This window comes from Cheilinus undulatus, linkage group 15 (genome assembly GCF_018320785.1).
Source record: "Cheilinus undulatus linkage group 15, ASM1832078v1, whole genome shotgun sequence".
NCBI classification, from domain to species: Eukaryota; Metazoa; Chordata; class Actinopteri; order Labriformes; family Labridae; genus Cheilinus; species Cheilinus undulatus.
The window spans coordinates 39,797,598-39,858,140 of record NC_054879.1 but is presented as its reverse complement, the minus strand read 5'-3'; the positions used below and the strand labels follow the sequence as shown (position 1 = coordinate 39,858,140).

The window sequence follows — 60,543 nt, the reverse complement described above, 5'->3', positions numbered from 1 at the left end:
TGTTATGTTATGCTGTGTTATGTTAAGGCATGTTATGTTATGGCATGTTATGCTGTGTTATGTTAAGGCATGTTATGTTATGTTACATTGTGTTATGTCACGCTGATGATTCCCAATGTGAGGTATGATGGAGGAGCTCAGCAAAACTAGACAAGTGTAACCTGTGCCATCTTGTCTTAATAGCAAGTAAAGGCAAATTTTGTGAGGCAGACTGTTCAAATATAGGGCTTGTAATGAGTCCACAGACACACCCCCCATCTTTTTACCACATCCTACCTGGGATTTTAAGTAAACAGGCCTATGTGTTGAAGTGTATGTTGAGGGATAGGTGGGCTAAAAAATATTTTCATCTACCAAAAGGGTGCCAGACACAAAAGATGGGCTCCATAATGAAACAATATAGAATAATTTAGACACAAAACGATAAAATATGATAATCTTGAGACACTGCAGTATGGAAAGATACTTCCTAATATATTTGAATACAACAGTACACAACATAATTATACATGGTACGACACAAAGCAACACTATAGGACACAAAACCATATATCACAAACGATACCTGATATTTCTAACGACATCTTAAGATTTGTCACAATAACTCCCTGAAGATGACTTCCTTTTGGACATGGGTGCTACACACAGTTATTTCACTACACATTACTGTAACTAACAGACAAACTTTCATAATCACAATACACATGAACAGGATAGGAAATAGGAAAAGACAAAGGGCATATCCATACAGTTAAAAACCCACCTTCAGAGTTCAGTATTAAAATGTACAATCCATAGTTACATTTAATGATTTATAATGATCTTTTTAATGATTAGTAATGATTTGTGTTTGTAATAGAGAAATATGTATTATTCTTTGAATTTTGAAATGAGATACTGTACAGGCCAGATGCATTTAAAACCTTAGATTGCCAATATTTTGAGCTCTGCTGTGGCATGCGCATAACTTGAGCCCATACCTACAGTCCATCACACAACACTGCTTTGTGGTTTCTTGCATTGTGGCTGAGTTAAGCTACAACTGCAGGGATTAAATGGAAGCACATGATGATTCAGCCCCGTGATTTCTCACAGACTTTGGGTCCAATCATTTTCTCTCTCTTTTCTTTGTCTTTTTTCGTTTTTCCCCCTCCCTGACACCGTAGCCCACTTCTTTATTCCTTTCTCTTTTCTTCTTCTGTCATGGCATCCCCGCGGCTGGAGACCTTCTGCTGTCCGAACAGAGACGCAGCGTCCGAGTTTGTGGTCACTTTTCAGCCCACCTTGTTCGGAGCTCTGAGTCTGGGCAGCGCCAGCCTCAGTTTCATTTTTGCTATTTTACAAATTCTGCCAAAACGGAAAGGATACAGACGACTGGGACAGTATCCTCTGCCCAGACCTGCTTCTTCCTCCCGTATCCTCCTCATCGTCAGCATATGTGACATACTGGGCTGTGCAGGTAAGTAGAAAACTAGACTAAACTTGACTTTATCTCAGAAGAATGAGGAGACAACGTGAGTTTTCCTGTTGGATGTGGGGCATGAAAATGTGTCATATTAACTGTTTTTGTTACTTATTTGTCCCTCTTACTAAATCAATGAAGAGAAAACATAATTTAGCTTATCTTTTACGCTAGCTCTGAGAAAAAAAAACTGCCAAAAAAAGGGGAAAAAAGAAAAAAAACGACGTTTCCTGGGTAAATCAACTTAGGGTATGTTTTAAGTCACTAACATGCTGGTAAATTCTCCCCTAAGAAACTGGAACACAGACTCAAAAACGTGTCGATAAAGTTTGTACAGAAAAACTTAAAAGTTCTTTAGTTGTGGATTACAAAACAAGATGAATCATGATCCTCTCATGTGAGTAAGAGCGTGACTGTAACAACTGCTAACTATTATTTTATCCAACTGTCTGTCAGCACATGAATGCAGAACTGTTCTAAAACAGATTATCTCACTCCAGTTTACTTTATATATCACATTATACAGCTGGCTACAAACCATCATGAATTAAACGGCATATAATTCAGAACAACACGTGTTCAGAACGACTCATTCTGAGGCCTGAGGCAAAGATCAATAATGAGTTCCTTTCCCCTTGAAAAGCAATCACAATGACTGAACTTAACATTTTGGAGCTTTCTCTTTATGTAAAAAAGCCATAGAACTACAGGCATGGCCAGATATGAAAGATAAAAACTCAAATACCCACCAGCCATAGTTCATCCAGCGGGACTTTAATGGGTAATAACAGAGTATTTTGATTAGGGCTGTGCAACTAATCACAGATGAGACTAAAATCGCAATATGCGATTTACAAATTGCGGACATTGCAATATTGCTTTATTTTGAAATGTATCAAAATACCAGTTTACTACGATCAGTTTTTGCAGCTGCAGAGATTTTATGCAGATTTTGCCAACATTCATCTGTCATTTTTTGTAAAATGGTTTTAAAAAGTTGTCCATTTCATGTTTTATGTACGTCTTTCTTTACTAAATTGAGTGAAAAAAAAATCCCCATTCAATAAAGCAATTTAGATCAAATTTGAACTACGAGCAACAATTGTATATATTTTTTAAATTGTTCTGCCCTAGTTCATTCTATCTAATATTGATGAAGCTTAGCATTAGTTCACATAAGTCATACCCCTAGCTGCGATTGGCTGATAGCCAGCTGACACCAATTATCGCCTCCCAGCTCCCACAGCCAATCACAGCTCTTTCTCTCAACACAGCAGTCCATTTAAAGACCACATGCTGCTTACTAATCCCTGCTTATATCAGTGCTGCTAGCAAAGCTTCACCTCCTCCACCCCAGCCTCCTCCTTTATAGCTTAAAGCTTGTTGCACCCTCATATTCAGATTCATGCTACTATGGATTAATTGCTTCTGAATAATTTCATTGTATTCCATGCACATTGACTTAAATGCATCTATCCATATGGGGGTTTCTATCCATGCACTCCCTGGAAAGTCAAAGCATGCTGCTGACTGAGTGTATGTTGTGATATAGAATGATTTAGGTTATTGCTTGAATTTCTTGAAAAATACTCAAGATGAGGTACCTAGTAACAATCACCTATCAAATCACAATCGCAATACTGGTGAAAAAAATCACAATTAGATTATTTTGCAAATCTTTCAGCCCTAATTTTGATGCCTCTTGGCCCCTTATTTACATTTGCAATACATATCATTGAGAGTAGTTTAAGTTGTACAACTCATTTTTGAACCAGACGTGCTGTGTATCATTTATATCTTGAGGTCCAATAAAGAGAGAAGAAACCAGGCATTTCATCTATTTTCTACACCCCTTATCCCGTTTGGGGTCACAGGGGGCTGAAGCCTATCCCAGCAGGCATTGGGCAAGAGGCAGTGTACACCCCAGACTGATCGCCAGTTAATTGGCTGACGGAAAGAGACAAACAACCAGGCACGCTCACACTCACACCTAAGGCCAATTAAACTAACTAGCATGTCTTTGCTGGTGGGAAGAAGGTGGAGTATCTGGAGAGAACCCAGGCATGCACGGGGAGAACAAACTCCACAGAGAAAGGCCCTGGCTAGGAAGTGCAGCCACCATGCAATCCAAGCATGAAAATGTAAAAACAAAGGAAGAGATACTTAAAAGCCTTTATCTTAATGGTCAAATCCCGAAAAAGCCATTAAATAAGAATGAAAGTTAGAGGTTCAAAGATGATTAAATGCCATTGAAGTTTTGATCATATACAATGCCAATGCAATCCAACAGTGTTTTTCCCATGGCTGTTTGAATTATTGGCCAATACACCACCTCCAATACACCACCACCTCATTGACCTATAGCAGACCATACACACATGACATGTACATACAGTACTGTGCATAAGTTCATTCAAGAATACTCTTTCCATACATTCAACATTCACATTGCTTGACTTTCCAGGGAGTGCATGGCTAATGAGTACTGGTATGGGTACCGTGCCCTGCATGAACTAACGCTAGGCTTCTTTTTTAGGCATGTATGGCACTAAAGATTCAACACACACACAACCCAGGGCTGGCAAGCTTTACACGTTGTCACACGTGTGTCACATAGCAGCCAAGGTTAGGCTTGACGGCAATTTTTTCCTGGGCCTTTTTACCCCAGGAAATGTTCACCATAGACTGCTGGGAGTTTCAAGGCCTCTGGGACATCAACAGCATACCCAGGGCCTTGTGGGAACTTTACTACCTGTGCAGACAGTACCTTAGGTCATGGTTACCTGTTTTCTGTTGGTTTCTCTCACTCTTAGTAACATGCAAGGACATCCAGAGCACAACCTGGGTTGTTTCAATCCTCCTTCCCATCAAATGCTGTCCTCGGAAAGCTTACTCGCCACATCAACACCTAACTTTAGCCACAATACTTGGCCCAAACATGACTAAAAGTTCTGTTCAGTTTACAATTAAAGAACAGAAAATAGTTTTTGTAGCACTGCATCTGAAATTTGTGCTCTTTTTTTATCACTTCACTTGAGGACACAAAGATTCATTCTTACTCCAAACAGCTTGTCACACAGTAGTTAAAATAAAATATACAATAGCTTTTTAATGCATCATGTAATGACTTTGGAAGCACTCCTATTATTTTGATTTTGAAGTGAGGTTGAAGAGGTTTTGTAGGAAAAAGTACACCTGAGGGCAGTTTGTATGTCCAGGCTATCAAGCTGCTGCTTTAAGGCCTTCATGACTGAATCTAATTAATTACCACACTTTGTAATTCACAATGAACACATTTATTTTCAATTTTACATCCTCTGCTTGTTTTTATTTGTTTGAGTCTTTCCTGAAGGAATTGTCTCATCTCCCCATTAAAGACCATGTGTTGTTTTCTGCCTTGCAGGCATCATTGTCAGGTCATCTGTCTGGCTGGGCCTGCCAAACATCATTACAGAAATCTCTGTAACAAACAACACTGATGTCTGGCCGGAGGTCTTTTGTGTCGGCAGTGCGGTATGTATCAAAGCTTCACCTCTCTTTACATTAAGCCTTTATGTGAGGAAACACTCATCATATATAGATACATATGGATAAATGCTTGACTAATGACCTGAAACTGACCAAACAGGAAAAAGGCAGGGTTTTGTTTAAACAGAAATCATGCATGATCCTTGAACATCCTGATTCCTCGGTTAAATGTGAAGATTTGTTTTAATACGTGACAGACACGCACAACCAACCCAGATAACAGATTCATTTTAAAGACAAGACAGTTTCATATTTATCATAAATACCTGCTTTATTGTGAAAAACCACAACCACATTTTGTGTGTTACAGCTATGGATCCAGTTATTTTTCAGCGCTTCTTTTTGGTGGACCTTTTGTTATGCTGTGGATGTCTTCTTGGTGGTGAAAACATCTGCAGGAATCAGGTGCTTTGACCATCCTGTTCTTATTTACTACATTTCATTTACAAATTAACATCAGATTGTACAGAGACACAGCACACGCACTAAAGCTCCCACGATACGTTCTGAACTGGTCAGACAAAAAGGAAATTAAAACTGGGGTCTCTCTTCAGGCTACAATAGCAAACCAGACTATCAGGGATAAAATTAATCATTTCTATTATATAAAAGTTATTTTGAATGCCTGAGTCCCTGTGGATGAAGGTACTGTAATAATAATAATAATAACTTTATTTATATAGAACTTTTAAAAACAGTTGTTACAAAGTGCTTTACACAGCAAGAGCAAAAACTCAGGGAAAAATAAACATCAATCAGAGCAGAATTGGAGCTCTGTAAAATCAAACAAGAAGGGAAGAACATAATGTTGACACAGAGGAAAAATAACAAAAATGAAAATGACACAAGTAGATTTACAGTCGAAGATTATAAAATCTAAAATATAATGGAGTCAGTGAAAAATAATATAATTTCCTATGATAATATTCCAAAGGATATCGTAGGATGTGGGAGATGGACAGAGAGTTGAATATAAACACTCAAACAAATACATGAAGATGACGACATCACATCAGTGGGGATAAAACAAAGATAAGATTCAAGACTGAAATGTAATAGAAATGAGGACAGGTAAGTAAAATTTAGGTAAGTAAAAAGGAGATAATAAAGTTAATGAACATGAGATAAGAAAGAAGGGTGTAAAATTAGAAAGAAGAATAAGAGTGGCAGTGTAAATAAAAGAGAAGTAATAAAATAGATAAACAATTAGGAAGGACATCACATAAAAGCAAATCTGTAAAAGTGAGTTTTAAGGAGTGATTTGAAAGATGCCACCAAATCTGCCAGCCTTATCTCCTCGGGCAGGTCGTTCCAAAGTCGAAGAGCCCTGACAGTGAAAGCCCTGTCTCCTTTAGATTTCAGCCTCGGCTTTGGAACAAACAGGAAGCCCCCCAGGATCTAAGGCTGCACGTTGGCTCATAAGGGGTCAGCATTTCACAAATGTAACCTGGTGCTAGACCCATACGAGCTTTAAAAGTGATCAGTAAAATCTTAAAATCAATCCTAAAAGTAACAGGAAGCCATTTATTTCAATCCACAGATGGACTGGTTTGTAATTCTTAGCTTGTTAGCTTAATGCTAACACATAACGGACATTGCTATTATTAGGCCGATCAGATCACAGCTAATTTCCCCATAATTCATCCAGAGCAAATCAATCCCTTTCTAGTCTGGTCCTCTACTGCAAACACTTTGGTCTGTCTTGGCATCTTACCAGAAGGGCCACTTCAATCAGTCTCTTCTTGAGATACGCACCAGGTCTATTTTTCTGTGCCTGCCGCTGCCAAAACGTGTCAGTCCATGTAGAGCATATTGATCCAAACAGTGGGTAGACCATGCAAAACAACTGGGCAACTTCAAAATACGTCAGACCTTTAAAACCACTGTGTACCTGGAATGCAACGTTGGCTGAGTATGTAGAATTTATGGGTTAGACAACAATGTGGTGTAAATTATGGCATTTTATTATTTATTTATTTAGCAATGTAAAGTAAAATCAGTTGTTGCTTAAATAAAGATATTCTAAGTCAGTTTCTTTGAATCATAGCAGTTAGATGTAGCACCACATTGCAACCTCGTGTGGTAAAACTAATGGAAAAAAACTTTTGTTAAGATGAGATAAAAGTCAAGCATTATCTTAAGTCTTTTAGAAATAAAAGATTATTCATATATTTATAAATCATCTAATGTAAATTTCACTGTTAGAGACAGATTGATGAGGTCTTTGGACTTAAGCCTGGTCCACACTTTGTCAAATCTTTGCTATAGCATTTGTTGTAGGCTTGCTTAACCCTGACCCTGCTCACAGCCTGATGTGCTCTCCACAAATATGTCACAACTCATCAAAAAGATGCAAACAATACGGCCTGTGATTGGCACTCTGCACCTGTATATAGTACATAAACAGCTGTTCCACAGGGGGGCACCAAAATCAACACAAACAGAGAAGCTTTGCACAAAATATCTAGATAAGTGGTTTATAACCAGCAGAATCTGAATCTCTTGAAAACTGAGACACATTTTTTAGAGCTTTCTGTGCTTCACAGAGTTTAAATATGCTTCCCTCCCCAGGCTGTGGAATGTATTTGTTTTCTGCACAAAAAAAAGCTACCATGCTGCAGCAGCATGTGTTGTGAGCCAGGTCTTATGACTTGTTTCTTTTCCCCATCAGCACCATTATCCTCTACCACATGATTACATGGGGTCTGGCTGTGCTGCTGTGTGTTGAAGGAGTGGCCATGCTCTACTACCCGTCCATCTCTGAGTAAGACTGTTTAATATCCCGCTTTACCTACAACAAGCAGGAGATAACCAACATGATAGCAACTGATTAACACTGTAAAGATGCTCATTTTCTCTTTTGTTGCATTTTTGTGCAGTTGTGAGCAAGGCCTGGAGCATGCCATCCCACACTACGTCACCACATACGCCCCGATGGTGCTCGTCCTTGTAGCCAACCCTATCTTCTTTAACCGGACCATATCCGCAGGTCAGCCCTCATGTCTCTCTTTGTAAAATAATCCCAGACACATGCACACGGCTTAAAAAACCTCCTCTCTTATTCCTCAAATGTAGTGACGTCTTTGCTGAAAGGAAGACAAGGAATCTACACAGAAAATGAGAGACGGCTGGCCAATGAGATCACGATACGCTTCTTTAAAATAATGCTGGTGTTTTTCATTTGGTAAGTTACTGTTTAACTCTTATTTTAGGAGCACCTTTTTTTTAGTTTCTTTGTAGGAATTGTGACTACATACCACAGTCACATCAGAATATTAAACTCTGATAGTACAATGTGATTTAGCAGAGCCTGGGAGGGGTGTTCCTGGCACCAAGAGTCAAGACATTTGTTGCACCCTGGCTGGGATTCGAAACCTCAGTCTCCAGTGACAAAGTCAGCAATGTAAACCATTGAGCTATCAAGCCACTTGATGTGGCTCAAGTAAAAGTGATTCAATTTGATGACTCCTTCCTCTCCTATGCACCTGCCTGATGAAATAGATGTAGTTTTTTAAGTGCTATTACTATCAATATTTAAAATTATATTGTGTTATTTGGGAAAAAAAACCCACTGAATTAAAAAAGTACTTAAAGTTTCACAATTCTAGGCTTGTAAGGTAAATGTCCTGAATGAAGAATGGTGAGTGTAACAGAAATATTAGCCACTAGTTTTCATTCAGTTTCATACAAAATGAAAATAAGCAGGTGAACACTTCATATCATGTTGTGTAATTCAGTTTTTTTTAAGATATATTTCTGGGCTTTTTATGCCTTTTTTGGATAGAATCAGAAACAGGGATGAGAGAGTGGGGAAGAGACATGCAGGAAAGGAGCCAAACCCAGGCCACCCAAAGCCTGTGCACATGGGGCATGACCCGACCACTAGGCCATCAGTAAAGCTCCTGTGATGAAAAACTAACACATTGTATCATTGGTTCCCAACTGGTGGGTCGGGTCCCTTAACTGGGTTACAGAGCTGTTTCCAGTGGGTTGTGAATGTGTGCCAGGAATAACATGAAGTGTATGATGTACAGAAACCCTCAGTGGACACTGATGTAATGGCATCACCTTCAAAGGAAAGGATGAAATGTTTTATAAACTTTTAAGGATGACATTATCTTTATAGGCAGAGGATAGAATGTTCGTGAAGCTGGGGTGTTGGGCTCATTTTTGTCAAATAGTTGGCCATAGGTGGCAACTTTTCGAAAAGTGGGCGGAACTGGCATTTTCAGTCATTCACAGTTCATTTTTTTCTTAGAATAAAAAAACAGTTTTCCCAGAAGAAATTAGGTCATTAGGAACGTTCCATCTTAGGAAAATGAAGCGAAACTAAAATGTATGTTTGCCCTAATTAAACCAAATGCCTTTGTTTGGGTCGCAATTTCTCATAAGGAGGTGGCGATTGGTCCTTACACCCAACCAGCTGAGAATCATTACTCTACACTACGAACAATGCAATCAAGTCCACCAGTGAGAAGACTGGTCATGAAAAAATGTCAAAATACATTTCTCAAATTTACGCAAAAATATAAAAAAAAATTTCTGAGCAAATTTCCCCCAAAATTCAAATTGATCTAACAAAAATGTCTCTTTGAAATTATTTTGTCCTATATTGCAAATTTGATATGAATTGTAATGGAGGGAGTGATGATTTTATAGATTTGTTATTTTAAAGACAAAAATATACAGAAACAAGGAAAGTAGGAACCTTGTCAATTATTCCAGAAAATATTGGCACTTGAATGTTTGCATCATGTGCAGGTCAAAGAAATATTGCACCCTCTGCGATTTGAAAATTGCACAAGATCATATTGCGATTTAATCTACATTTCGATTAATTGCCCAGCCCTACCACATACTCTGCTTACTTTATGCCTTTAACCGAGGAGTCTTTTTTAATCATGCTACTCACTAACAGTACACCACCGATTTTTAAGAATGCAGGATTCAACTTCATAAAAGAGGACAGCTGCTAAAATATGGCACTCCTAGCCTAGGCCGCATTGCTATGTATGTCTTAGAACAGCCAAGTGCTCATTTGCATAGCACAAGTAAAAGGGGAACACTACTTGCACATGTACAGGACAAGGATATCAGAGACTAGTCTTCCCACTTCGTACAAATTTACACAAACCCAAATTCCTTAAAGGTGCCCAAAAATTAAGTTTGCATTAATGTTACGAATTTATTGTAACCCAGTTCAAGGGTTTTTTAAGTTTAAATGTATATTATAAATTACCTGCACTGCCTGGGAATCGAACCCAGGTCTCAAGAATGGGAATCTTGAATGATACCACTACACTAGCAGTGCTGGATATAAAGCTTTGAGGTAGAGGGGATTCAAAACATTGATTTTCAAAGTAGAGACTGCTATCAGATGTATGCAAATTGATAAAACAACAGAGTCTTAAAAATAGAAATTAAAATGTTGAGTCTTGTGCTTAAGACACAACCATGTGGTCTCAAAGTGATTCAGTGTTATGTAAAGTGATGATAAATTTCACACCAATGAGCTCAAACATGAAACAAACAAGGACCTGGCCCACTTAAAAATGCCTGTTTCCCAGCGTGCCACATAAACAGTTGTTTTGGAATCTTAATTTTTCTACACTCACTCGTGCTGTGGTGTAACGCTTGCAGTAATGTGACTCTCACAAGACAAACTCATGAAAACTCAAATGTGTGGATTCTAAATAGAGGTCCATGAATGAACGATTGTTTTCCACAGTTAGATCAACGTAATGAGATGAGGATTTATTGTAATTCACATCATTTGTTCTGTTCTGTAGTGAAGAATTTCCCTTTTAAAGTCTTATTGTTATGCTTTGATGTTTTAGCTGGGTGCCTAACATCATCAATGAGTGCCTCCTCTTCTACCTGGAGGTGCAGGCAGACATCAACGACAATGGATTCAGGAATATAAGGAATGCAGCCCTCATCACATGGTTTATCATGGTGGGTTAAAAAAAGGTGAAAACAAAATAAAGAGCTCTAATTTTATCAGCTTCCAAACTCTGAAATCCTTTATTTCCACTCTGTCAGGGCATCCTGAACCCCATGCAGGCTTTCCTCAACACCCTGGCCTTCCACGGCTGGACGGGCTTCGACGTGGACCTCAGCTTGCAGAGGAGGAGGGAGCTGGCCTGGGACTCTGTTTCCACCTCAGCGCCCAATGCAGCAGGCCATAATCCCATGGTGGGAACCACCCTGCTCTACCAGAGTCACATCCAGGAAGCAAAGAAAAGCCTGATGGGTAATGGGCAGCACAACTCCGACGCCATCAGTGTCCTCTCAGAAGGTAATCCAGCTTTCACTGGCAGTAACAGCTCGCCTGTTTATCAGGGCTGGTGACTCTAAAAGTCATCACACTGGACTGCAGTTTGTAAAATGAAACCATTATAGCTCGATGAATGCTGGGGAAATGCTCCAACAATCCAAAGACATGTTTTTGTGTAGGTGTTATGTTTCCTTTTTACTTTATGATTTAAAATGTGTCAAAGACGTGTAGACCAGCTCCAAATTAAAGCTCCTGGTGTTAGTTCTATTAAAGCTCCTGTGGGGAGATTTTAAACTTCTTGTAAAATACCTTTACATTAACAGGGATGGTTTTCAATGACCCACAAAAGCAAATATGACCACAATCCACAAGATTGGCCGTTTTATTGCTATTTTTAATGCCTTGCCACCGGGTAGGTGTCACTTTACAGAGCACTGATGAAAAACCTCTTTTACACAGCAAACATTCCCAGTAAGTGATATGATTTTCAATTTTTTTTTCACAGTTTCAACCCAAAATTAAAATCCCTCACAGGAGCTTTAAAGATATACTTCTTTGTTTTTAGCAAATTCCAGATTGCAATAATGATGCAGAGTATGTTAGTTAACAGCCTGTAGAGTTGTCTGTTTTGATTGTTTGCCGAGTACCACAGCAGTGTGACGCTGCATTACATAAAAAAAAAATCTGCCTTTATTGCAGGGCTTTACACAAGCACCGGCTGTTAGCCAAACAGCTGACTACTCACTTAATCACACCTAGCTTCCTATTACTGTTGTTGACTTAATATAAACTAACTAACAAGTTTTAAATCAGCTTTTCTGGTACATGTTAGAAGCACTCACCTCAAAAGAGGTCTGGCTGCAGACCATACGTCTCTGGCGGCCACTCTCACAGACTGTTCAGACAGTCACCGTATATATCTCAGAAAGGAAGTGTTGTAATTTGCCGGTACTGTGTATTTCCAGTTTTAGATTTTTTTTTAAATTCAGCTACATTCATTAACAAAGTCTGGCAGCAACTTTAAAAAATATAACCACATTGCAAACATTACAGTGTAAACAACATTTCACAAATAAAACAGAAAAAGATCAGAGGTCTAAGGCAGAATTAAAATACCTACAGACCTATTTTAGAGGTGGTTATAGCAACGGCGGCTAGCTTTGGCTTCATTAGCTTTAGCTAAACCTAACAAGGCTATGCTAGCAACGCAATAAACGCCTTTTCGTAAATCAGTGTAGCTAACTTAGTTTTGGACCTGTGAGCTTTAAACAAATGTAGCTTAGGTATGTAGATAACATGCCTATGTAGCTTACAAAGCTTCCTTGTGAGTTTAGATTTAGCTACATTAGCTGTGTAGTTACATAGCTCTGTTATCTAATAGCTAAGTCTGCTTTAGCAACATGAGCTTTAGCATATGTAGCTAAAGCAAACTTATCTATGCATATAACGTAAATATGTAGCTTACAAAGCTGCCTTATGAGCTTAGTTCTAGCTGCATTAGCTACATTATCTAAGTAGCTTTTGCAGCCAACAGACCTATGCAAGTTACACAGGCTGCACTGGAATTTCATCATGGAGGGCAAGCTTTTTCCCTGTAAGCAGACTCTGCTTTATCGAACATTTCATAATCAGGTTTTTGACTTTTAACGTTTGGTATCTTCACCATTACCTTAACCCTAAACAGAAGTTTAATCCAATTTTCTTTGGAAAGTTTTAGCATGTATTTCCATTCTGAGATATACAGGGTCTCAGGTAAACAAGAGTGGCTTCCAGAAATGCCAGCCAGACTGTTTTGCTTATGATTGTTACTCCTGACTTCAGCTGCTACATCACAGTTTTCTTCCTCATCCGCTCAGATCAGCACAGAGAAGAGCTCCCAAACTTTATGTTGAAATCAGCAGAATAAGTTAATTAGCAAAACTTAAAAGCTAGACAGGCATTTTATTATGATACTTCTTGTTTTCAAGCAGTTTCAACGCTACTAGGCGTATTACTGCCTTCCACTGGTCAGACTAGGTGTCACACTCTCGTCTCATATCCTCACATACAGTCCTGTTTAGTGCAGGAACTTTATTATGATACGTTCAAGTCAGTTCAGTAAAAATGACAATTTGGAGAATGGAAATAAAATGTCAAGGTTTCTTTATTTGATATGGATCCCCACGAGCTGTACCCTGGACTAGAGCACACCTAGTATTCCTGATGTGTTCAAATGTATCACCAAGGAAACAAAAATTCTGTTTTTGATGAGAAACTAGTTCCAGCTGTGGAGATGAGATGTTTATCTATTCAATTTAAAATACATGGAATCATCACCTTTTTCGCTTACACCATTATTATTACCACTCTACCACTCTATTGTCTTCTTTCTCTAAGTATAACTATCATCTATCATAATGTAGCCTTTACTACAAGACTGAGCGTCTTCTGAGCGCAGATTGAACACTGATACCATTTTTAAAATGTCCAGTTTTATTCTCTAACATTAGAAAGAGTAATTGATGAGTTTCTGGTTTCACAGCAGCAATTTGACATTTCAGAGAAAGTTAAGGCATAAATTATAGAATTTATGGCAGCTGGACTCCATTTTTTGATACTAGGGTTGTCATGTAAACATATTGTTTAATTTCAATAAAACTCTAGAAAAAACTAAACAACATTGATACCTGTTTCGATACCAATCCAAAAAAACTGAAGTCCTAGACACCCAATATTGTGTAATTTCTTACTCTAAATCTACAATTGCCAGCAAATTCCTGAACACTTTGTAAGTGATACATTCGTTTCTCTCCTTCCTGCCTGTATGCTGGATTAGGTTTTTAAAACTTCTTTACCTCGATACTTTCAATCAGTAAAATATCAGGTATTGATTGATTTTAAACATGCAGCCTTGAACCCTAGCTGCTACAGACTCAAACTCAAACTGCTGCTGTGAAAACTCATTTCTGATACAATTAAATGTATTTTGGGATGGTTTGTAAGACATTTAATAACATTTTTTTATACATTTTCTGTTTAACATGGAGATCGTGTACAATGGCTATGATTCAGTTTTTTGTGTAACCTTTCAGTGTATCTGAAATGACACGTTTTTAAAAAATAAAGTAATTTTTTTAAAGGATTTATGCTTTTTTGTTCATTTTTTAGACTTCACCCTTTTTGGAGTGATTGTAGGTATACATTTGGAAAAAATACATTCATTTGTCCAGCTTTAAGTCATTCTATTGCAAGAGATATAAATTCCCAAAATACATTTGACTAAAGCACATGTATGTATAAATATTTAGTATGAACGTCTAAATGGTGCCACGTTCAGTAATCTACCCCTATTTTGTCTTGCTAGGTTCAGAGTCTAGTACAGTTGAAATCCACATATCCGGCGAGCTGCGAGACTATGAGGATGTAGACGCAGACGGAGAATCCTTGGAGAACTCTGTGAAGCACTAGCTGAGGGGGGATCAGCAGCCCGGCTCCCCTCTATGTTTTCCTGTGTGACATTGTTCTTTAGTCACTTTTTGTTCCACATTGTCTCCTCTTAGCCTCTGTTTCCCCGAACATTAATGGGCCATAAGATTTCATTAGCTGCTAAGACAGGATCTATGTAATTCTTGATTCAAAGCATTTTTATTTCTTCTTAAGCTTAAATCTGTCTGCACTGCGGTGAAGCGTAGTGTTAGTTTACATACCATCAACTGTGCAGCAGCTTTTAGTAATCAACAGAACAAATGTGATGTTTTCTTATGAATAACTCAGAGGCTGACATTTAAAAGTGTGTGAAGGTAGCAGATTCACTGTCATAAATAAGCTCCAGGATTGTGTTACACAAATAACGCTCCCAGTGCACAACAGAAGGTAATACGGTCAGTGTATTTTAACATATCAGAAAATCATATCATAATCATGAGACAAGCTGTTTCCCAATTACCGTTTGAAAAAGGGGGAGAAAAAAGATAAAAATCCATGTCCTTGGAGGTCAGTGGACTTTGAGGCAGTTCCATTTTCTGGTTAAAACAAGCCTCAGAAATTCTATTTTTTAATTTTTTTAAAAAGAATTGAAAAACATTTTCCTTTTATGAGTTTCAATCATAGCAATGGAAAAACAAAAACAAAAGATTTGAAAAACTTTTTTTCCAATTCTGTTTTTATCTTGTGTTAATAAAAGACAAAGTCAAAGGACATTATCTGAACTGTTGGGAAAGCTGAACATTTCGAAATTAAAGCCTCCATGTCAAAATGATTGAATAATAATAAAAAAATGTTACACATGCAATAAACATGAATAAATACCTCAAGCAGCCAAGGCTAATTATTCATATTTATTTTTCCTCTAATAATAACATCGTCCATTATTTAACCAGGACATTTGCCACCAAGATTATTTGTAATACATTGTATAAGTCAAATAGGTCTGTTATTATACTGTAAAACACAGTGGATGATTTTGAAGGCTTTTATTTTGACATGAGGGCTTTGATTTTGAAAAGTTGACCTTTCCCTTTGGTCATGATTTCCTGTTCTTCAGGTCTGTCTTTAAAACAAGAAAACTATAAAAAGGAAAATGGTCAAATTAAAAGTTGTACACATTTTTTAAATTTTGGTTTTCTTAACTGTGATTGAATCAAAAAAAAAATCTGGAAAACCGCTAATTTTACTTTTTGTTTTTTTTTTTTCAAAAACAAAAAAAAGAATGACAAGAGTTCTGCTGATTTTAGGGGCCTTAAAATTAACGGAGCCTCGACTCTTTAAGGAAATTAATGTTAAAATGGGAATCAAAACCAAACCAAACTTTTTTTTTTCATTTTCTGTTACCTGTTTTTGTTTTCTTTTGCTTTCCAAAAAGAATTGGGAAAAAAATCAGTTCATTTATCATTTTGTTGATTTTTGATCAAAGAACACAACACTGGTGATGTAACATTCTTTTCTTTCCTGGAAGTTGTGACCTGCTGCAGGTATTCTGGAAAAAAAGTTACATAACGAGTATTCTGTTGTCTGATCTTCCTTTTTTGATCAGAACATAAAAAACAATAAAATGAAAAATGAACTGTTACTCTTTTCAAGATCCTTTTTGCAAAATGAAAAAGAGAAACAGAAAATGTTTGTTTTTTAATTTTCCTTTAATTAAATATGAACTACCTTAAATGCCCAAGAACAAGTTATTTCCATGTGTTTTCCTATTTTTAAACAGTAATTTTAAAGTTTGTTTCTTGATTTTGGACTTCTGGTTTCAATTCCAAAATCCGTCTGCCATAAAATACACTGACCTAAACCCCTCATTAGTGTCTTTTTTAAGTTCCTGTATCTCCAACTGTCCTTCTTGTATTTTGCACATTTATTTTATACTATATTAAATATCAAAAATATTTCTTAAAGTTTTGTTGGTGACACTTTCTTATTGCTTTCTGAGTCAGACCTTTTTCCCCTCAGTTTCACACAGAATAACTCAAGAGCAAAGAAAACTCAATAGAAGACGGAGTCCTGTTTTCTGATATCAAAATAGAGTGATTTATTTGAGACACTGAATGACTTTGACGTTTGTCTTGGAAACAGGTGAGCAAACCCTGGATCAGGGCGAGAGAGAGAGATAAAGAGATAGCTGTCACAGCGTTTATTCCACACTGGGCTCCTCAGCATGCCAACAACGGCCACCAAACCCCATAGCCCGATTCTCAGTCTGACACAGACAATAATGGCTCTCGAATGGAAAAAGTCAGAAAACAATGAATCACCCATTAACATCCAAATGTGATATTAAAAAAGAAGGGAAAAGAGACAAAAATAAAACATCGGCCCTTCGCTTTCAGCACAATCTGAACATTAACTGAATTTCAAAAAGTGCACTTCAAATTGCTGAAGCTGAGATTTTGACTGAAAGGGAAGGTTTTCAGAAAAAAAGGCAAATCGGAGCGGTGGGAAGTTTTTGAAATCTTCTACACGAGATCCCAGTAAGCAGAGGGAGCTCGGCCCACAACACAACGCAAGCTTTAAAAATGTGACCAGATCTGATCAGCTGGCAGCACACGGCCTGGCTTAAGACCAATCCTCACTTTTCTTTTTCTTTTTCAAGTGTCTGACTTTCGCTTTGCTCTGAGACTGTTCAGAGGAAAGTGCCATAATCCACAGATAATGCTAATAAAGCTCACGCTATTTTGGTGGTTGGTTTCTGCCTCCTGTGCTGTTGACCTGGGAACTCCCTGAATGCTGGTAACGAGGCGTACATTTCTTCAGATTTTCAGGATCCAAAACTGATCTCCATCATTAGTGAAAGAAAACAACAAAAAGCGATGTGTGCGTGATTGGCCGTGCTGAAAAGATTGAATTAAAAGAAGCAGATGAGACATGCACTTGGTTTAAAAAGTTCTTGTCCAAATTATCAGCAAAAAATGTGACAGCTCGAGCCGTTATCAGCCCCTACAGGATCGCGATAAAGTGTATTGTATATAAACATATACACAGTATATAAGTCTGTGTATTAATCTAATTTACATATCTTTACATTCTTAAATTTACATCCAAAAAAGGGAGAAAATTCTCCTTGTAAACCACACTTCTCTAACCCTGTGTGACGATTTTAACTCTCAGGTGACAAAGTGGGTCTTTTTGGAGATTTGGACTCTTCTTGGCACCTTTTCTGATGCTGAATGTGAGATAAGAACTACCTTTCAGCGGCACATTCAATTTTCACTTTCAAAAGTCCCCCTGTGGAAAATAGACCAAAGTAAAGAGCAAGTACTCTTAAATTAAACTATTCTCCACTGAGGAGAAGCCGAGCACCCCGTTAGCAGACAATTTGAGCGCTTTAGTATCGATGTTGCTCATCACGTCCTCAAAGTGAGAATTACTCCAAGGAATTCTAAAACCACAGCCTCTCTTCAAGATTTTCCTGCCTTTCCCAGCCGAACGTGTCTCATTAACACTTCTCTCTTTATATAAAACTCATCTTTGTGTTTCCACCTTAACAACCCGATAACAGCTGGACCGGAGCCCGGAGGGATCACAGCACCTCCTCATTAGGAGCCTTCTAAAACGGATGCACCCAGGGAGTGGGATTCAGTCCAGTCTTAGGGATCTCTTCAAGGTGTTTCATAAAACACGCATCAACAAACTGTAAGGTGCACTGAAGTCAGATGTAGGTGGCTCCTCAGAAGCTGCTGCAGGTTCAATCCTGTGGGGTCCGGCTTTGTTTCACTCCACCTTACAGCTCTTCTTGAGCAGTGACAGTTTGTTTGCTGATGGCAGAAGAAGGCAATTTGCTGCACATTCCAGGATTCATCATTAAAGTCTCAAGGCAGCTATTTTCGGAGATCAAGAACGCACACCTGGAAAGAGGATAAGGTAGTGTTAATAACACATTCAAGGCAACAGCTCTCTACTTACAAAGTGTTATTTTATAATAGCTTATTAAAATGCTGACAACAGAGAAAGAAAATAAAGAATCTGAAGACTGCTGTAATAGTGTGTTTGGTTTACCGAGCCGTCTGACGCGCTGGCACCAACTTTGTCTCCAGTGCTGTTCCAGCAAACCTCAAAAATACCACCAGTGCCCCTGTAGCTGTGCACCAAGGCTCCAGTCTACAAAAAACAACAATAAATAATGTTAAACAACAACATATTTTCTAAAGGTTTTATACTGAAGGTACTTACATATATGAGGCACTTACTGTGGTGTTCCAGATGTGGACACATTTATCAAAGGAGCCACTGGCCAGGTGTTTGCCATCGGGGCTGAAGGCCACACTGTACACGGGTTCCTGATGCTTCGTCAGCGTGTGAATGCAGACGCCCCGCTCCACATCCCAAAGCCGGACTGTCGAGTCGAAAGAGGCACTGTGGACGAAACAAGGATCAGATATAAAAGTAACAACGATTCTTTCTCTAATGCTCTAATGATGCAATTTGTTGCTTGACTAGCAAGATGGGGGGGGGCTGTGTAATATGCTTTATGGGGGCCCAAAATCCCTAGCTACGCTCCTCGGTGTTTTAGGTAACAATTAAAGCAACCTCAGAAGAGTGAACTAGATAGAGCATAACTAAGGTAATTACATCACATTTAGTGTTCAATGTAGCATTTAAACAACATCAAGAAGTTTCTCCTGAGCAGCAGTAATAGCAGATATACCTCCACTGGGAGTTAGAGGCAGGTAGAAGCTGTCTGTCAGCTTTGGCTGTACATTCCTGAGGTATTTAAATTTACACATGCATGAACATATAGGTCAAAGTGTAGGTCTGTGGGCTGACAGTAACTAGTGCTGGGATTATGTCTGGATTAGGAACAAGTTTCCCCTTCCTTTACACCAGTATATAGCACGTATGATGTCAAAGTGCATGCCCTGATTGGTGGAACCTTGAGCACTTCTCAATTTCTATCATTTTGTATCACTTTTAGGGCTCGTAATCACGGTGTAGCCGGTTTTAAATATTTTTCACCCTCTTTATTTTGCTGTTTCATGTTAAGTATGTTTTGTGATCCTTCTCTGGTAGCCCCTGACAAATGCCTTTTTAAATCAGGCCAATAGTGAATACAGAACTCATTATGAGGTATCTGTGAGTGGTTTCCCACCTGGCAAGCATGATGTTGGAGTTGGGGTTGCCTGTGCCGGGCCCTGTGGGACTCCACTTGATAGTGTAGATTTCTTTACTATGAGCCTGGAGGTCATGGACACAGGATTCCTGCTTCATACTCCAGATCTGTGAGTAATAGGAGCAAGTAAAACGTGATTTAATACACACTACTGCTCCGTTTTATGTCTTCAAAGTCTAAAACAAGGATAAGTGTTACCTTTAAGGTCATGTCATCTGAGCAGGAGGCCAGCAGCATACCCGATGGATCCCACTTAATGGCATTTACTTCATTCTGTAAAACATAAAACCCATTAGCATGAGATGTGGGATTAATCCTGGCATGAGGGGAGAAGAGTGGCACAGAAAAGCTGTTCACCGTGTGGCCCTGGAAGGTCTTCAGAGGCCGGTCGCTGCCAAGCCGACATACGTGGATGCACATGTCTGTGCTGCAGGAGGCGAAGGTGGTGTTGTTCTGCCAGTCCACATCCAGGGCTGGAGCTGTGGAAATATTAAATGAACACAAGCAGAGCACATGAAACCCCCAATTTATTATCCCAACTACTAAATGTCATAGTATCTGGATGCACATTGTGCTTAAATTACCTGAGTGAAAAGGAAACTGCTGCTTGGCCTCTCCTGTGTGTGCATCCCAAATGATTGTCGTCTGAAAAGGACATTGAGTTTCATAAAATATGAAAGCAACATTTCTGAATACAATCACAGCAATATCAAAGAGGAAGGCTTCTTTTTTAATCATTCTAAGAGGGCCGCAACGGTTTGTAAAAACCCTGCATGCTGCACGATAACTAAAAAAGAATGATGAAGCTTGCGTCATAGTCCTTGTCCTTTGAGCTGAAGTCTTCTTTTTCTCTCTATGTAAGTCGTCCTTGGCTGTTGGTACAATCACATGTTCAAAGACTCATTCTCAATAGAGATTTACCTTCATTTCACTTTGATTAAAAACATTTTGGTTTCAATAACCTTCAGGGATTATGTGTTGTGTCACTTGATGCCCTGATATTGAACAACTTGTAACATCAATTATATAACTGTAGCTATTTTTCTAAACAAATTCCAATTAAACTTAATTTTTTTGTTAACAAACTGATGCAGTTTTATGTATTTAAACCCTTTTGAGGGAAATTTTTGTTTGTTTTTCATCAATTCTATAAAATAAATAATAGCAAAAAAAAAAAATCAATCAAAAGGCACACGCAAAGCTCACTGCAAGGTGGGGTTTCCACATGTTTGTTGGTTTAAGACAAGGCCCATGTACGCAGTCAGCCCAGGTTCGAATCCAGCCCCTGGCACTTTCCTTATAAAAAATAATAATAACTTGGCACTGGCTGGAGACAAAAAGTGATTTGGATGTTTTTGCTCCTCTGTCTGCCTCTAAGCTCTTGTATCATAGGCAACATGAGCATTTTGATTGGTTGATGTGGGATCATCATGAGCAAAACTTGGGAAAAACCTGTGAAAGCTTGCATTGACCTGGTACATGTTCTGAATAAATAAATTCATGTGAATTATTTGCAAAAAAAATCAAGTGTGCAAGGCCCTTACTCTCAATAATGTCATTGCTTTTGCACTTAGCTACTTCAGCTACTTAACATAAAAAAACAAGTTACCTTTGTTAGGCATGGTTTCACTGAGTTTAACCCTTATCATCTTAACACTTTATAATACACTTATAAAGTATTTGTTTTTTGTATGTTTCTAATTTCTTTGGTGATAAAGTTTTATGTAATCTAATCTTTAATAACATTCATTTCAAGTTCTTCCAAAAATTCAAAACAAAGTATGGACATGATCATTTTAAGACAGATCTACTGTTTTGGTCAGACATGACATACCTTATCTACACCAGCACTGAGAATAGAGTTCCCCTTCTTGTTCCACTTGAGTGCAAATATGGGCCCTTTGTGCTGCCCCAAGGTGCTCGCCAGATTCCCTAGTAAATAAAGCCAAATCTATTTCTGTTAGAAACAAGTAAAAATAACAAATTGACAGATTTCTACAAAGCTGGTCTCTTTTTTTGGCCTGCTAACACAGAACTATTTTATTCTACTCTTTAATTCAACACGCATCATTAAATTTTACTGCCGTCTTGCAAAATGTCAAAATCAAATATGAATGACTAAAAATCAACAGATGGGTTAGTATCAGCATCTCTTGTGCTGAAAAATGCCAAATATCTGCATCATTCATAGAATCAGTAAAAAAAAAGAAACAGCATGGTGCTTGAAGATGATTGACTCACCGTCTTTAGTCCATATCCTGGCAAATCCATCATAAGAGCCTGTTGCCAGGAGAGTGCCGTCACTCTGATGGGTTTGAAATGACAGAGCAGTTACTTCGCTGTCCTCACCTAATGATGCTTAAAGTGAATGAACAAAGATAGGGATGGATGATCAGGGACCTACATTCCAGTCTAGTGAAGTGACATCCTTATTGCTGGGGACGTCCTGGCCACCCTCTCGGATACAGTGGCGCAGCACCAGCTGGGTGGAGCTGGAGTTGTTATTCTCGTTCAGGTTCCAGATTCGAGCTGTTGAGTCCCCCGAGCTGAATGGGGGGAGAGGGTGTAAAAGATGCCAGATGAGGGTTATGAGGCTAATTAGTGTGCGTACAGTGCAATGTGACTCATCCAGTATAAATTAAGATCAGTTTCAGTGCAGACAGACTCTCACCCTGAGGCCAGCAGATCACTGACGGGGTTCCAGGCACAGATAAACACTTCAGACTCGTGGCCGCGGAGGACTGTGGCTTTACTCGCTGGTATCTCCACATCTCCATCCAACTCCATCGGCTCACTGTGGTTATCTGAGAGTGGGTGCACATACACATTTACCTAACAGTTGATGCATGGACATTAGGACCCAAACACGTGTAAAAAAAATCTAGAAAGGTGTAAGTGCCAGCTCTCACTAACAAGTGGATGTTGACAAAAATCAATGAATCTGAAAATACTGACCAGCTTGTTGTGAATATAATTAAAATGTAGTAAAAAAAGATAAGCCAGGTCATAACTGTGAAATCATCCAGATCATTTCCACCATGTGTTATCTCTCAGTTATCTTTTGACTTTAACACCTTCCTCACATTTGACTCTTCTCGTTGCAATCCACACCTTACAAACAATTCCCAGAGGATGTGCTGACACAGAAATCCACACCTCTTTCTCTTGTTTAGAGGCTCCACCTGATCTACATCTCTCTGGTTTCACTACGGAAAGAAGCTTAACACCTGCAAAAAACTATTTGAATGGCAATAAATGTAGTAGAGCGTTAGACCATAATGTCTTGTCTGTGTCTCTAAGTGTAACTGTGGGAAAATTTTATCATGGTTATTAATACTGTTTAATCTCTGCAAGAGTGCAAACACAAGTTCCTGGGAACATTAATGTAATCAGTGCAAGCTATCAGAATGGTCAGAACTCAGGAATGCAAGCATATCTGGTACAAAAGATAAAAATTCTACTATGTCTGTAAAACTTGGGTAAAGGTACAGAAACAAATCAATTCTAGTTCACAAAATATTGAGACTCAGCAGCTAAAAAACACAAGGACTGATCTCAAAATCATTTCATGGATATGTCTGTTCTAGCTCTGCGATGACTGAGGCCCTCATGTTTAAACTCACTCATGTTATGGGTGCCGTTCTCCTCCCCGTTGACGGTGGCTTCCCCGTTCTTTGGTGTGTTGGCCTGGTTTCCAGAGGTTGAAGCAGACATGGCACAGGCTGCCTGCTGCTGGGCAAGCTTGTCTCTGAAGGCCTGCTGCCGCGTCTGCACCACATCTGGCATCACTGCGTCAATGAGCGACAGTGACTCTATTGGCCGACCGTCAAACACTGTACCATCCTGCAATGACAGCAGTACAAAACATATTTCTTGTTTCTTGATTCTGCTCAATTACAGACAATCTATCCTTATAAGGAAGACTTAAGAATATTAGTGGATCTGAAAGCCTCTCTCTGTGTGGTAAAGTATTATAAACTATCAGTGGGAGTGATTAATTCCATGCCCCTTCCCTCACCTCATTGATGCTGATTTCTGCCTCCACATACTGAAGCCCTTTCTGCAGGATGGAGATGAGGGCTGCAGGGGGCACTAGTGTACCATTGATGTTACTCTGGCTGATGTGGCTCTCGATGCCAAAGGTGAATGCTGAGTGAGAGAAACCTGGAAACAAAACAGCATTCACATTCATTAACAGGAGAGAGCCAAGCACAAGATGTGCAGAGACAAAACACAAATATTTAGAGAAAAGTCTTTTCTGATCCAAGCACACACTGATCAAACACAGACACAAAATTGCATAACAACTGTGACATTTGAGGACAGAATAAAGAACACCAGTGTCAATGTTGATCTGCCTTGGCAACTAGTACCCTGCATTCTGCCAGAGGGCTTCACAAACAGTCTCATGAATAAAAAACAGCAGCTTGGACTTTATTCATTGATCCAAATCTTATCAAACAGTTCTATTAAACATACTCCGTGTTTCCATTTCAGAGGGCATGAAAAGTCTTTTTATTTCCCTCCAGAGTTTTTTTATTTTAGTTAGCAAGCAATTTTTGTCCATTCATTCACCAAAGTAAAGGAGCATATTAAGCACCAGTCTCATCCACAGTGATACTTTATGCACAAAAATTTCAATTCTCAACAAAATGGTTAAGTTTTAACCACCTGAAAAACCATGATATATGGAAAATGTACCAGCCATCCCTTCATCAAATCAAATTAAATTACAGTATTTTCAACATGATGAAAGACTATCAACATTGGGATGTAAGAAGAAATTCAGCTCACATTATGGTATTAGGGATGTACAATATTATCTGCATTATATCATAAAAAGTTAAATACTGGTATCGGCAGATGTGAACATTTCTGCAGATATATCAGCAATATATATCGGCGGTATATATTAGGGCTGACCAATATGCAAAAATAATCCTATTGAGATTTTTTTCCCCCTGATATTGCAATTGCAATATAATATGCAATTATTCTAAGGTTCCTCAACTTATGCATTTTTCAACAAATTCAAGCAACAAATCATACCTTCACATTCAGTCAGGAATACTCTTCCTGCATTTAACTATTTCACTGAAAAATGGATATTCAGTTTAACCTGGTGGAGAAGGCTCTGCTCTAAAAATACTCCCTGGATCAGTCAAGCTGGCTTCGACTTTCCAGAGAGCACATGGCTAGAAACCCCCACATAGATGGATACATAAATGACAATGTGTACTGAAAACAGTGAAATTATTTCAGAAGCAATTAATCCATCGAAGCATGAATCTGAATATGAGGGTGCAACAAGGTTTAAGCTATAAAAGAGGCGGCTGGGGTGGGGGAGGTGAAGCTGAATGAACTAGTTATTGTTGCTCATATTTCAAATTTGATACCAACTGCTTTATTAAAAGGATTATCATTTTTTACGTGACTCATTTTGACTAAAACAAAACATACATAAAACACAAAAAGGAGGGTTTTTGTAAACCTATTGTAAACACTTGAATATATGCATAAAGTGCAGAAAATCCCTGCTGCAAAAAAATAAATGCATTGAACAGTACATTTTGACACTACAAGTTAAAGAAATATCACAACTTATGAGATTTGTAAATTGCAGCAGGCCATATTGCAATTTAATCAAATTTGCGATTAATTGCCCAGCCCTAGTAGATATCATTTATTGCCATTTAGTAATCTAGAAAATGTACAACTGTACCATCAGCTATAGCTACTCCCCTGCTACTCTTGACTCAGCCTCTTTTTGTACAGGAGACACTTGGTGTTCTTTATTAAAAGAAAAAAAAAGATGAAGTTCAGGGATGTATGATGTTATCAGCATGATAGGAAAATTTTTGATAGTAACTACAACCAATATTTTGGCTATCAAAAATCTGCCTATATCAGCTGCAAATATTGGCCGTATGAACAAAAATGTTGCCGTGTTAGGCTTGAACAACAGACCGAGTACAGCTGAAGTCTTTTTTTCTTTATTCATCATCTTTTCTTACACTTTAAGTGTCTTAAGAACTGAAGATTGTTAATTTGATCATCCAGAAATGTTATTTTGTCTGTTATAAGGACTGAAGTTTTAGGTCTAAACTACATTTTAGTATCGGTATAGGCTGAAATTAATACGTAAATATCGGTATATCAGATATCAGCAAAAATCCATTTGCATCCCTAATGAATATGTTAGTATCAGTATCGGCTAAAATGAGTGTAGAAATATCGTGATATGGGAAATTGGCAAAAATCCAACATTGTGCATCACTATATGATATACAACAGGAGACTGGGTTCACAATTCTGTAACTTACACAAATGCATCTAGCAGTGTATAAATTAACTTTTTCTTTCAATTCTCTAGCATTGAAAGGTTAAATATTCATTTTCCTTAATTGGCTTTTTCAAATTGAAGTTTGATAGTGAATAAGTAAGATAACAGGTGATTTTACTTTGAGAAAGGGACACTGGTATGTCTTACAAAAAATATTTATGAAACTTTTGTACCAAATGAACAGATGATATAAAAATTAATTCAAAAACTAATAAAAACATGTAGCACAAAAAATCTTCAAATTAGGGCTGCCTAAATAATCAAAATCAGAGTCAGAATTTCTGTAGTCAATTGTAATCAACCTCCCCTTTTGGACACATATTGTTATTCCACTATTAGGAATTCACAACTGATTTTAGTTAAGGTGCTGGTTAAGCTCAGTTGTTGGTGCAGGCACTAATATACCGAGGCTGCAGTCCTCAGTGGACTGGTTTCAGGACTGATTCCAAATCCTGGCATATGTTTGGTTTCCATCTTCTCTCACCCTCTCTCTCCACATTTGTCTGTTTTCAGCTGTTCCTTCCAACAAAGGCAAAAAGCCTAAAAAAGGATCTTTAACGAAAACAAATATATGTAAAAACATTTTTTTGTTTCATTTTGGATTTTAGCACTATTTTTTAACTATGGGTAACTGATTTCCTTTGTGGACATGGACCTGATTTTATTTTTTATTTTTAAAAGAAAATAAGGAACTTTGGAAGATCGAAGACTATGACATAACTTAGTCACAGAGGAGTGACTTTTTATGGACTAAAAAGGACATGAGAGAATAGTCAAAAGGTTACCACATGGTGCAGAGGACTTTTAAATTGTCCACTAAGCTCTCTTTGAGTTTTTCTAAAGTGAAATGAGACATTAAGGAGCAGCTGTAGGCTTATTTTACACCACTGAGGCTGCAGGGAGTTGCTGCACTGGCTTATCCAAAGGGTGCTGAAAGGACAATTAAGCATGCAATCACAGCCTTAAGACCTTAATTAATCACAAAATATGAATTAATGCTGACAGCCCTTCTTCAGATATATGGGGTGGAAGCTTGTATTTCTGCTGTTCAAGCACAGAATGTATTCAAACACCACATTGTCTCAATCTGATATCAGTTACAGTTAGAAAAATAGATTTGTTCAGAATGGTTTTAGTTTAAATGACAGATGGAGCCCTCCATCCTTTCTTAAACTGACTTAAATCGTCCATATCTGAATCAGGTTTCATAGCACTGTAAGGTTTTGTCACATTCATTTTCTCATGCGTTTACAAATATAACAAACCTGATTCTTGGAGGTATCTGTAGACCAAGAAGTTCACTTCGTCGCTGGTTATACTCATCTTAACCCGATGAAAGGGAAGAGGGATGCTGGAAGGCTGGGCTCACTCCTGAAAAATACAACCAAAATAAGGGACAATAAATATTTAGGTCTGTTGCAAATGATACCTTCATCACACAACAATAAAATGGATTCAGATTCTTCCTCAGACCCCTGTTTAGTGATGCACTCATGCGCTGATGTTACATCAGACATACAAACAGCCCCCATGTCCAGCCTGCTCACTTTCATCTTTCTTAATTGCACCAGTTCCTCCTTTGACAATGTCAATGGCTGGGTCATTTGTGAACATGTCTAGTCCTTGCTGTAACAATATCCAGCCTCTCCTCTCTGGCTTAATGGGAGTGTCTATATGTATTTGGCTTCTACTGAGATCCCACTGGTGCTTCCCATTAGTTGCCCAGCCAGCCATCTCAGTGGAAAGCGCCCTGATAAAGCAGTAAGGATATTAAAAGCCTGTCTACTGCCCATCTAGTAAATTACAGAAGAGAGCAAGTAGCATGTTATTCCCAGTCTAACCTTTGCCTCTGAGTTGTTTCCAACAAATAGAGGTGTTAACAGAGCTCATGTTAACATTTCAATTGAGATTGTCTCAAAACTGATGGGAGCTGGGAAAACAAAGAGGCAATTATGTTTTGTTTTAATTCCATTTTGTTTTGTCCGCAGGCTGACGAAAACTGTGAGAATACTGTGGAGTTCATAATTTCCCAATGGCTCACACATTTTGCTTTACAAGGGCAAGGTAAAAGAGCTTGAGGAACACTGCTCACACACCCACATATGCAATGTAAACATATAGAAATGTATGAGGGTGAGAATAGGGAAAAAGAGGGGGCTTTAAGCATGTTAAGGTTTAAAAAAACACACCACAACCTTTAGAATGAGTCATGACAAACTACACATTTATTACTACATCCTGCTCCTCCACAGGGAGATAAGGGGACAGGCATTCAGCTGAGAGCACAAAGAGAAATGAAGGGGGTGGTGTCAGGTATGAAGACTGCACGGCTGTCCAACTCTCATTCCAAACACTGTCCAGGCCCACTCAAGTTCCCCTTCGGTAGCATAGCAACAAGGGAGATCGAGCAAAATAGACAGAGAATAGTGTTGTCCCAATTACCAGTGGGCATGCAGCCAAAGGGCTCCAACATGTTACTCAACATGAATTATTCACTCTTTCACCTTGGTATATTCTTTCAGATGGAGTCTGGCTTTATGGTAACCCAGCAGACAAGCTGAAGGTTCAATAAGAACACCATCATTTAACAACTGGTGCAACTGGAATTAATTCAAGCATAAAGAGAATTACTGTTGAAGGTGCACTGTGGACCTTTTTTGACAGCTGCAGTCATGTTTGCAAGTCACTGTGTATTCTCTGCTCTTTATAAAAAATATTTCAGGACTATTTTTCTTTTCTTTCTAATTGATAACATTCGCTTTCATAAGCAAGTGGACTTCTTCCATAGTTTTGCTGCAACAATGATAATGGCAGTGTAGTAATGGTGGGAATCATAGGATAACACGATACAACACGGCACTTTGCGAAATGTGTGTGTTACAACACCGTATATGGCCCAAAACAATAATAATAGAAAATATGGCAGCAATGGCAGGTTGACTGACGCTGATTTTTCAAGGTCATTACTGATCCCAATCATAGTAGTTAATGAGATCAATAACTAATATTTGGAACAAATATCAATCTAGTAAGTTCCATTAAGATTTACTAGACAATTTACAACATGAGACCGGACTTAAACCTTTTCCAAACAACAAGCAATATGAGTGACAGCAAAAAAAAAAAAAAAAGAAGAAGAGGAAGATAATCAGCTTGATACTCTGGTTCCAACAGTTGTATCCTGACAGCATTTGATTGATGCTGTCCTACATGGCTGCACCACTATTGTCCCCCTTCAACCCTGTCCCATTTTCCTCTCTGCAGCTTGCACTGCAATACAGAGAAACGTGGAGAGAGGTAGATGACAAGGCATTAGGAGTATCAGACAGGAGTAGTTCTGTGATTTTTCTTTGCTACACTATTAGCTATGTAGCTAACCTAGCTATGTAGCTAAAGCTAAGCTCACAAAGCAGCTTTGACTTAGCTTTAGTCACATAGTCACACACTGCTGAAGCTAACTTAGCTATATCGGCTTATGTATTAATGTTTATTATGTAGCTGGTGTGAATATGTTAGCTTTAGCTAAAGCTAATGAAGCTAAAGCAAGCCAAAGTTTGTGTAACTATTTTAAAACAGGTCTTTACCTAATTTAATCCAGAATTAGACCTCTGACCTTTTTCTGCATCTTGTTTATGAAATGTTGCTGTAGTTGCTGTAGTGTTTATTTAATGGATGTAACTGCCAGACTTTGTATATATATATATATATACATATATGTTAAATTACAAAAATATTGCAATGTATCGCTCATAGTATTGCAATATATATGCAAAATATCGATATCGGCATCCCTGTATCGCAATATGTATAATATCGCCAGATTCTTGCCAATGCACACCCCTAGTCTATAGCCAGAACCCCCTCTAACTATTTTGCTTACAGCTATTAAAAGCTCATCAATGCAAAGTTCCACACTTACGTTTATATGCATTTAAAATAAGAGCACTAGATGTCATACTGTTTACAAGAGAAACCTGTAATTCAAAGGGCAGAGAGATTTTAAAAGGATGCAGTGTGGACAGTGGGCATACAATGTGAGAGGATGTCTGATGTTCCAATACTGTTTGGACATTACTCCTTTAGCAGTGGCTAAAGATGAGTATGGCTATTACCTGCATGACATCCAGCCAATCAGATAGTGCGAGTAGGACATGAGGGAGACTGTGAAGAGTGAAAACAGAGCCAGATGGGAAGATACAACTCACAGTAGCACACTCCTGTTGCCAAGGTAGCACACTTTTTAAAATCCATTACTTATATTTCAATTGATAAATTAAAATGCAGATACAGAGTATCAACTGAATGTAGAAAAACTGGCCCTGATAATCAGCCAGGCCAATTAAAGGCCAACCCCCTGAACTAAAGAACCAATGTATTTCTTCACTTTAATCTGGTGTCATTTTCACTGCTTTATGTCCTTTAGTTTTTTCTTTCTATGGCTGGTTCACTTCCGTTCATGTTGCCCTCCTTTATTTCTCAAGCACCAAAGTAGCAACATGGTGAGTAAAATTGGCAAGGTGATCTGAGAAACCTAGAATAAGGGCCGAGACCTTTTTTAATAACAAAGCATAATTTGGAACCATAGACTGTGGAAAGAACTGGACAAAGCTTGTGTGACATCAGCTATCTGATTACAATAGGCAGACTCAAACAGCTTTTGAAGCCAATGCGTGACAACCTCCATATTATAATCGCTGTCTCAACCTAACTTTAGACAAGAGCCCATCTACTGAGCTCGACTTCTTCTCAGCTAAGCTAGCACTAAAGCCGGCCTTCTGGAGGTAGCGTCTGCCTGTCAAGCTATCTGTCAATCAAATGAGATGCGCCAATCAGTGCGCAGTGAAGTTTTTCCTAAATATAATCGAAACGATTGTGTTGTAAAAAAATTTGCCGCACATACAGTGAGAGGACATGAAGACATTAGCTACTGAGACACGTTTTTTTTTTTTAACCAGGCTGTAAACCAGCTTATTTCTTGCGTAAAAAACAACTTTTTAACATGCGTTGTGTTCCTGCAGCCAGCCTCAAGTGGACACTCGCCATATAGCAATTTTTTTGCACTTCCGCATTGGTTTCATTTTTCAGGACCAGAGGCTGTTTTTTTGGAACCCAACACTCAATAACTGTATCACTCAACTGAGGAAGGCAGCATGTATAGTATATCTCAAGAGCGTGTGAACAACAAAAGACAAACACAACAAAAACCTGCTCATAAATAAACAGCAACCATAGTGCTCAAAGAAACCACAGCTAACCTTTGAGAAGAAAAAAAACTCCATTAAAAATAAATCAGAAAAGCTGCAAAAGAACTGAACAGAATCTCTGAAAAAAAAAAAGGCATACTGGTATCAAAAACAATCATATTATTCTCCCTCGCTCTCAGATGTCAGATGTTCATTGCTCTGTTCTGCTGAAAAACAACAACTCTGAGCTCATCTAACTCAGCCACTGCGCCCTGATTTGACCACTACTTGCTGTGATTTCTCTTCAGAGTACATCTTCAGCGAGAAGGAAGGGGTAGCAACATCAAAGCAAGGCGGCCGCTGCTCCCCAGACAGCTGCTGCTACATACCAAACAACTAGAAACGTAATTAACAGGCAGCCTGGAGGGGGCTCAGGTCCCATCGGTGCAGGACAGCAGCAATAATCCCTCAATCAGATGAGCCCATAATGCCACCATCCATTACACAACTCCCTGGGCATCTGAGCCTCTTTTAACCGAACAATGCGCCTCACAGAAAACCAGACAAAATGCTAACCTCTGCAATGACTCCAGGGTTTATCCACTGAAGTTATAAGTGGGGTCAAGGTCTGAGGATATGATCCCTCTGAAAAAAGAAAGACATCACAAAGGCAAGATAAATACTTCAGAGGCTGCTGCCACAAAACACACTGCTTAGACAGCACAGATCTACCAATAATACAGAAACTCAATACTGAGCCTCAGATTCCTGCTGTACAGAGCTGTGTCTTTATTATTTTAAACAGAGCTTATACCATAAAAGTTTAATGTGTTACAGCGAGGTGTACCTCTGTGTAACTCCACACACTGGCTTGCATGTTATCTTAAATTATGCAAACATTTCAATAACACTCAGAAACCACTGACATTCACACAGCCAGTCCAGACACCCAGATGGCAGGAGAGGTTATTTCAGCGGAACTCAAATAAAACCCAAAAGAACCTGGAAATACTGCAGGCAACCCCACAGCCAGAAACAACAACAATCCCACATGGCTTAGGTTGCTATGGCAAACTGAGTCACGGCACAGAGTGTAAAGGTAACAGAAATCCACCAGCATGCAACTGTCTGAGACAGATGTGCTACCAACAAACCTGGAGGCAGCAGAGAGCAGCAAGATAATAGGTTTAAAAGATTCCCCTTTCTGTATCAATGTCAACCAAATACCGATGCAGCTGTGACCCAACAGCCTCAATCCCATCAGTGACAGTAACACCTGCTAATGACCAAACATGTTACATGAGAGCCCAGCATTTTTAATTTGAACTCTTCTGCAAACTGCAAAAATAGAGCCACTGAACCACACTCTTCACCACATCTTATTTACTAGCCCAGTATGTTTACTATGCTGATCGATCTGAAGTGGGCAATGAATTTGGGTTCATATGTTCGACCTCCTTTGCACTTTAAATCCTAGTTCATCTTACAGCTACCAAATTAAATCAAGGACTTGTCATTAAGACATTAATAGCTCTGAAAAATGGTGATTTATCTTGTTGGGACAGAAAAGGATATGATTACATATGGATTCATATTAAGGCTGACACATTTTGGAAAATAATCAAATTGCAATTTTTTTTCCCCAATATTGCAATTGCGATCCGATATGCAATAACTCTCTTTTATTCTAAAACAAGGGCTGAACAATTCTTTAAAAATATCTAATTCTGATTCTGACTCGTATCGCAAATCGATATGAAGTGTGGCGCTGAAGGGTTTTTGTCATCCTCATATTTAATAAGTAATAAGTACAAAAATGAAGGGAGGATTTTTTTATAGACCATTCTAAAAAATGGTACTTGAATGATTGCATGATATGTCATACATAGCATCTCTGCTGCAAAAAAAGTTTAAAACTGCTATTTTGACTCAAATTTCAGGAAAAAAAAATGTTGCACCTTCTGCAATTTGAAAAGTGTGACAGACCATATTGCGATTTAACCCCTTAAAGGCTGAAAACACAAATAATAGCCAGAAAATTCTAATTTTTGGGGACTGAAATGATTATTTAACTTTCTACTGAAATCCAAAGAATCCAAATTTCGATTAAATTTACTATATACATTTTTTTGTATCTCATTTTTTTTAGTAAATTATTGATCATATTGATTAGATAGGGGTATCATAAAAGTATGCATCAAATATGATACAATAAGCTTTAAGGGGTTAATCTTATTTTCAACTAATTGCCCAGCCCTAGTTCATATTAAGACAATGCATTTGCAACAGCAGTTAAAAATATTGCCAAAAAAGGTTAGAAATAGCACATATGAACAAAAACATTGGCTTAACATTATCATCATCATTCCACCTGCTCTCTATGTATTTTTCTTAAATATTACCTGCCATGTCCACACATCAGCTCACCTTGGTACCACATTGGTATAGCAATCACTTTATGTACTAATATACTGTGCATGGTCTGTCATATCCATTACACTGGTGATAACATTACTAAATGCAAAAATAACAACAATAAGCAGTATAGAAAAAACTAAAACCCTAGAGTGTGATGGGAAGCATCGTTGTGATCATCAGGTTCAACTTTAGGTTGTTTGGGCCTCTCTTTGCAAGCACTTGACTAAGTAAACTACATCATGAGCCTTCCAGGCATTAAGCAAGAGTACATCAGAGTACTTCACCCTGTCTAGCCTGTATGAACGTCAGCTCTTTTGTGCTCAATCTCAAGAAAGTCTTCCAAATTAATCTTAACCGAATTTGCTTATACGAGCAATGTAAAAGACTCATTCTTCCAAATTACCATCAAAGATAAAATGCTACATGCACAGTCATTCCTGAGGGTCCACCAGATCTGCAGCTTTGAAAATAATAGAGGTCAGCAGCTTCTGCTTATGTTGGTGTAATTCTAACTCCTGTTCAGTCTTTAACTGCTAGTATACTCATGTATGTAAGTGCTTTGTTGAAGTATATTTTGTTCAGCTTTTTGGACTTCTCCAGTGTTATCACATATGAATCATCAAAGTCACTTTAGTTTGTACATCAATAAAATCTGTTTATGTGTAGAGTAGAGGTGAAAAAAAATCCTACTTATGATTATTTTGATTGGTATTTAGATCCCAATTATTGAACACAATTAAAAACTGATTTAACATATGCCATCTGTGCATGCATTTCAAAAATTAAGGCCTCAGTAAAACGTCATGCATCCTGAGAGGCAGCCACAGCCTTGTAACCAAGTGATAACATTTCTTTGTTTTTAATACATTTCATAAGGATGGATTCTATACAGGAAAGGTTGAGATGCACATCCATAAAATACACAGTCTTCAATTTACTGAATTTTCATAGTCACAGCGGCGGTTTAATTCATTGTACAGGTCTGAGATAATCTTTTTACATTAACAACAGGAGCCTGGACGTCAGTCTAGCTCAGTTGGTAGAGCAGGCACCCATATGCTGAGGCTATAGTCCTCAACACACTGGTCACGTGATCGATTCTCAGCCTCAGCACATGTTTGATGCATGTCTTTCCCCACTCTCTTTCTCTTTGACTGTCCTATCAGAAGGAAGGCAAAAAGCCCCAAAAAATAATCAGAAAAAAACACACTACAACAGTCAAACGGGAAATCTTGAATGTATAAATATCATTTGTAACTTGATGATATAAATGATTAAAATAGCATCTCCAGAGGGCATTTGTGATTCATGACTCAAGACAATTGGGCCAGACATTCTTACCGAGACGTACTGGCCGGCATCTGAATCCATTTTGGCAGACGCTGGTTTTCAACTCTCTCCTTTACAGAAAATTCAGAGCTTCAGAGTGAACTAAGCTCATGTTTCTGATCATAACTTAATGTTTTATCCACTGTTTACCCAAAAAAATAAACATTCAGCGTGTTCAGGGGCAATACTGCGAGCCCTCGCTGTGCTTGGTTTGACACATTACAAAAGGGGCACATCACGGCATGTGGCTCAGTAATCATTTAGCCTTGATTATCTTGTTTTTATTAATGTGGGAAGCTAATTGTAAATGAAACCCAATCACCCAGCATGAAGTGAGGCCAAGATATACATTTCACAGGGATGTGAGGCACATTCTCAGACTAGCTTGATGGTGATTATGACTGTATGATTTTTTGCTGATAATGTCACAACACAATAACTGATAAATGCAGCTTTTAATGATACATCACTATAACTGATTACTTGATTTTCCCAGATCAGACTGCAGGCAAAATAAAGGGATTTATTTACTGGGATTTAGTGAAAGATCACCTCTTATCATGATTCACCCTTGAACTTTTTAATTTGCCTTTTTCCACTGTCAACTGCTTTTTAAGTTCAAAAACAGCCTTTACAATAAGCTCATCGATGTCATTAGCCCCCCTTCAAGGACCCATTAAATGATAACATTGTGAGCATATGCCATGTGAGGTTTCACCCGTTTCTGGTAAGCATCGAAGTGCCTCTACATAACACCGAAACACTGATATCACCTACAGAGATGCACGGATTATACAAAATCAGACCGATGCGGATACCAATGTTTCGTCATTACTACCTTTGGAGTAACAAACCCACAGTGACATTTTCTCTCAAATTTGATCGCAAAAAAAACCCAGAGCTGACCTGCAAGTCACATAGTCTGCCCGATAATAAATCTTGTCTCTTAATCACCGGCTAAGTGTGCTAAATATTAGTATTTAATTGATTGGCAACAACAGATTAATATCTTCTACATCTTCAGTTCATGCCCACATCATTTCCTGAGGTGCCGTCATTTGTCCAAAAGTACTGATATTAGCCTATATCAGTGCTAAACCAATGCATCTATGCATTACTAATCTTCCATTTATACAGCACAACATGCAATTAATTTATTCAAGGTACAAACAATGCATTTGTTGTTGGCTGACAGCTGATTTAAACATCACTGTAAAGATTTCAGCAATATTGCTTAAACAAACAAGCCACTGCAGACGATTCTTTGAACAGCACTCTACATTAGGTGTGGACAAAGCATCCATCCATCACTGCCATAAAATAAAATGCTTTCAGACCATAAACATTTAGATGCAAAAATAATGGAGCACTGAGAACTACACAACCAGCCGTCTCCTGCACATGCAGGTTTTGAAAAGAATGATGTTGAAAACCGGCACACCAGGGACCCCATTTTCTCCTGCACGGTCACCTCCTGACAGATGTGCAAACAAGACCTGGAAACAGCAGCCATTTTCTCTTGAACTGCTCTGCTGAGTAAAAACCCGCCTTTGAAGCTTCTGGTTGGGCTGCACTCTTGAGGGGGGAGGGGAGCGAGATAGAGAAAGAGTGGGGGTGGGGAATCAGAGAGGGGTGGGGTTGGGGTTGGGGAAGGGGAGCAGGCAGGGTGATAAATAATGATTCCCACACAGGTAATCACAACAACCATTTGTGCATTATTCTTTGCCTCCCTCAATGAGTCACTTAGCGACAGTCAATGTAGGTCGGCGGGCGGTGGGGGAGGGGAGCCTTCAGTCTCCAGGGGAAACACTTCTCCCACGCTTCCTTTGGGTGGCAACACTTTTAGTGTTTACCAGGGGTGGCCAGCCATGTGTCAACAGAGACAACAGTCTGCGGGTTTTCATTATAACCAAAGACTCTATTCAACAATAACACCTTTCAGTCAGATGACATATGGAAGAAACTGTCTGATAAACTGGAATTACATCTCTCAGTGCACATTCTGCTCCCTGAGACCATGCAGGCCTAGCCGTTGGTTACTTCAGGAGTTAACAATGAGATGGTTCATTAGGAGCGGAATTATAAGGGGCATTCAGCGGAAGTGTAAACGCAAACATGTCTTACACTATGATTCTCATACGATAAAATCATCATCACCATTGATAGACATTTTCATACATTAGCAGCAACGTGACAGTGTCACAAGTGGTTTTTTCTCTTTCAGTGACAAACTGCTCAAGCACAGGCGCCACCATCGAGTATATATTCCTCACTGCAATAAGTGGGGGATGGTGGCAGACATTGAGTATCACCAAAAGGATTCATCATGACGGCCTCTAATCGGGAGCGTCAGGACCAAAGATCCACCCTCGTGCTGAACCCATTAGCCTCAAATAAAAATGACAACACCCACTTGTCTGCTGGTGTCATTTAGCATTCACAAACCACATAATACTGTGAGCATGGCTTTTAGAGGAGAACCCCTACGGAATTCCTATTGATGGGAACAATGCAGTACAAAGAAAACACTAAAGAAGAAATGCAACCATGTAAAGAGTACTGTTCAGTGTCTGGGTATAAAGATATATAAATTATAAAAGCTTTAAAATAATAGGAGCTGGAATAGCTTGGACATCGTTACTGGAGAAATGCAAAGTATTATCCAACATTTAAATGGAAAACAAAAAAGAGGAGGCAGAAGCATCATGAATTCCTTAAAGGAAATTTGGGTTAGACGGTTTAACGGTCTGGACGATTACTGATGTCAGTATTTGGCATTTAGCTAACTGCTAATTACTGATAAAAGGGCAAAATCAATTAATTCCAAGGTGTGCGACCTAGTCTCCTCTGTAAGTTGTGTTTTCTCTCTCCACACTTACCTAATGTCCTCCTACAACACCATCTGACTGGCAGAGACAGGGAGTGATTTCAATCGCTTCCTGTTTCCTGCTGCTTGCGCTGTGCCGTTTCCTACATTGACAGAGCTAGAGCTAAAATGTTGATTTTTCAACATGCAGTTTTACTTTAGCCACATTAAGTACATTTCATTTGTTACAACAAATGCATACAAGTTCGAATTATTGGTTAACAGTCACATGAACTACTAACAACCATGGGTATTGATACTGGCTCTGAAAAATCTACATCAGTCGATCCTTCAAACAGAAAGACTAAAATAATGAGTCAAGGTTACAGCTGTAATAAAGCTAAAATGCATCAAACTCTGACACACTTTACAATCGACAGAATTATCAACAACATATAAATGCAATTTCAAGCTGCATCATAGCTTCATTTAATGTGATGTTTACCTGCACTAGGAAAAGTATGAAGCAAGTAAGTACACTCTTGCTGTTTCTTACAGCATTTAGAGCCTTACAAAGTCTGGGTGACCTAAACCATTCAGTGCAAAAACCTCAATGATTTCCGTCCTCTTAAAAAATGTAGCCTATTTCTTCAACTTCAGCCAAAGGTGACTCAAGGGACATCACTTGAGGTAGTGAATGAGATATGGTTGAGCTGTTTAAATCACTAAAGACTGCAAGGAATGTAATAAAATAATTAAGGATCAGTAAAAATATTTACAATTCCAAAGAAGGGCTGGGCAATAAATCGAAAATTACATTAAATTGCAATATGACCTGAAATTTGTGTCAAAATACCAGTTTAAAACATTTTTTGCAGCAGAAATGTTACACATTACATATCATGCTTTAATAAATATAAGAATGACATTAAAATGATCACTCCCTTTAATAAAACAATTCCATACAATTTGCAATAGGAGTCAAAATAATAATTACAGCTAGAATAATTTAGTGCTTGTGTTTATTGGAAAATACACAAAATGAGGAACTCAATCGCATATCAAATCGCAATATTGGGGGGGGGGGGGGGGGGGGGTGCCCAATTCGATTATTTTCCCAAATCATTCAGCCCTATTCTAAAGATTCTGACATAAATTCAGCTAACAATGACTCAAGTGACTTAAGGCCATTAACAAGATTTCAAGCTGCTATCTAGAGTCACAAGAGGTTGCAAGTGATGTAGTAATACTGGTTGAAAATCCACACAAATATGGATAATTTAAATCAATTTGACAAAAAATATTAGGGGTGCAAGATATCAGCAGCATATCAGTGTCAGCAGGTATTAGCTCAAAAAGTCAATAATCTGTACAGGCAGATTTTAAATTTCTGCCAATATTTACAACCAATATTTTGGCTAAACATGCAGCCTGTATCAGCCGTAAATATTGCCTGTGCAAAATGAATAAGTTAGCAATAGAGTTTAAGGCTGGATCAACAGATCTAAATCAGCTTAAGTCCTTCCATTCTGGCATATCAGATATTGTCAAATATCCAATATCTAGCATCTCTAAATATATATAGAGAGAGATATTTCAACACGTTTAACCATAAGAGGGCACAATCTGCTTTTGGCTTCACTTGTTCCACGTTTGACATCATTTCTATATGTAACTACAAGAGCTGTCAGAATTAATTTGGATTAATAAGAGTGCATAATCAGTGCATTCATTTTTTAGATTACGTTCTTACTTGTCCCTTTTATTACACTTCTGTTAGGCCACTGCTGTATCTCCCTGCAGCCAAAGTCATGTAAAATATGTAAGGTATCTGCACCTTGTATAATAAAATATCACAAGTTCTCTGCTCCCTTACATCCTTTTCAATTCATAAAAAGTTCCTCTTTCTTGGGTATAGCTCATGTCACATCTTCCCAGAGTTCCTTATTTTCTTTCAAAATTAAAGCAGGTCAGCACACACAGAAAGTCAATTAACCTCAGTTCGAGACGATGGTGCATATTCCAAGTGAAATAATCATTAGACATGCAAAATAGTCAAAATTAAAAGGGAGATCAACCACACAAAGTGGCATTAATCACAGTTACAAATTTGAACATCTGACAGCCCTAGTAACTACAACCTCATGAATAAACCGTTTTCACGTACAGTAAAAAAATACTGTCAGTTTTTCATACACCAACTTGAATCTCATGTCCTTGTAAAAATAAGAAAGTCAGAAAAATTATTCATAAAATTTTATTTTGAACAGAGTTTTATGAATATATCACTTCATTCCTACAGTCTAGTCATATATTCTACATTAACATTGCATTGGCCTGACCTTTGAACCAAAAGGAGTTCTTGAATTTTAGTGCAGACGACACAGCTGGAGGTCAGACAAAAGTGGGATCACTGTCCAGCTTTGGCTAAGGCAGCTTTTAGAGTCACCAGGTTATTGCAGAGTATGTCCAGACCTTGATTTTCTGCATTAATCTGGTATCACATGTGCATGTAGGCACACAGGGAAACCAGCCGCTTTAGGGCATGCATGCGTGTATTGCTGTGTGGGGGTGGGTAGCAAGTAAATAAATGTGTGGAGGAGATTGTGGGACACTGTGAGCTCTTTTGATGCTCAATGCTGCGTACATTTATACACAATGGAAGCTCCATGTTTGCTAATGCTTATCTAAAGAAAACAGGGAAAAAAACAGCCCCATATATATCACATTGCTTCATATTTGGGCGCTGAATAAAAGTACTTCAATCTTTCATTCATGCTATATTTATGTGATATCACCAACACTTTGTGGCTTCAAGGACACTGAGCTCATACTCTAATGTTACAGGCTTATAAACTGAAGTGTCTTTAAATCCAGTCCAGAGCATAATTTTTTGCTTTATGTGAAACTGAGCCAGAAATTAGGTGGGTTTTGCATCAGAAATCAAGAATAAGAGCTATGTAGACTGCATAATGAAGGACTTATTGAGCAAAATAGTACCTTGATATACAGCAGAGATAACCACTGCATCCCTCATCCAAACATACATTTAAAGTGCTTCTTTACAAAGTTTGGTTACATTTTCTGAGATTCACAAAGAGGAGTAAACTACAACAATTTTACTTTCTTTGTAAATATGTATCAATGGTAAAACAGACCTCAGTGTCCTTGAGGTTAGGTGTAATAGTCTACACAGAGGCCACAGCCATGTGATTCTTTTTGTAGCAAATGAAGATTGCACAAATAAGCTGTAAATACATAGACATACAGCACTGTGGGTATTACAAGCGTTGCTATGGTGACCAGAAGATCCTGCTTCTCTGTCAACAGCTGCTCATGCCACCCTAAATACACCCCGCTCTCCTTGAGCTTCCCGTCCATCTGACATCAGGGTCAAACAAACAAGGCAGACAAGTGAGCTAAAATACTGATCTTCAGTCTAAGCTGTCCTCTGACTGTTTATTTACAGAGCATTTACACAGCACATAGACACCTACCACAAGATTCCCCTTCAGTTTGTGTGCATGAGTGTGTCTTTCCCAGAGAGTCAATCCTGCAAAATACTGCACTCCTGAACTGAAAGTTTGGAAAGGTTTACAATTTCTTCTTGTGGGTACAGAGAGCAAAAAAGTATGCTGAAACATGGTGAGCAACTTCAACAATCCTGAGTTAATATCTAACAACACTTACACCTGTTTCCACACAAAGGCATCAACAAATGGCAGTCACAGGAGTTCAGTACTGGAAACTCTCATTTTCAGCCATCAAAAAGTGCAGAACTTCTACATACTATGCAAAACAAGTTGGCAGAATTTTAAAACATTTTAGAAAGTGTGCAAGAGTGTGTGTGCAATTTCTGATGGATTTATTCCTCTTCTTGGTACCTGTCTTATGAAGAGATGTGCTCATTTTAGGGGTCAACCAATATTGGTTTTTCAGACCCGATACCAATTATTACTAATTCATGAGTCAGATAATTGATAATTAGAACAGATGTGCATTTACATTGATAAATAATATACTAAATGTGGCAAAAGTAAAATTGCATGAGTAAAACTTAACAACTTAGCCCTAGCTTTGTCTGCATTAGAAACGGCACAGGGCAACACAGTAGCATCATAAAGCAGGAAGTGATGCCTGATGCTCTCTCTCCATCGGGGCACCCTGGCTCAAGTGTTGATTGGCTAGAGCTCAAGAGACATCTAGCCAGTCAGATTGTGTTGCATGCATTCAGTGAGACTGTGGAGAGTGAAAATAAAGCCATCGGGGAAGACACACCTTGCAGTGGAGGAAAAGGAGCGCATATTTTCATTAATTACTTGCAGGGTTGTTCCTATTCTGATTACAGTATTGGAATTACATCTGATAACTGCTGAAAATGCTGGTATTGGTTTAGGCGAGTACACAAGTTTATGCACTGATCCGACACCGTTTGGTTTAGCTTTGCATTTTGCTTCATTAAACCATGCTAAATGTTAGCGCTATAAACTGAAAATCAAATCATCTTTGCTGCTGTAAAGCACTGCATGCAAGGGCTACCGTTTTAGATCAGCGAAGAAGCAAAGAAGCCATTGCAGCAGCAGAGAATGGTGGCGGCGTGCATTATTCTCTTAATGTGATTGCTAAAATGCATTCCAGACCAGCGCTGTCGTACACAACTAGAAGTGACACAGCTTATCAAAAGTTGAATAACTTTTGAACCGTAAATCGTTGCCTCTGACTTGTTTTTCCTCTTAAAGCTAGCCGTTTTGCATTCCCTTTGACACTATTGATGCTTTTGAATCCCTTCCAGCAGCATTTTCAGTGAGTCTGGACCTCGTCTGACTTTACTGATTAAATCCAAACCAGTAAACCCGATACTGAACATCTTTTTATCCATTTTAATCCAATTACAATCATTTATTACCACAAGCTAGAATACCAACCACCATATTGTTAACCCTTTGTGAGGGTCTGTCAGCCAGTTGCAGACGGTCAATCTCATCATGCTGCCTGGATAGAGCAGAATGGAGAGAGAGAAAGAGAAAGCCTGTGATGCAGCCCTCTGTATTGTTATTTTAATATTTAGCAGAAAAACTCAATAATCAGCAGAAAAACAACTTAAGGGTCACAGAGATGCTGTACATTATGATTCTATTTGTTGAACCTTGTTTGGAGTCAAATATAGGTCTAAAATAATTTGCTAGTCTGCACAGTCAGTCCAGAAAGTTCACACCGGTATCGGATCAGTACTCTACTACTTCCCGATACGATTCCAATACCGGTACCTTGGTATTGGAATCGTACCAGGAAGGAAATCCCTGATAACTTGTATGAATGATAATCTGCCGATGCCAAATATCCTCTCAATAATCAAGTTAGGTCAATAATTGGTTGACTCCTAGTTTATTTTATATTTGCTACACTTTCTAGTTCTATTGTTTACTAAAATAGTAGATAATACCTTATTTAAAAACATGGTCTAAAAAAGCATTAAAAAGTAAAACTCCACCTTGGAATATACAACATTTCTAAGAAGAGTTCCTCTCTCATAAATAACCAGAAATGTTTTATCCAAGAAAAGCCAAAACTCGTTTTCCTTTAATCAGGGTCTATTCATTCAATGATGAATCAAGTTCCAAGTGAAATTAAAAGCCTCTATCAGCATAGAGCAGTGTCCCATTTAGTAGCTGGGCTGTTTGTATGTAGATTTGCCTAAAGACATTCATGTATGTCTCCCCCAATCATGCGGGCAGACCGGATATGACAAAAACAATTTTCAAACTTCAAAGTATGAGAAATCAACCATGCAGCAGCAGACATCGAAACTTTCACTTCCAGTCATCAGGTGGCCGTTTGGGTTTCTGAAGCTGCGTGGTCACGGCCGCAATGCACAGGTTTCCCAAAACAATAGACACACCTTGTCTGACCACAACCTTGTATACTGATGATTTCTGACTTCATAAAGTACACCTAAAAATTAAATAAATACATTTTAATGTATTTGAAAGCAATTTCAGTGACTTCCATGCAAATTTGAGACTCCACTGATGCTTCAAAGAGAGAAAAACAGTTTCCCACAATAAAACAAGTGCCTACATGTTGAGTAAATACCTTGTGTTTAAAGAAGCATTTCATATTTTTAGGTGTACCTTGTAAAACAAGTTATGTGATAAGCTAATAGCTGTAAGTGAAAATCGCCTACAGCCCTTTAAAGAGAACTGTAACAGCCTGAACACTTATCAGCAAATGGTTTATATAATCTTAGGACTGAACCTTATCACAAACTATGACACTGAAAATAACTAATGTAAAGATATTTGCCATTTAACATTGTGTTACGTGTTGCAGAAGCATGAGTGAGCACAGCATGCAAACACTCAACTAGAGCTCAACATACATATAAGCATTGCTCACCCCTGCTGGCTCTGCCACTCCTGTCTCACCTCTGTTTCCATATCAGAAATCAGTACACCTCCATGACATTCATACCTCCAGCAGAAGTTACCAGTAGTCTTAATAGAACATTAAACTCCAAATCTATACATAAAAAACAAGGTGATTTTGTGATTTATCATTTTCAGACATGGAGCACTGCCCTTGGAATTTTCCCGAGTTTCTTGTTCACACGTGCCCATCACAGCAGAAAGTTTCAAGGCCTTATACATGTAACCCTGAAAATTACAGAGTAATCTATCCAGAAAATTTGCTGAATTGACTGTTCATACTTGTTCCGTACAGCAGGAAGCTTTCTTGCAGTTTGCCTGTCAGGCAACTGAAGGATGGGGGAGGAAAATGCTAGGGGGGTCGCAAGGAAATTTCAGGATAAAGTAGAGGTTAGGGGTTCACACATGTAGCTCACCATGGTAAATTCATGAAATTTTCAGGGGCTTTGTGCAATTGTGAAGAGGTCTTTAAATAGTGAGGGAGGGAAAAAAACTAGGTGGCTGGCAGAAAAATGTCTGTGTAAAGATCACACATGAAGCTCACCTAGAAGAATTCAGGAAATGTGGTTTTATGTGAAAGCACTACTTGATAACAGTTCGAGAGGGGGAATTCAAACAAGTGGAGTTTGACAGCAGTGTAAATGAAAAAGATGATAACAGGACTCATCAAAGGAGTGAAAAGTTATGAGATCGAGCATGATAGGTGGTGAAACAAACAGAAAACTGCACTGAATAAATGCACTTAGCTTTCACTTGGCAGTTTTTTGGACAGCCTGTGATTCCCACCCAGGTGGATATGGTCAGTTCTTTTAGAATGAAAACAGACCTCTCACACATGGATTCTGCACCAATAAAACATCTCAAGAAGTGCTCAAAAGCCTTCCTTCTTAAACAAATAAAAAATATTAAGCATCACACTACTTAACTTTGTCAGCCAAACCAGATGCAGACAGCTGCTCATCTGCGAGGCTTTGCAGAAAGTATCATACACTATTACACCAAAACTTATGAAACTTTGTGATGACACCATACCTAAATCCCTGCCAGTGAGTTGTTTTTAACCTTTATAGTCATAAAGTTTTCTGATTTGATGACCTGAGAGTGAGAACAGTCTGAGGATGTATAAAGAGCTCAGATGTGTCGTAAAGCAGCACAAAGATATTTGAAGAGATTCAACTGGAAATAAAACTTCAGGACAAAGATGTAAGCATGGTCACGTCTTTCTTGAGTATCTGTCTCAAAACAGTCAGAACATTATGTTAAATTTATCTGACCTCTCTCTGACCCCCTGCTCTCTCTTTAAAGCTTTGCAGCCTTGTGTTATCTGACAGCAGATCTGTGTCTTTAAATGGCTGTGGTACTGAGAATGTAATATCAACAAAGGTGGTATTGTTCTTAACATGATACTTTAAACAAACCCAAATATAAAACAATGGGCAAGTGTGAGATCTTGATTACGGCCAAAGCCTTCATGAATCTAAAAAGAATCCTCCTGTATCATGTGTTTGCAGCTAAATTCATAATGTGTGAACTGTGAATATTTCTGATGACAATGTTCTCTAAACCGCTGTTGTTTTCAAAGTAAGTTGCTTTAGACTTATTTATAAGTCAGGTGTTAATGTTACACTTCAGGTAGCTGGTACAATAGTGTTACATCCTTTTAGCAGAGGGAAAATATAGAGCTTTAATCATGAGTACATGCGTCATCTTCACATTTACTGAAGAGCTACACAGTCAAGAAAGACTCTGAGAAGATCATGTTAAGTGTCTGACTCACAGGGGAGTAATGGACTGAGTGGAAAAAACGATATTCCTTTTGTCCCACAGTGTGTGGCATGCATGTGCTTGCACAACTTCCTTTACAGTCATCCACTAGCAGCAATAGCATTGCAAATAGCAGATTGTGCAAAACTAGTTTCATTCCTATTTTGTATGCTGACTAGATGATAGTGGTAAATCTAAAATCCTTTTCCAGTATTGAGAAATTATTTAACTGAACTCTATAAAGCTTTTATTCTTATGTAAAACATGTTAAAATGGCCAAAATTTTTAAGGTGGATTGGCTAATGTGAACAAAAACAGTCCTTTGTTTTGGGTATGCAAGGAATCTTTTTCTGCCAGGCCCCTTATTAAATTTTTATTAACAGTAAAAACCCAACAGTAAAAACAGAGAAATAATTAGGCAGGAATGATGACAGTTTCATCTGCAACCAGCCCACAACCAATGCAATCTCAGTACAGCTGTCAGGGTGCACTCACACTAGGCAATCTGTACAGTGCCCAAGCACACTCACATCCCAAAGTCCAGTTTGTTTGACCAGTGGGAGTGCTCCATACCACACTCAAGATCAGTATGCGTCCTTGGCCCTGCATGGATGGAAGAGTCAGGCTGCAGCATGGTACGCCTGCTCACGCATGAGCACAACCACAGGTGGAACACAACATGTACCTGACATATAATCAATAGGAAAGTTTCTCTCATCATTTTAAACAACAGCAGAGTGTTAGGGAGTATTTCTCCACTGTGCTAACTCTGTGAGACAGCGCTTCTTGTGAACTCAGTATCTTATTACAGTGTGATGCCAAATCCATGCCCAGGCCTGGTTTGGCTTGATTCAATATGAGTGCAGATCAAAGGAGAGCTGGGGATAAGGGACAATTGTGTTTCAGCACGGTATGGGGCAACATGCCCTTGTATGAACTGGAATGGATCAGCATCCATTTTTTAAGTGTTACCCCTGTCCCAAATTTTCCGGGGATATAAAACAGAACTGCCAGGTGTTTAAAGTGTAAGTAAACCCCCAGCTCAGAGCTAACTCCACCCACTTCAGAAATTTTAAAAATGCACAAAAAATGGGCAGTTTGGTACGGAGAGAAGGAGGGGAAAAGAGGGGTGTCTACCAGATGAAGCGGGAGTGACAGTGACGCCCCCTTGCCAGAAAGTGACACAGAGTCCTGCAGCACTGCTGCCTCAGAGCAATCTTTTGAGGTGGAGGATTTTCCCCTTTAGAGTCCCCTGAAGCGGGCTGTAGTGTGGTGGTGGACCGTGGTGGTCCTGAGCACTACCTGTTTGGGCCATTTGCTCCAGCACCGGCATTACTTAAGCTGGATCTCTTGGAGTCAAGGCAGAGCAGGTGAGGATGGGAGTGGTCTCTGAATGGTAAAGTTGGTTAGAGGTGGTAACATTCTACCTTATATATAAAGTTTGTGACGTAGAAACATGATTTATAGAAGCAGCAATATTTTCACACTTTACAGGTAAGCTGAGTTACTTTGGGACAATGGTTCTCAACTGGTGGGTCAGGACCCAAAAGTGGGTCACTTAGGTCTTTCAAGTGGGTCACGAAGTGTGCCAGGAAAAAAAACAGTGTCAAAAATTCAATGTATGGATCGTTTCAGAAGACACATGATAAATTCATACATGTATTCTGTAGGCTTTCCAATGACGATGAGTAAAGTTAAGTATTTGTCTCAAGATTTCTAAGTATTTAACTCCTTTTCTTTGGCTGGTTTTCCCAAGATAATGACAAAATTCCTTGTTAAACTACCACATTTCCATGATGTCTCAGGAAAACAGGGTCAGATTTAATGTATGCATGCATTTCCTTCTAAAATGATGATGAGCTTTCAAACATGTTTATTTTGTCCTGGTTAATTTATTCATCATGTTTTGCTCCATTTGGGGTCCAAATTGCAACATTTTTTATTTAACAAATTTAGGTGGTTCAAATGTTTTTAAAATATGGATTGCAATTTCTCTTAAGGAGGTGGCAGTGGGTCCCAGCGCTCAACCAGTTGAGAACCACTGCTTTAGGACATAGGATCAAAGAAAGTGTTGTATCTTTAGTTCACTTTCAGTCTCTGGCTTTGGCCATATATACCTGCCCCCCCTGTTCTGAGGTAATGTGAGAAAAAAAAATCACTGAAAACCATTATGAGACAGGATCTATATGAAGGAATGTTTCGCATGCTTTCAAACAGATAGGTCATAAATCTTTATTTTCTTGCAAGAATGGAGAACTCCACCCAGCGGTGTCGAAACTAAAAGAAAGTTAACATCTATTAAAGTGCCCAAAATAACCAACAAATACAAATTAACTTCATTTACAGATGACATAGAAAGAGGTTAAGTAAGTTTAAATGTTTTAAATATATATGTATGTGTATATATGACAGCAACTCAGCCACCAAATGGTAGGCCACGTAAAATGACGGAGCAGGGTCAGCGGATGCTGAGGCGCACAGTGCGCAGAGGTCGCCAACTTTCTGCAGAGTCAATCGCTACAGACCTCCAAACTTCATGTGGCCTTCAGATTAGCTCAAGAACAGTGTGTAGAGAGCTTCATAGAATGGGTTTCCATGCCTGAGCAGCTGCATCCAAGCCATACAACACCCAGTACAATGCAAAACATCGGATGCAGTGGTGTAAAGCACGCCGCCACTGGACTCTAGAGCAGTGGAGACACGTTCTCTGGAGTGACGTATGGCGCTTTGACAATCTGATGGATGAGTCTGGGTTTGGTGGTTACCAGGAGAACGGTACTTGTCTAATTGCATTGTGCCAGGTGTAAAGTTTGGTGGAGGGGGGATTATGGTGTGGGGTTGTTTTTCAGGAGCTGGACTTGGTCCCTTAGTTCCAGTGAAAGAAACTCTGAATGCTTCAGCATACCAAGAGATTTTGGACAATTCCATGCTCCCAACATTGTGGGAACTGTTTGGGGATGGCCCCTTCCTGTTCCAAAATGACTGTAAACCAGTGCACAAAGCAAGGTCCATAAAGACATGGATGAGAGAGTTTGGTGTGGATGAACTTGACTGGCCTGCACAGAGTCCTGACCTCAAACCGATGGAACACCTTTGGGATGAATTAGAGCCAAGACTGAATGCCAGGCCTTCTTGTCCAACATCAGTGTGTGACCTCACAAATGCGCTTCTGGATTAATGGTCAAAAATTCCCATAAACACACTCCTAAACCTGTGGAAAGCCTTCCCAGAAGAGTTGAAGCTGTTATAGCTGCAAAGGGTGGACCGACGTCATATTAAACCCTATGGATTAAGAATGGGATGTCACTTAAGTTTATATGTGAATCAAGGCAAGTGAGTGAATACTTTTGGCAATATAGTGGATATTAAATAGCTTTCATTTTACCTGATGATAGATGCTGCAGCTGGCAGCATTTATCATCATTACAGTTCTTTAATCATTTTTATAGCTTCTTCAAAAATAGGAAGTTGTTGGAAATAGACAATCATTCTTATGACTTTAGAAATATTCGCTCATTACACAGCACTGTCTTTAACTGAGGTATTACTGTGGCTATTTTTAATTACCCTGGGATATGGTATTGCCATATTACCACCCATTTTAGTGTGAATGTGCCCTTATGTGCCAGTAAGATCCTCTCCACTCTTTTGTGATTCAGCCACTATGTCAACCGTCCTGTAGCACTAATAAATAATTGTCTTAGTGTCTGATTCTGTTGCTTCATCCACCATTCTCCATTCTCATGCCCTGCCTCCTGACATCCTCAGCCCCACTACCTCACTGAAAGCCTGCCTGAAATGTTCTTAAATTCCAAATTTCCAGGGGTGTTCCAGCTACAGCAAGACATGCACAGAAAGCATTTGTGTCTACCTGAACATAACCTCACACAGACAGCTGTGCCACAAAGCCAACGTGTGCCATTTTTCCCATAAATGCTTTTAAAAGGGAGAGTGAATCATTAGCTATGAAGGCTGCAGACACAATAGAAATAGAAACTGATAAGCTGCTAGACAGTGAAATGGCTGAACATTCAACACACCCTTAAAAGCATGTGGCTCCCTCCTACTTGTTTTGATTTAAATACACACATAAGGACAGACAATAGAGACAAATTTACACAATAATAAATAAAGCCACCCAAACTCCCAGGATTGATCCAAATAGATAACAAAAGACCTAAACTAGCCATTTCAGAGTGACCACCAGCGTGCATGTTGGATGGCAGCCCATGTGTGTCTCTTTTAGTGGGAGAGAATGGCTCACCTCCCCCCCTGGCCTATCATAAATAAATACTGCTACAGAAATATTTGGACAGCCTGATACAGAGCTTCACTGCATCACAGAGCCTGACATGGGCTTTCTCAGGGACTTCCTTGCCCTACTTATGAGCAAAGGATACATTTCTGTTTTGAACACTCAGTCTAAACACAACGTACCTCGGCTTTACTGTTGTCTCTTGTGCGCCTGTACTTCACTGACTCCTTAGTAGTTACATCTGAAGGATAGTTCTACTATTCAGGGCAAAAATATGAAGAAATCCTGAGTCTTTATATATTTAAGAGCATCTATTCCTTCCCTGACCTGAGAATGCCTGCAGAACTGAAACCAAATACAGGACGTCTTGTGTCAAATCCTTTTAATAAACAAGAAGCAGACAATTACCTGTAGGCTTGGAGCATTATTCATTAATGCCCTCTTAGGGCTCAATACAAAAGGTAGCCACAGACTGATAACTAAATGCAGCCTAGGAAAATCTATGACGTTTTTTGGGGGGAATTAAAGCTGCTTACTGTGTAAAAATTAGACCATTTTCCATAGTTCTAAATGAGAGGTAGTAATGAGGTACCAACACACTGACTCTAACATATTGGGGATTGTTTAATGGAAAACATAAAGAGACCTAAAACCTGCAATTAAGGCCATAAAACTTGTATTGTTCTTTTAATGGGTAGCACTAAACCTGTTTTTTTAACTACTGTAATTAGGGGTTGGCTGCAAGTCGTTGACTCTTGTGACAAAGCTGGTAAACAGTGGACGAGAAAGGCGAAAATATATCTAATCCAAGAAAATGTATAGTTGTTTTTGCCTCCACCTGATGTGCATTAAAACTCTTCAGGGGGAAGAAAAACAACCCCAACATAACCTATTTTGTTACCTTTAATCTACAGCAGTAAATAAGAGATAAATGGTGGGTGAAAAAAACACAGATCTGGGATGTTGAATCCAGGCTGAAAATCCAATGTGACAAAATAATCTTGACACAAAGAGCACCTTCTTCAAAGGATACAACAAAAAGCTAAATAAACTAGGGTAGAGTGCAACATGCAATTCCTTTTACTTGACAAGGGCTCTGATCTACAGCATGCCCTGTGGCCTCAGGTTACAACCATGTTTTCATTTTAAAACGAAAGTGATCTCCATCGAGATCGGCAGCATTCCAGTGTGAATCTTCATGTTAACTTTCATACATTAAAAGGCACAGTACATGACCATTTATGTATGCTTGTCATGCTCACGCTGCTGTAAGCAGGCTCTAATAAAACAGGTGCTGGTTCTCTTCATAACAGCGCTGCCCAATGTAGGCATGATAGCAGCGCAGCACAGATTTTGTTAGAATAGTTTCCCTCCTTAAATGGAGACAGAGGTTTTGTTATAAAAAGCAGAATAAATTGTGCTTAACCGGGGATAGAACAAAATATTGGTGCAGCAATATAACCACATTTTGTTCAATTATGAAGGTGCATGGTGCCAAAATATTGAGATTTTAATTCAGCATTTTAAACAAACCTCACGTCCCTACCTCATGACTCCTCAATGTAGTAGTTCGTACATGAATGAGGGCAACATGAAGAGCAGCTGATGGGATAAAGAAGACTTTTATTTTAGAGGCATATTTTAAGTCATCGGTTAATCTGCCATACATCATTATCATCTTGAGATAAAATTATAACACAACAGCTGTAAAGTGATAGCGTTATTTTAGGCCACCTATCACACAGTGTATCGTGAGTTTCCCTGCAATCTCCACCCTTACATCTCACAACAACAGTCGACAAAATGTAGGGTTGATTAAACCGTTGCTGGTAATATCTAGTGTTTCTTTTCTTCAGGAATAGAGTTAAGTCATACTGGTGTAACCAATCGAGCAATGCCCCATTGTGTCAGTGGTATAGGTGTCTAAATAATGGGCCCCAAAAATCTAATTTCTGTCCATGCACATGTGCTGAAGAGCTGAATCTTTAGAGAAGGTCCAAAAATAGAGATATCTGTTATTGCTGTTATTGTTCTTTTTAAACTCATGTTATGAGTTTCAGGGCATTGAAAATAAGAATTTCCAGGGTGCAGTATTTTCAAGATGATCTGGCTGCAGACCTCTATGGTGCGGCGTTCTGGGCTTATCTGTTGCTGAGCTCTTCAATGGGCCACCGTGGGGCAGGAAGTGACGAACAATACCCAAGCTGGATCCTGAATGACATACTGAATGATATACATTTTCTGCCTGATGTCAGAGGTTATGGTATGTGGCTAGTATTTTCACAACAGCAGACTTTTATGAATAAAAATAAAAAATGTACTAATGGGGAGACATTTTGATTTAACACACCACAAACTAAGAAAAACCCTGACAAGGGTTTGTACATCACTTCCTGCCCCATGGTCGTGGTCAGCCCACCATAGAGGTCTGCAGCTTTGGTGCCTCTCAATATTTTAAAAGTAGCTCAAATAGGGACTCCTTTAGGTAATGTTAAATGAAGTTAACTTTGTCTAATGTAAAATTTTTAAGCCACCCATTGGATAGCAACATTGATATGTCACCTTTGGTCAAAATTTTGGATCCTTCAACACTTGTCAATTCCACTCAGGATGAGTTTCGAATCCAGTATCGACATGGTACCGGGTACCAACTCAACCGGTACCGACCGGACCAAATTGCAACACAGATATTGATACATCATTGCAATACCCCGCCGACCCAAACAAAAGGCCAGTGAATGTGTTAGGTAAGTTACACTTGTTTCCTTTTCTTATCCCAAATTCGAGTGGTATCTTAAAAAAATATTTCTGTGTAATCATTTATGATGCTCAGACAGCTTTTTAGTCTCCTTTGACTTTCGACACTCTTCGCTCCTCTTAAAAGCATAGATTCAGGTGCCTTTTAGGCACCAGCACCATATAAAAAGCATAGAATTAGCAGAAAAACCCAAACAATACCCAACCCTACCCGTTTGTAAGTTGTACTTTCTCTGTGATTCTGATGATGGTACCTAAAAATACCAGTGCTGTATTTCACAAAACAAGCACATAGGAGAGAAATAAATCAATAAAAATTGCCAGCAAACTTCCAAACACTCTAGAAATTACACAATTACATTGGTGATTCTACAAATACCTCCACATCTATAGTTAAGGCTACATGAGTACTTCTTTTGATGACATTTTTAGATAGTAGATGTTTCCCTCTATTCAAAGAACCTAAAAAGTGGTGGTTAAGGCCAGACCGTCATATCAAGTGTATTCAGTGCTCTTCAGTATAAACTCTGTGCCTCATCATATCTCAGATTCTGAACAACATAAGAGAGCTCTTGTGAACAAAAAATACAAAAGCCACCAGGTCAACAAGAAAATGAGGGCATCACTTTGGCATTAATTATTTGGGGCATTGGAGTAGAATCAATTGAAGAAAGCACTCCAAAAGCAGTGTATTTACATAATTATCCCTCTCATCAGAAACAAGGCCACACATATTTCTTTTAACATGAAGTAATGAGGTCTTTCTTAGAATACAATGTAAAATGTCAAGGACATTCTTCTCTTAATCTCTTATATGCATATAGTCTTCTGAAGATATGTGTCATCACTAGCTCTCCAAACTTTATACTAGGCAGATTTCTTTTCACATTGTTGTGTCTGTGTTATACTTTTAAAGAGCTAACATTATAACTGACACAGAGCCAGGAAGCAGCTTAACACTGAGTTGTACAGTAACATGAACTGTCCTTTGAAAACTGGTGTGCAATGTCTGGTACTTAAGCAATTCTAAGTCTGTTTGATAACAGGCCTGTATTATTTATATTTCAGAATGAACAAAAGACAAACTGAACTGGTGCAACTTCATGTGCTGAAGGTTTTGCTACTGTGCTACAGAATGCAAAAATTATATGCTCATAATTCACTTAAAAAGGGGCAACTTTTAATCTTTAAAACTTGGTATATTTTTGCGAAGTAGTCCAATGCTTTCAGAAAGCACGTAGTATTAAAAAAGTAAGTTCTATAGATAGAGAAACACCGAAAAAAGGAGAAATGTGAGGCACAAGAAAGAATTTGAACACACGTGTAGAGTCTAGGGGTGAGTTCGCTGTGTGAGCCGGTAACCTCATAATCAACGCCATAATCACTCATTTCTGAAAGTCATTATCCTCTTCGCATAAAACCCACGCACACAAACAGAAGTGGGCTAAAATGCAGTGCAACCTAAACAATGCCACTCGACTTTTACTGGCTTACCTTTTATTGTGAGAGTGAACTCGTGGTGTCCGCCGCCACCTCTTCCTCTTCCACAAGGAGAAACCTCCAACTTCAGCAAGCTAGCAACGACTTTCCTCCCATTTTGCGTATCGTCATATTTCAAGTTCCGACCGCTGCTGTAACGTGTGAGTGACTCACTGTCGGCTAATTTGGAGTGCTTACGAGGCGTATTCGCTCGGGCACACTCACAACTGGCGGTAAAAGTTGGTATCAACCCGAGTTTCCGTGGCTGAGGAGGCTGCGGGCTACTCTGTGTGGAGTTTCACCGTTCACTGAGAACAGGAACATAAAGAGACAGCAGCAGGCGCTGATCGGCAGCGGGAGAGAGACGGAGACACAGAGCAGGAGAGAGAGGGGTGGTGGGGGGTGAAGGCTAACTGACCTTAAACCTGAATAATAGAAACACAAATTATAGCATAAGTAAGTCACTTTGGGTTTTTATTATCTCACTGCCCTAATTAGCTTAATGACACCCCAAAATGCAATTAAAAGATACCTACACGATAACTATCCCCACAGAAAGAGAGCATCTTATGTTGAGATAAGCATATGCTGTGTTTTCAACGGCTGTGTGCGGTTTAAGCTACTGTATGTAGGCTGTGGTCATAAAACGGAGCTATATGTCGCTAAACTTTTACCCAGAATTTGTTGAGTTGCTTTGAGTATATTGTTAAAATAGCAATGAGTCGAAAAACCACGCAGAAGTGTATTATTTGGACTATATTTTGTCTTAGTATGGGCAGTAAGCTGAGTTTCACAGGCTACAGTCTAGCATGTTGCCTATCTGCCGGCCTGTGAGCTGCTTCCCCTCCCCCACGCTCCACTATTTTTCGCCTGCCTGGTCACACAGCGGTTGATTAATTCTCCTTTCGCCTTGCTCAGTCATTCAGATTTGGAAAGTAAATAACAAGTTGACATCATTACGGCTCTACACTGGTGTGACACATTCCTTTGGCTACCGTACATGCAGTAATACATGCGCGTGACATTTTCCATCCTGTGTTGACTATTGTTTGGCTTCAGCTTCAATGTTTTGCAGTGTAGTTTTTAAGATGGAACTACACGAACAAGGCATAGAATGTTGTGCCATAGAAAAAAATGTTCAAAATATCATTTCTTCTATGTCACAGTGTCATATGTATGGAAGCCAATTTCTGCCAAATAGAAAAGAAAAAAATTGAAAGTTAGGCAATTCTTCAAAGGGAAGAAATATTTATGAGATAAAAAGTCATGATTATGAGATAAAAATCGAAATTATGAGATAAACATTAAAATATAAAAAGTCTAATAATTCCGACTGTCATAATTTCTGACTTTATATCTCACAATTTCGACTGTTTATCTCATAGTTATGACTTTTTATCTCATAATTTCAACATTTTATCTCATAATTTTGATTTTTTTTATCTTACTATTTCAACTTTATATCTCATAATTTTGAATTATTTTTTTTAATTGCCTAACTTCCACATTTTTCTATTTTAAGTGGCGTAAATTAGCTTCCATACATTTGTGTCATGTCGTGTTGTTGTTTTTTTTTTTTTTTTCATTTTTATACCAGGCTCTGTTTCTATATAAACTTAGCAAAAACATCAGGAATATGTGTTCATTAGGTTGTGTCTTTGTTGTAATAATGGTTCTTGGCAATAAATCTCACACTGTTGGAAAGTTTATTTCCCTTTTAAAGGGTGCCACATTTGTACTGAACATGTCTGGATGTGCCTATAAAAAAATGCCAAATCTTCTCTGCCAATGCCAAACAGCTGTTGCTGTTAATTCCTGTTTAATGTTACTTGGTGGATTGGTGGTGGAAGTCTAAATAAACAAGACATATTGGCAGTTTAACACACAACAGCTTGGCACCTCTTCTTTCATGCTGGTCACCAGCCACAAACTGCTGCAGGATGGCATCCCATTCTTCAACCAGCATTTGTCATGAGTGTGCAAATGTGGTTGTGTTGGTCACACTCACTCAAACAGCACGCCCAAGATGATCCCACAAGTGTTCAGTGGGGTTGAGGTCAGGACTGTTGGCAGGCTGTTCCATCCTCTCCACTCCTAAATTCTGGATGTAGTAGTCTCTGGCCCCATTTAAACGACAACGTTTTGCTTCGTTTTCCGTTTTCGTTTCCAAAAAGTTCCACGTTCAGACGGCAATGTTTTCAAAACGATCTCCGTTCACACGAGACTGCGGTAAACGCCAAAAACCATGTAGTATACATGCCAGGCCAGTAGATGGTGGTGTGATTTTGCAATGTCCAAATATCGCCTTCAGGCTGCCTTTTGACGGTGTATGGGTCGAGTCAGAATCTGGTTCAGGCGTGAAATACGTCTCAGCTGATCCAAGTGATGGTGAAGTAAATCAACACTTTGTTGGAGAAGTACAGTTAAATTCAAAAGAGTGAGGAGCACGAACAGTACACTGGTGTCAGCCATCTTTGTTTTGTTTTGGGCTTCCCATCAGCGCATGCTTTATAAGCCTACTCGCGCATGAATATTTACTGCAGCCGCAGTGCACATGTCTGTTTTCAGAAAGTGCCAGTTTCCCTGTTTCCATGGAGATGGGGGTGTTTTGAAAAACTTCCACTCTGGAGCCCGTTTCCAAAAAGTTCTGTTTTCAGACACCTAAACGCCGCTGCTGTGTAAACGGAAAGCCAAAATGCTACAAAACTTTTGCGTTTTGCTCTCGAAAACGATGTCGTGTAAACGGAGCCTCTGATAAACCATGCTTTGTGGGGGTGAGCATTAGAGATATGGGATTGCCACTGGTTGCAGAATCTCATCCCGATACCGCTCTGCATTGAGATTGCCTATCAGGCACCTTGTCAGCACCTGGGGGTACCAGAAGCTCAAAACAAGAGTCAATAGAAACAGCAAAATAAGCTGTTTGGCACTGGCAGAGAAGATTTGGCAAATTTATCATAGGTGTAATCTGCATACTCAGCTCTGCTGCTCATCCCACAAATGCATGTTCCTTACAAATGTGGCTCCATTTAAAAATAAATAAACAGGCTCTCCAAAAGTTTAAGATTTATTGCCAATAAGCATCACTACAACAAAGAAATAATTTACCAAAAATAATTTCAATACTTTTTGTGCTAAGTTTATATATATAAAGGAGTTTGGCAGAAAAGTGACAAAAGGTAATCAGATTAAAACTGAGACTTTACAGCTTCTAAGGTCTTAGGTTATGATAGGAAGACTTAAAATTAAAGGTTAAAAATATTAAGTGAATAATGATGGTTCTGGATTTTTTTCCTATGGTTCATTTTGATAATGTCACACTGGCTAGAAACAAAGAAATGTAATATTCTGTATTGATATTTTCACAGTGAGGGCTTCAAGCCAACGCCCAGACCTCAAAAGGAAAAAAAATACTTTGTTATGTTGTCAGTTGTGATATTTCTTGTTTCTGTGATCTCAGCCTTTCTATAAGCTTGGCTTGAGTCCTGTCTGTAAATATAAAAGCACCTATGTTTGATTTGAACACTAAAACTGCAGCACAAGAAAGAGAGAATCTTCATTTCGACCCATCAGCAAATAACATTAAACTACTTCCTTGCTGTTGCCAAAAGATAAAGGAGGTTTGTGTAAGGACAGCAAGGCAGGTCCCATTCTAAGCATTGTGAAGGGACTGGTCTCAATGTTAGGGAACATCCTTACCCTGTCTTTGCCCCCAGTGCCATGTGCTGAATCTTTAAGGAAGGTCCAAAAATAGAGACATCTGTTCTTAAATGTCAGGTATTTTCTAAAGTGTTTAGCACAGTACATTTTACATGTAAATTTTTCTCGATTTACATTTTCAGTGGAAGATTTTGAAGATTGGAGTATTTATGGCACAGTGATGCTGTATAAAGGAATGAAAGAGCTGCTCTGAACCACAGACTCAACTCTCCCCATCCCCCACTGACTATTAAGGCTGTGAATGAGGATCGTGAAATGAATCCAAATAGTTTTTAAGGTAACACATGATTACATTTTCCAGTACAGTGCACTGCGTCCTTATTCTTTCATTCATTTAAATATCTGCAGAGATTGTTTTCTGTCAGATTCCACATTGCAGCAGAAAGACCAGCAAACAAGACTTTTTGTTACTGGATTGGCACCGTCTGCTCCAAAAATTCCCAAGACTTAATTGCATGTGCAGTGCCAGAGTTCATAGTAATGAAGGAATTTTTCCCTGTGCAACTATGTTGCTTGTTATCTCATTGGTTTTTGATAACAATGGCGGTCTTTGGAGCAGAGTAATGAATAGCAGATTTTGGCTGCACAAGTAGTACAGAAGTAACAAATTTAGTAAAGTGTTGTCACATTTTTTCTGGCTTTATATTTTATTTGGTTTATAAGACTCATGAGACAAAACACTACCGTAGCTAGTGATATACTCTAACTGTTGTGTTTATTTTTTACCAAGTGGTCCGGTTGGTTTAGCTCAGTAGGGTAAAGTAAACCCTGATCTTATTAGCGTTTCCAACGTCATCGGTGCCCTAACTGTAGGCAGGGGTGTAAGCATCTGCCGTTTCCAATTCCTCTCATGGATGCCTCTCAGGCTGTTTTGTAATTTTGTTTACTTGTCCTTAAGCTTTTTACATTTAGTCCAGCACTACTTAAATGTCCCCACAAACCACTTTGCAGCCATCCTTTGTGGAACAACCTGGACCATTTTCTTGTTCCTGATGGCACCAATCAGTTCCCTCTGCACCTCATCTCTGTCAAAGGTCCCCAAAGTCTGAACCTCTGAGGTTGACAGGAGAGAAGAATTAATAAACCTTTCAACCACTGAATTAACTAGGCCTGGATGGGAACTCTCGAAAATCTGGGGAGTTATTTTTCAAGAGACACTGATATTTTCCCTTAAAAAATGGTCAAATTGAATATTTTTTATCGTATTTATTACCAGCTGCTACCAGAGTCAGAGCAACACACACACAGAGGCAACAGAGGAGAGTGATTTTTCATAATCAAATTTATAATAAAATGTTGTTTTTTTTCATAATATAATGCAAACATAAAAGTATTTAAATTATAGTGCCAAAACAGAGCTGAAAGGCTTTCTGTCCAAGGAGTTTCTTGTACTGCCAACTACTGTTTATGTTATTCTCTATGTTTATATTGTTAGATTTGTGTTGGAGAGGTGTCTCCCCCCTTTGCTTACTGCAGGCTGGTTGGTGAGGGCTGGAGCACTGGGCAGTCATGGCTGCAGCTCCATAGGCTGCCTTGGCATCAAGATCTCCTTTTGATCACCTTGTGTTTATGCTTTAGATGCAAGTGTATGCTACAGCTTCCAGTGTGGTAATCCGGCCGGCTCCTCTCCAACCTTTGAGTCGAATGATTTTTGTGAGTGTTTTTCGGTGAGTTTTTGCCTCTTTGTCTAACTCGATTTTCTCTTCTTTTTTTGCAGTGCACTCACCATCATTTGCACTAATGTTATTGCAAAATAGACTTCTTTGACCTTTCTACCTCACTTTCTGATCTGCTCATTTGTTGTTTCCCTTTATAGGTAGAAAGGCAGCAGGAACAAAATGATCTACTTAGAGTAAAACATAGCTCTACATAAAGTGTTACCCATTCTATATGGATAATTTACTGTGAACCCCAAAAGACGCATGCCAAAAAAGTAGCCCAGCATGGTTTGGTATTTTTTGTACCTTTACCAATTTTTCCAAACTGGAAATGCAAATAATTGTGTATGCCCAGCCAAACTGACCCTGACTGCTTTGTGAACATGCAGCTTTATACTCACTGTAGAAACAAAGACATGAAACACAGTTCACAGCGGACATGGAGATGTCAGTCAGTCTCTGACGTGCCATATATTAAGGCCATATGCTTCAGAGAGTCCTGTCAGAGCTGTTTCCCCCCCGAGTAATCTATATTTGATGAGAGCAGATAAATGGATATAT

At 38.8% G+C, this 60,543-nt stretch overlaps 2 protein-coding genes and 1 non-coding gene across 5 annotated transcripts; 1 reads left to right on the top strand and 2 right to left on the bottom strand.

Annotated features, from left to right (window-relative positions):
* Positions 1-1,203: 1,203 nt before the first annotated feature.
* Positions 1,204-15,171, top strand: gpr143 (G protein-coupled receptor 143). The gene is made up of 9 exons (XM_041807534.1): positions 1,204-1,459; positions 4,866-4,975; positions 5,301-5,395; positions 7,662-7,754; positions 7,870-7,979; positions 8,066-8,174; positions 10,828-10,945; positions 11,033-11,288; positions 14,611-15,171. The coding sequence occupies exons 1-9, from the start codon at positions 1,204-1,206 to the stop codon at positions 14,712-14,714; spliced, it is 1,251 nt and encodes a 416-aa protein (XP_041663468.1). The 3' UTR covers positions 14,715-15,171.
* On the bottom strand, positions 10,231-10,301 carry trnag-ccc. The gene has a single exon. It is a non-coding gene; the product is annotated as a tRNA-Gly (tRNA).
* A 233-nt stretch (positions 15,172-15,404) lies between the features above and the next one.
* tbl1x (transducin beta like 1 X-linked) lies at positions 15,405-55,003 on the bottom strand. 3 transcript variants are annotated; one of them, XM_041807269.1, is made up of 16 exons: positions 54,620-55,003; positions 53,337-53,394; positions 27,454-27,559; positions 23,864-24,009; positions 23,469-23,688; positions 22,517-22,649; positions 22,250-22,391; positions 22,087-22,150; positions 21,680-21,777; positions 20,430-20,490; positions 20,203-20,324; positions 20,044-20,118; positions 19,825-19,952; positions 18,926-19,091; positions 18,735-18,836; positions 15,405-18,583 (listed from the first exon to the last, which is right to left on the bottom strand). In XM_041807269.1, exons 3-16 carry the CDS (start codon positions 27,509-27,511, stop codon positions 18,557-18,559), a joined length of 1,542 nt encoding a protein of 513 aa, XP_041663203.1. In that variant the 5' UTR covers positions 27,512-27,559; positions 53,337-53,394; positions 54,620-55,003; the 3' UTR covers positions 15,405-18,556. The 3 variants fall into 3 exon arrangements, with proteins under 3 accessions (XP_041663203.1, XP_041663204.1, XP_041663202.1); XM_041807270.1 differs by lacking the exons at positions 53,337-53,394; positions 54,620-55,003 and adding an exon at positions 51,915-51,970; XM_041807268.1 differs by lacking the exon at positions 53,337-53,394 and having other exon boundaries at positions 15,406-18,583; positions 54,620-55,002.
* Positions 55,004-60,543: the final 5,540 nt, after the last annotated feature.

Coding starts and splice junctions, on each gene's coding strand:
- gpr143 (XM_041807534.1), top strand. CDS start 1,204: ATGGCATCCCCGCGGCTGGAGACCTTCTGCTGTCCGAACAGAGACGCA. Junction 5,396..7,661: donor AAAACATCTGCAGGAATCAG/GTGCTTTGACCA, acceptor TTTCCCCATCAG/CACCATTATCCTCTACCACA. Junction 7,980..8,065: donor TAACCGGACCATATCCGCAG/GTCAGCCCTCAT, acceptor CCTCAAATGTAG/TGACGTCTTTGCTGAAAGGA.
- tbl1x (XM_041807269.1), bottom strand. CDS start 27,511: ATGAGTATAACCAGCGACGAAGTGAACTTCTTGGTCTACAGATACCTC. Junction 20,491..21,679: donor TCAGTGCTGGTGTAGATAAG/GTATGTCATGTC, acceptor TGTCCTTTTCAG/ACGACAATCATTTGGGATGC. Junction 20,325..20,429: donor GCAGTTTCCTTTTCACTCAG/GTAATTTAAGCA, acceptor ATATTTCCACAG/CTCCAGCCCTGGATGTGGAC.